General features: G+C 40.9%; 5 protein-coding genes and 1 pseudogene across 9 annotated transcripts; 3 read left to right on the top strand and 3 right to left on the bottom strand.

Moving 5' to 3' along the window:
- The first annotated feature begins 2272 nt into the window (after positions 1-2272).
- LOC115742137 lies at positions 2273-5174 on the top strand (annotated as a pseudogene).
- Positions 5175-22369: 17195 nt separating this feature from the next.
- LOC115742066 (probable receptor-like protein kinase At2g23200) lies at positions 22370-38003 on the bottom strand. Its single transcript, XM_048272881.1, has 2 exons — positions 37222-38003; positions 22370-24598 (listed from the first exon to the last, which is right to left on the bottom strand). Exons 1-2 carry the CDS (start codon positions 37830-37832, stop codon positions 22660-22662), a joined length of 2550 nt encoding a protein of 849 aa, XP_048128838.1. The 5' UTR covers positions 37833-38003; the 3' UTR covers positions 22370-22659.
- LOC115742109 (receptor-like protein kinase THESEUS 1) lies at positions 29108-30539 on the bottom strand. The gene has a single exon (XM_048272892.1). It carries the CDS (start codon positions 30279-30281, stop codon positions 29508-29510), a length of 774 nt encoding a protein of 257 aa, XP_048128849.1. The 5' UTR covers positions 30282-30539; the 3' UTR covers positions 29108-29507.
- Positions 38004-46859: 8856 nt separating the features above from the next.
- Positions 46860-49624, top strand: LOC115742067 (probable receptor-like protein kinase At2g23200). Of its 3 annotated transcripts, none has more exons than XM_030676155.2 (2): positions 46860-49341; positions 49432-49624. In XM_030676155.2, exons 1-2 carry the CDS (start codon positions 47074-47076, stop codon positions 49483-49485), a joined length of 2322 nt encoding a protein of 773 aa, XP_030532015.1. In that variant the 5' UTR covers positions 46860-47073; the 3' UTR covers positions 49486-49624. The 3 variants fall into 3 exon arrangements, with proteins under 3 accessions (XP_030532015.1, XP_030532014.1, XP_048128840.1); XM_030676154.2 differs by having other exon boundaries at positions 46860-49345; positions 49436-49624; XM_048272883.1 differs by having other exon boundaries at positions 46860-49624.
- Positions 49625-57431: 7807 nt separating this feature from the next.
- Positions 57432-58776, top strand: LOC115742166. 3 transcript variants are annotated; one of them, XM_030676291.2, is made up of 4 exons: positions 57432-57804; positions 57939-58040; positions 58165-58329; positions 58418-58776. In XM_030676291.2, exons 1-4 carry the CDS (start codon positions 57556-57558, stop codon positions 58457-58459), a joined length of 558 nt encoding a protein of 185 aa, XP_030532151.1. In that variant the 5' UTR covers positions 57432-57555; the 3' UTR covers positions 58460-58776. The 3 variants fall into 3 exon arrangements, with proteins under 3 accessions (XP_030532151.1, XP_048128852.1, XP_048128853.1); XM_048272895.1 differs by having other exon boundaries at positions 57927-58040; XM_048272896.1 differs by having other exon boundaries at positions 57927-58040; positions 58400-58776.
- A 6311-nt stretch (positions 58777-65087) lies between these two features.
- On the bottom strand, positions 65088-66970 carry LOC115742150 (cytochrome P450 81E8-like). Its single transcript, XM_030676274.2, has 2 exons — positions 66080-66970; positions 65088-65814 (listed from the first exon to the last, which is right to left on the bottom strand). Exons 1-2 carry the CDS (start codon positions 66968-66970, stop codon positions 65194-65196), a joined length of 1512 nt encoding a protein of 503 aa, XP_030532134.1. The 3' UTR covers positions 65088-65193.
- Between the last annotated feature and the right edge of the window lie 4644 nt (positions 66971-71614).

Here is a 71614-nt window from a genome sequence, read left to right as displayed (position 1 = left end):
AGAATAGCAGAATATATCAAGGATGGATAAGGCAAGCTTCAAGCTTTGGTTTCAATGAAAGGGAATCCTGCCAAAAGTCGAATGTTTGCTCTTGAACTACTTTGACCGGAGAATGGTTGTCAAAAGACAGATGGCATCCTAAAAATGCGAACTGGAAGACCTTAGAACACGTAAGACGTGAGCACACGGACGGAAATGAAGGAGATGAGTCGGTATAAGAAACCTAAAAGCCATCGACAGTTACTGGAAAAACAGTTTGCAAGTTACAAAGATGGAGAATATGGGCACGACTGGTCTGAGAAGGGAGTTAAAATTGGTATTGTTAACAGTGCTATACCCAAAGCCAGAACGGTTAGAGGAACTGATCAAGAGAGTTCGTGCGAAACAAAAGACATGGCTGTTACCAATGCGCCAGAAGCCGTAACCATTGAGGGTCAGTTACTTCTCCCGCCATTATAGATACAATTGAGCATCCACAGAGAAAGACCCTCCCAAACAAATCAATAAATTTATCTTATCTTTACTTATAATAAAAAATTTTATTTTCCTTAGCTGTAACTTTCAGATTATCTTCGTTGAGTCAAACTTTGCGTTTATCTTTATTCCAGATAATGCACCACCTATTCAAACTATGGTACGTTATCAAAGCATATTCAAGGCTCTATTGTTGAGTCAAACTCCGGCACAGTTTCGAGTGTGTTGTTTCGTTATCCTTTGATAGAAATTGTGCTCACTAAGCCATGCCATCGGGTCAAACTTTGATTTGGTCTACATTGTGTATTTTCTTTTAATTTCATTGATATCGATTCCCTTTGAATTGTACTAACTCATTTTTTTCACTGAGTCAAACTCTAGGTAAGACGATATTTGTATAATTCCATCGGGATCTTTGCAAATCTCACATGTTAGTTTTCCGACTATCCGGATCTCTCCTGTTCAAAATCTCAACAGGACCCTTTATCACATTTAAAAGTCGAAGAACAAATTTCGGTGAAAAGTATTTTGTCGTGAAGAAATTCTAGCAAAACAAAGACAACGATGCAAATCTAATAAAGTAAATAAATCAAAAAGATAAATCAACTCGGTATAACCGCAAAGATTCGCTTACTTCATAAAGACGAGTATTTCATAATACCAAAGCACAAACGATTGCCGATTATCGAATCTCACATCAATATTAGTGATGAGCACATGCTAAGATTTCATCTCCGATAGCAATGTTTTGCCTAAAGGCTGTGCATGTCTAGGTTCGACATCCCCAGCACCATCACCATATAAGAGAACAATAACACCAATATATTGAATGAATATAGAAAACGCCTTGTAAATCTCAGTTTTATTTCCGGATGGGAATAAAAGAGCACCCAAATCTAAATCTTACTCTAGATCGGGAAAGAAGACCTGCAAATGAGATGTCATTTGATCAAAAAATCACTTTCAAATAAGCCGAACCTTGAAGGCAGCAGCAAAAGGGCTTCGTAGACTTGCGGACCGCTTAACTACAAGGAGCTAGTACCGGAGCCGGAGCTCAATGCTTATAGTTGCATGTATACATGATAATTTCTCATGTATATAAAAATTTACATTTAATATATGACGTGTCAAAATTCTCTATTTTTTTAGAAATGACGTATTAGTATATCGTGTCGCGTGTCGGTGCTACTTAGATCTGCAGTCCCATTAAACGAAGGATTGGACGTGGCATCATGTTCATGATTTTTGACTAGTTTTTATATATAACTCAATAGGTAACTAACTAATTAGCTAAATAAATAAATAAAAGGATGGTCGAGTGCTCTGGAAGGATTACGAGCATCTGGCGAATTGTAGGTGATCATCAAGTTCCTTTTTCTTATCTTTTACTTTTCGTCGTCAAGTTTGCTACGCAACAGGCTGATCCGGCGAACGGTCAAAGACACTCGATGCAAAACAGAGAAAGACGCTTTGATATATATATTTTTTCATATATAAATACGTGAGATTTGTCAAATCATTATAAATTTTTTTAAAAATTAAAATTATTAGATGAATGTTTAATTTAATCTTTAATTATTTTATCAATCTCCGCATGCTTAATCTAATTTTTTTTGTCTAGTATTGAGCGTGAAAATAATTAATTAAAAAAGAAAATGAGATTCGAATTCAAAATATTCTGCTCTCATATTGAAATTTTATAGAATCATTATTAACTATTTTAATGTTAAACGAAAGCATTCGATGATTATATTCATATACACAAACAATTCAGAAGACAACGCAAAAGAAAAAAAAAATGGCAGACTCCACTCTCTATGTGATCATCATCGCTTTGCTCTCTCTGATTATTCTCTACTCCTTCCTAAGAAGAAAACCCAAGAACCTCCCACCAGGCCCTCCTTCTCTCCCCATCGTCGGCCACCTCCATCTCTTGAAATTCCCCGTACACAGGACCCTCTACAACCTCTCGGACAAGTATGGCCCGATCGTGTCCCTCTGGTTCGGGGTCCGCCACTTCGTGGTCGTGTCGTCGCTGCAGCTGGCTGAGGAGTGCTTCACGAAGAACGACATCGTGCTCGCCAACCGACCCAGGCTGCTTGCTGGCAAGCACCTCGCCTACGACAATAGCACGCTTATCCTCCTGCCTTACGGGGCCAAATGGCGCAACCTACGCAAGATCGCCACTATCGAAGTCCTCTCCACGCATCGCCTCAACACCCTCTCCCGCATCCGGAGGGACGAGGCAGAACGGCTGATTCTCCGGCTGGTTAGGAATGGGCTTGGGAACTTCCACCGGGTCGAGCTGAAGACCCTCTTCACGGAACTGATGTTCAATGTCATCATGAGGATGATCTCGGGGAAGCGGTATTTCGGGGAAGGCGTGAACGTCGACGAGGCCGAGGCCAGGGAATTCCGGGAGCTGATCAAGCAGATTGTTGGGAGTGGGGGAACGAGTTACTTGGGCGATTTCTTGCCCATGTTGAAGTGGATCGATCCCGGGGGGATAAAGAAGATGGTGGCGGAACTAGGGAAGAGGGTCGATACGTTCATTCAGGGTTTAGTCGACGAGCACAAGAGAAGGAAGGGCGATCCGGAGTTTGCAGACAGTATGATTAGTCATCTTTTGCGTTTGCAAGAGTCTGAGCCTGACAACTACTCGGATTTGATGATCAAAGGACTCGTCATCGTAAGTCTTTTGCTTTATTTGAACTCTACTATTCTTGCTACGCTGAATTTTCTAGTATAATTTGGAGCATTAGACAAGCGGAAGAATTATGAAAAAAGCTCTAAATCTATTAATTGTGTCAATTTAGCTCTATTTTTTTTTTTTTTTTTGCTATTAGAGTCCTAACTCTTTTACATTTTTGTCAATTCGATCTAAAATTGTTGACATGGACGCCAACTATCTTATGTGGTGCGAACGGCGTTGATGTTGATAATTTTTAATAAGAGAATTGTTAGCTTGACAATACTGTTAGGTAACGGTGCAATGCATATCACGTGTTGGGAAAGAGGTGGTCTTCCTTAATAAACAAAATTTAAAAGGGAGAGGTAAAGGTGGAGAAGCCACCGTTCAAGATGAAAAGCTGTTTTAATAATATTATCTTTTTCATTCTTTTTTCATTCTTTTCTTTCTCTTTTTTTTTTCTTCTCTTCCTTCTTTCTCACGACTGGACCTAGGTGGCCACTGGCAAGGGCAAGCCTCACTCAATGGCCCTCGCCCGGCGAGCCGGTGGCTAGCTGGAGGAAGAAGGAAGGGAAGAGAAAAAAAGTAAGAGGGAAAAAGGAAAAATAAATAAATATATAATTCAAAAAAATATTAAAATACTATGAAAAATTGTCCTTACGAGTTTTGGCCGTGCAACATAGGACGGCCGGCATTTATTTTACTGATTTCCGGCTAAAATTGAAAGAATTTACTGGATTGACACTAATGCAAAAGGTTTAGAACTTAAATAGCAAAAGATAAGTTTAAAACTGAATTTATACTATTGTAATAGATTTATGATTTTTTTGATAATTTTTTCACTCTATTGGTGTATAGTACAGAAGTTCGGAAACATCTCAAAACCACGATGTGTACATTGCTATAGCCTCCCCGTGAATGGACGGAAGATTGAATCCAAACACTCACGATTGTTGGAGTGTAGATATTAAAAAGTTGATGTGAGGGAGTTGGGCTTTTTATTCTGCTCGTTCAATATCAGCTTCCAATATAGGTTAGTTCTAAGAACCATATGTTATCAAACGACTTGCACACTTCCCTCACTTAGGGAAATTCAAGTGCATTGGGCTGGTTTGGGTCAAGCCCAGCCCATAATGGACAGTCCATATCCAAGAACTCAACATATAGTCTAGTTTAAATACTGGTAATGTCATTTGAAGTCCTAATTCTCTCGGCTCCCAAATATTTAGTGTAGATAATAACTTTATATGCATATGCAGGTCATGTTAGTAGCAGGAACAGACACATCATAAGTTACGTTAGAATGGGCGATGGCCAATTTACTGAACAACCCGGACAAGTTGGAGAAGGCCCAGGCCGAGATCGATTCTGTCATCGGCCACGATCGTCTGGCGGAAGAATCCGATGTTTCAAAGCTACCTTACCTTCAATGCATCATCTCCGAGACATTACGCCTAAACACGACGGTCCCGCTTCTTGTCCCGCACGAGTCATCAGCTGATTGCACCATAGGGGAATACCTTGTGCCCCGGGGCAGTGTAGTGTTGGTGAATGCGTGGGCGATTCACAGAGATCCGGAGCTGTGGGAGGACCCCACGACCTTCAAGCCCGAGAGGTTCGAGGGCAGTGACGGCGAAAAGTACCAAAAGATGATACTGCCGTTCGGGCTGGGACGGAGGGCATGCCCTGGCGCATCCCTAGCTCAGCGGGTCATGGGGTTAACGTTGGGCTTGTTGATTCAGTGCTTTGATTGGAAAAGAGTAAGTGAAGAGGAAATTGATATGAGCGAGGGCAAAGGAACCACCATGCCTAAAGAAGTGCCATTGGAATTAATGTGTAAAGCCCGATCTCCAATGGAGAAGCTCATTTGTAAAGATTAATTTGGTCGACTAGTTTGTCACGAAATGGTTGAGATGGTGTCACGTTCTACCGCTTGCATCTAGTAGTGTATTTGACTTTTCTTTTGTTTAATAACTTTATGGAGGGCCTCCTAGTGTTAGGAACATGTACAAAGCCCTAGTAGTATTACTTTTTCGAATAATAAGGTACTCGATTCTGAAAGTAGAATTAGAGTATGTCATGTGCTTCAATTTTCCTCTTGCTAATGGCAGGTCACATACCTTTTGAATCTGCCTTCTCTTCGCAATTTCGTTCCTTTCTCATTTTTTTCCCCACGCTTTTGGTGTGATTCAAGTTACTCTACTTGCATGCTTTGCTACGGATATCATGTGAGAAGGTGCGTCTTCCAATCTTTCCATGGAGATGAGATGTGAATAGAGAGAACATCAGTTGATTCAAGTTCCCTCGCCAGGGAGTCCCCGATTCTTGTTCATCAAGAAGGACCCGTCACAATGTTGGTGTGCCAGAGTTTGCTGAATGAGTTGAATGGTCTGGAAGAAAAGGTCCATGGGATGATTGAAGGCTACACCCAAGAGCCTCGTCGTGAAGAAGAACGTGAGTGAGGCGATGCCCCCATTAACGTGGGAGGACAGCCAGTGCATCTATTGAACCGGATCGATGATGACGAGACACAAGGCCGTCAGGGAAGAAAATCCCGTCTGTAAGGAGGGGAGCGGCGGAGTTACGTCGCTTGGGTGACTTGTTCCATGGCGTAGGTCCCTTGCGCACGCAGCAAGACGAGAGAGCTCGGTTGCATTTCAAAAGATTCACCAGTCAAAGTTCCTAATTACAAGTTCAAAAGTCATAATTCTTATGACCTTCTAACTGAGGTGTAGTTAGTCCACATGAGTACTCGGCCAGGACTTGTGACCCGTAGAGGGTAACCCCGCTGCGGAGCGTTCCATAATCCTCTTTGATAAGTCAATAGTTTACGTGGTTCAATTGTACTTAAGAGACTGGACTCACCTGGAGGAGTATGACTGCTGTGTGCAAGCCCAATAGGTCTCTAACCTTAGGGAACATTAGCTTGGGCTCCAAGCTTATGGCTTAGTTTTTTATTTTTTTGAAAATACTTTCCCGACAAGTAGTGTCAAAAGACGATACAATTTCAATCATACATCCACAAACCATCACCACGTGTTCTACATAAAGTACTCATTGATTGGGAAATCGTGTGGTTAGAAATAACTAATAGTACTATCAGACCGTTAGGCTAACAAGTTTCCTTATTTTTGTAGGTCGAAAATTCCTTTATTTGAATTAACTAAGGAAAAACAGAAGACCTCATCATCTAGGCCTCCTTACATTATCGGTCCATAACCATAAGGGTATAAGGGGATAAGATAACTGACGATTTGAAAGTTTTGTTTAGAAGAACCCCGATTCGAGTCCATATCATTCTAAATCATTCTGCTATTAAATAAGGGCTTGATGGGTTTAATAGTTTTGGATTCTAATGTCTAAATCAAGTCACAGCTGGTTTAGACCTTAAAAACGCTCGCTTAGAGCCGAAATAAAATTCTATCTTTAGAAGAAGCCAAATACGTAAAATGTTTACTGAATTGCTTTATTTGAAGTTCTAAGTATAAGTAATGCTAACCATACTTGCTGATTTCCTAATATAAACACTTCTTACTCGATTTTATTTTTAGAACGGCTCTGTTTGAGCTAGTTTGTCCCTAAGATGTTTGGAACATATGAAAACCAATATTAACACGTTTAAATACATTAAAAAAACGCGGCAAAGGTAACAATACATAACATGTCACAACAATTCACGAGTCATAGATCTTACAAAAACTAATCCAATTGGCTCCGATTTGCTCCATTTGAGCCACTTTTGAGTGCTAAAGTGTTAAAATCTACTAAAACCACTCTAGTTCTTTCTGGAAATAATCTAAAACACCTAGGAATTACGCCTTAACGGCTCATTTTTTCCGTTCCTGATGTTTCACATGTAAGAATAATTTGATTTGAAGCATTTCAAAGTATATCACCCCAATCCGTGCGTTTACATGCTAAACAATGCCACTGACCTCATAGTAAATGATATCAGCGAAACATACCGGGGAACACATTTATATCAAAGATCCAAAATAAGTTAAGTGGCGAAACAAATTTTCGTCCAATCTTGAATAATGACAAGGCCTTGATCTAGAATCAAATTTCTAAGATAAAATCATAAATAACTTAAATCTCTAATCAAGTTGTAGATCCTAGATCTCGCTTACGATTCAAGATCTCGGAATTTTTCAACTCTAAGGGTAGGGTAACTCACTGGGTTACGTAGATCTGAAGCTGAAAGATGCACTTAAAACGCTGATTGAACTTACAAGTTAGATCTAATGAAAAACCAAAGCGTAAACTATACCAATTTAACTAGGTTTGATCGATTTTCACATGAGCTCCCTAGAATTCTAATTGAAATCATTAGATCTCAATGATAAAAAAGAAACAAACAAGCCCATTGCAAGAGTTGAACAGATTCGGTTAAGATGATTTGAAAGCACCGCACTCAGTTTTTGAGCTAGTGTCTTTTGAGGTTTGAACAACACTTGTTTTACTTCGAATTACACAAGAGAGAGTTTCCCGAGACAAAAGGTTTCGTGAGAGAGAGGAGAAAATTATCCAAAAAGTCATAAACATTTTGACTTTTGTCAATTCAGTCATAACATTTTAATTTTACTAATTAAGTCCTAAATCTTTTCACTTTTTTTCCGTGAAAATTATGTTTAGGACTCAACCGACAAAATTAAAAGGTTTAGGAATAAGTTGATAAAGTGCAATATGTTTAGAACTTTTAGGATAATTTTCCTTGAGAGAGAGTCAACCGATTGTTAGGATTTGTCCGTTTCTATTTAACTTGATTTAATTTGCTTCCAATCAATTTGATCCATTGATTGGCCAAGAAATTAATGGTTATGAAGGAACGACATGGACATTTTGACGTTTAATGTTGTTGCTTGATTTGACTCTGATTGAATTCTTTTCTTGTTTAGGCGTACAACATGATATCAAACGAAATTGCTTCAGCGGGGAACATTATGGAACTGAAAAATCAAACCCATTGAAGAGCAATAGTTGTCCTTGAAAAGATTTTCGACTTTCAAAGATAATCAAACTTGTTGCTGTTCCCCCTTCCCCCACAAGGCCCCTCTCTGTCTCTGTCTCTGTCTCTCCCTCTCTCTCCACCCTCCTCAAACCCTAGCTGCCAGTAATATTTTCTGCGGGAGAGTCTGTAACGCCCCCTTAATTAGTTCTAAATTAGCTAGAAATAGCCGAATCGGATTGGAAAGCTGACTCATGCGGAGCGAAGCAGAAGATGATTTGGATTAAGCCAGCGAATTAATTAATGGGCCTGAAAAGAGAACTATGATCGAGAGGGAGTAGGTTGAGTCCGGCCCATTATCAAAATATCGGCCTAAATGAATCTAACCATGTAGAACCCATTGAATAAATATGGCCCAATCTAACTTAAGACTGAGCGGATGGCTTGGCCCAACAAGAATTGACCCAGTTCAATAGAACAGCTGGCCTGCGATGAGAAAGGAACCGGGGCTGACCTTTTTATTTTGCTAGCAGCCCGTATGCCCTCAAAAGTAAGGCTCAAATACCTCTCCCCCAGCAGTGAACGTGAGCCCATTTTACAACTTGAAAATGACCCATTTGAGCAACAAAAGGCATAAAGAAGTGAACCCATTTTCTCTTTTACATTTTCCTCGGCAGTGTCACCAGCCAACGCACTCTCTCCCTCTGGTTCGACTTCCTTCTTCTGGTCGGACGTCCGGTTGTTCCGTGCCAACGCAAGCAAACTTTTTCTGCAAGCTCAAGAGCAGAAGTTGCAACAAGAACTAAGGCGAGTTGTATCTCTGACCCATTCGCAAATTCCTTCAATGTGAGTCGAAATCGGTGAGCTGGGTGGTGAATAGGTTGCTGGTCGGTCTCGGCTTTAGTGTAATGGGTAGTTGTATATCGAAGCTGGCCTTCTGCATGTCGAGTAGAGGCAATGGGTGTTGCAATTTGGTTATTCGATCGCAAAAATATAAGGGGGTGGAAGAGAAGTTCGGTTCGAGTTCTTTCTAGCAAGTAAGTTGCTAATTCTCAACGCTAGGCTAGCTTGGGATCACGGGTTGGGCAGGAAGTCAGAATTGCCTTGGATGTCGTTGATTTGGGGATGTTGGCGCTGAGCCTAAATAACAGCGTTGCATGTTCTCTCTGTTTGCCAAATCTGAGCTCTACCGTCTTGAATTGTTGTTAAGTAACGCTTGATCGTTGTGATGCATGTTGAAGGAAGGTGGATTAGAGGTGGTGGTCGGCTGTGGGTTTTGTGAAGAAATTTACACTATCTTTGCCGTGTGAATTGATTTAAGATAGGAGAATTCATGGTTATGGTTTGGAATGGCCACGAGGACAAAATGGCTATGGGTGACTGTGGTTGGGTGGTGTAAATTCAGAGTGGTACCAGGAAGGAGAATCTGGCTGAGGAATTTAGGAAGGCGTGGGCACAATTGAACGTGGGTGCCCAGGTTCTATGACTTTGAGTGGAGTTTGGTAATGGAAATTGACAGGATTTGAGGTTGTTTAGTTGTAGTGTTAGGGTGCTGAAGGTATAACAGGTGTCTAGTTTATTCGAATTAACATTTTTTTTTTACTTGTGATACTAGGAGGTCGGTTCCATATTCGCTTGATATATTGTATTGCCTGTACAGTGGTAGAGTTTATTATTGTCGAACATGGCATGACATGACATGACATAAGGCACGCACTAATATTGAACATGGGCATGGTCTTGCATATCTTGAATTTGGACCAATTAAGGTTCGTGGAAGTGGGTTTTGCGCTCGGAGGAATACACTCCACGGAGTTTATGGGAAGACCCCGCTGTGTAACTGGATGGTTCTACTGTGTGACTGGACCGGTCTCCGAGGCGGTACGAGACAATATTGCAATTGCATGGCCGAAATGGTCGGGTCACGATAGTGACAATTGACATGCCTCACGTGCATATGGTCATGATCATATTTCACATCATAGCATACTTTTATGTTACCGCTTATAGTATGTTTCCATGTAAATACTAAAGTCCGGCCGCTTAGAATCTTGATGCTTACCTGATTTATCGTTAGCTCATTCATCTCTTGGATAATTTAGTCGGTGATTTAGAGATTTAACTTGCTGAGATTGATCTCACTCTATTATCGTTGACATTTTTTTTAGGTAATCGACTATGGCCAACCTCCCCGCTCCGCCTTCTACCTCCTATGGTGCGCCCATTCGCCTTACATGGGCATTGCCCCCTTCACTATTCCTAAGGCATTGGGCCTCGAGTTCTTCCTACTCACCTTCACTCTTTGGGTACATGGAGGAATCGATGTGGGGATTGTCCCACACCGCTTCATGGCCATCTACGATCGGCTATAGAGTGGCCTTTTGGTCATTTACCTTATGACTACATAGGTTGTAGCGGCAATGGAGGAGCGAGCGGCGGCTTGGCCCAAGAGGATCCCACACCGCTTCATGTATATGTATATGTGTATATATATATATATATATACACACACACACACACACATGTTTGTGTATATGTTGACCGACACTTTTGAACCATAGATCTACTAACTTCATAGCAGGGGAGCTTTTGGGTTTTCTGATGTTGTATGTGCATGCCTAGTTGGGTATGCCGGGTAGAGGTGTGAGGCACCTTTTCGAAGCCCTCCCGAGGTTGGTCCCCTAGGATTGTACTAAACCTGACACGATCCTAGTCGGTTATGAGCTAGTAATGTAATGATCCACATATGACTATGCTTTATGGACTTTCTAGTAGCTTGGCCGTGTTCTTGCATCGTTTCTTTGTCCTAAAAAATTCGATAATTAAATAATCAGTAAATAATCGGCAATGTAGCGTTAGCGAAGGTGGCAAGCCTGAGGCATCACATAGTCTCTCTCTCCCTCCCCACTCCTTTTTCTTAAATTGTTTTGATCTTCTTTTCCTTTTTCTTGCTTTCCTCCCCCTTTGGGAGTTTTTCTCTTTTATTTAGCCTAGATCCGAAAGCTTTTCTCTCTCATTTTTAAGAGATTTCTATCCCGATCTAATTTTGATTTGGGGTTTTCTTTAGATATGTTTTTGGGGTTTCGCTCTCCTCGAGTTTTGTTGGTAAACAAGTCTAGTTTCTTGAAGGTTTTTTTCTCACAAGTGTCAAATTTATGCTCGTTCGACCTTTTTACTCTGCTTGGTAATGGTGTTGGAGATGGCAAATCTAGGTGAGCACCATCGAAAGGCAAAGCCGTAGTAATAGATGTGGTTCTCAAAGTGTGTGCACATTACTAAAGACGGATTTGGTGATTGGCCACCGATTATGGTGTGAAGAAGTCATATTTGTGCTCTTTGAGCGTATAATTCATAGTCTTGTTCTAATTATTTCTCTTGTTATTTAGAGCTTATTTGGTTTCGAAGTGGTTTGGAATATATTTTGATTTGTAGTTGAACTGCGATGGTTCTCTCTTATATCCCGAGGAAGTGAATGAAATGAAATGTTTTTTTTGACAAAAAAAAAAATTGTCACTATTTTGTAGATCTAGGAATGGTTCTAGCCATTGATACAAAATCAGCAACGGGCGAACCGTTCCTAATATATGATTTTCGGGATGGCTTCTATGGCCATCCATAGTGAGTGTGACGATGAGCTTCACAAAATCCTCGGTGCTTCTTCTTTTTCTTCTTTCGGGAGGGCTTTACCTGTCGTCTAGTATCGTTTCTAGTGGTGACATTAAAGAATCCAAGAGGAGTATTCAGGTTTCTCTCTGTAAGTTTTCTAGGTGAGTTCTATATGAGAGATTTTGCAAACACATTCTGTGGGATTGCTTTGGCGGAATCTAGGTTTCGGATGTTCGAGAAATTGTGAGATTGGTGCTTGTAGTTCTCTCGGTCACAGTGGAACTTTCGCAACAGCTCCGTTCGTGGATGTATGTACCAATTTAGACTGACGTAGCGTAAATCTTGGTATTACTTCTTAGTTTTTGTTAATTTGCTATGAAGTTGTCACAATACTCTGTAAAACTTTCCGTAATAAGTTGTTTGCACTAAGAATCAAACTTGTGGCCAAGTTTCTTGGGCGCGATGTCATATTGATGTTAAACATATAGAAGGGTCAAAGGTCAGAACATTAGGTCTAGTGGACTTTGCACGTTTGACCTGGGACATTCATGCACGTGATTTCCTTGAAATCTCGTATTCGCAAGTTTGCACACGCCGCACATGATCTGTCTAACGCGGGACTCACGTAGAATTGTACAACCTCAGGCCGACTTGTGAGATCACGAGAACAGATTTTGCCTCTTGATCGACGCATGCTCCAAAATCTCACATGTCAAAATGTCTACAAGATGTCACTCTGTTAATCCCAATCTCTTTACATTTTCAGATTCGATGAGTTTGTGTTTATTTATAGGGACAATCGTCCAAAAAATTATGAACACATGCACTTTTGTCAATTCAGTCATAAACCTTTCAATTTTTCTAATTGAGTCTTAAATCTTTTGACACTTTGTCAATTGAGTTAATCCGGCCAATTTTAACCAAAAAACGCTAACTTGGACAGCTTACGTTGCAGTGGATAAGTATTTATAAATTTTTTAAAAAAATGAATTTTTTTATCTTTCTATTTCTTTTCTTTTCTTTTTTCTTTCTTTATTTTTCTGTTTTTCCTATCGACCTCGGCGACCCTCACCGGTCCAAAGCAAGGGTCAGCTGACCCTGGTTGGCCACTGGATGAGGTTGCCGACCCTCGCTTAGATCCGGTGAGGGCCACGACCCTTGCCCGAGGTCGGAGAGGGTTTTGCAGCCCTCGCTAAATCCGGGTGAGGGTTAGCCGGACACCCTCGTCGGGTTTGGCAGAAAAAAAAAAAAAAAAAAGAAAGAAAGAAAAAAAAAACCTTATAAATGTGAAATCATTCACGTTAGCACCGACCATGCCAAGTATGACATCTGTCCTCCATATTAGTGGTTTTTGGTTAAAATTGATTGGATGGACTCAATTGGCAAAATTTAAATGTTTACAACTGAATTGGTCAAAATGCAATAGGTTTAAGAATTTTTGGACAATGAGAAGTGATATAAGTTAACATGACATGATTTACCGCTGAGTGAAATATTTTCTTCACATCCAGAGAAGCATTCTCATTGATTTGGATCTCAAAGCCCTAGTGCACCATTTTTGGTACATTTTGATTGACCGAAAAGATTTTCCCAAGACATAGGGTCTTTGATCACTCAAAACTTAAACAGCATCATCAAACTCGCTATAATTTCCTCTTATCCAAATTGGAGAAAACTACCTTTATTAACAATCCCTTCTCTCTCCCTCTCTGAGTTGCGGCCTTTCTTCGCTTTTTCAACTTCTGGAGGGAAAATTCTGAGCTAGATCTCTCCCTTTCCTCCCTCTTTAGTTACTTTTCCTTCTGTTTTCTCTTGTTTTTTGCTCTACTCTCCTGGTCTAGATCTAAATCTAAGAGCTCTGCTCTCCTGATCTTAGATCTTGGAGTTTTTCACTTCGGATCTAGTTCTTAATGTAGGTGTTTAATAAATAAATACTCCGCCTCTAGTTTCAATGGTGTTCACAGCAATTCCGGTTCAAATCTGTGCTTGTTCAACATGTTTTTCTTGTGTCTTACACTTGCTAAAGGGTTCATTCCCAGGAGTGTCAAGATCTGATTTTGTTCAATATGTTTTTATTGTCTATGTACAATGATGGTATGGGACACTGAATATAGGTGCACACCACCTAAACGTAATACAGTGGATATCCCAGCATGTGCTTATCACTAATGATGATATGTGATTCAGTGCTTGATCACCGATCCTTTTGCTTGGATGCAGTCACAGACCTATTCTTGAAAGATGAGCCTGTACTTATCTCCGTCAACCATGCTCTAACGATATGCCTTGATTTTTGGAATTTGGTTTATTTTGTAGCCCTATGGGCTTCCTTTGTTGCAGTGATTTCTGGGTATTCCTATGGATCGTTCATGTATCATTTTGGTAATGAATGCAGATTTCCTTTGACCAAAAAAAAAAAAAAAAAAGAGAGAAAAATTCCTTTTAGTTATGTTGCATGTCAGTAGGTTACAATTTATGAACATCACCCACAGGTATACTTAACCAAATGTAAACTACATGTTGTCCATGTTTGCAACCCACCCATCAATGTAAGCCAGATATAAATTTAAAAAAAAAAAAAACTTTAGCATATGTACTAATTATGTTCAAAACTTTTTTTGTCTCATAAAAAATTCATAATTTTTACTTTTTTCCTAATTCTATTGCTAAAAATCCCAAACTTTAACATTTGTTTCAATTATATCTAATTTTTTTTATCTCATAAAAAAGCCCCAATTTTACTTTTGCCCAATTCTACTACCGTTAGCCTTCCATCCATAATCATTGTTAGTTAATTCTAAGTGGTATTTTCACGTCGTTAATGAATTACACTTCAACAAAACTGACATGAAAAGATCCCCTAACTTCTCCTTTGTTGTCTGCTTCCCTTACATATTGCGGAGAGATACAAAGCCACTCACGACGGTGCATTTCGGGTTCTCCCCGGCACTCAACAGCCTAAAGAAAGACTAGACGTGGAGATCTTATTATTTGCACGAACAATTTCAAATCTCGTCGTTCTCGAAACTTGTTATTTCCAAATTCGAAGATTCATTGGTAAGTTCGGCAAGAAAATTCGAGCCATATAGAATTAACTAACAGTAATTATAGATAGAAGGCTGCTGGTGATAGAATTGGAACAAAAGTAAAAGTTGAGGATTTTTATGAAACAAAAAAGTTTTGGTTATAATTGGGATATATGCTAAAGTTTGGGGTCTTTTGGAGATTAGGCGAGTAAAATTGGGACAAAAGTAAAAGTTGAGGGTTTTTTATGGGACAATTGTTTTATAGATATAATTGGGAAAGATGCTAGAGTTTGGGGGGTTTTTTTTTTGTGTGGATATTAGGCACATCAATGTAATCAAAGTTGTTATTCGAAATATTGTTATCTTGTTACTAAATGTTGTATTTGATGTTATTTTGATCAATAAGGAGGATTGTTGTGGGTCTGTTATTTTTCCTTAATGTTGTCGCTAAATTTTTATTATTTTCAATCATTTATAACGCCCACTTGAGTACCATAACTTTTTTTCAATCATTTGAATGTTATATAATTTTTCAATCGATGACTTGAATACTATAACTTTTCTAAAAGGATTACCACAAGTGCCATGGCACGTTGAATTTTGGTACTTGGGTGATCATTTTTAAAAAGTTGAGATACTCAGGGATCGATTGAAAATTATGGCACTCAAATGAATATTTTTTAGAAGTCATAACACTCATTGAATAACTTATTTGAACCATGTTATAAATAGCGGAGGAACTATATTGAGCGAATTAAAAATTTAGAGATTATTGCACAATTCACAATGATTTAGACACTTACGGTGACTTTATTCCCTTTACTTTTTCCGGTTGACCATTCGACTATTAGTAACGTTACATGAATGGATGTCGCCTCAATTTGGTTCCAAAACGATAAGAAATGAAATTGACATAGGAGTTCAATTTAATGAATTGAGAACTTTCCTTGCTTCCGCAGAAAAAGAATATGCCCACATACTGAAAATAAAAGCTGAGAAAGCCGAGTCCAACCAAATTAACAAAAGTTTTGTGAACCCTTTTCATTGTGTCAAACTCTGCTCAACTTTAAATCACGTTCACCGACTTGAATCCCCTTTGTTCCTTGAAAAATTGTTAAAAAAATTAGGGAATGGAGTTTAATATCAGACGTTGAATTCGCATCTCCAACTCCAACCTCCCGTGAGATACCCTCCACCCTGAGGTTGACACCTACAAAATATCTTCATTCCCACTTGTTCGGGTTGATTCTTTTTCCTTAATTTCCCAAACCAGGAATGGAAATCAAGTTGAGGAATGGAGTAAGACTACTCAACGAAGAGAAAGTTGCCAGAGAACTTGCGGAGCAAAACACGCCGGTACGAAAGGAGACACCAAAAAAAAAAAAAAAAAAAAAAAAGGAAACGAGACATAAGAATTGTTAAGATTCAGCGCACAATCAATCGAAGCAAAACATAAAGCGAGAAAGAGAAATCGAGGTATGAGATTTTATCCTGGTTCATCCTTAAACTAGGGCTACGTCCATCAGAGGATTTCACTATAATTAGTACCTCACACCTCTCATTACATCACTCAATTACAAACGAAAAAGAGTACATATATAGCAATAGCTATTCATAAGGCCAAACTCAAACTACAAATGAAAAAAATATGGGTTTAATCTATAAAAATCCTCTAGTGTCCCACGCGCTTTTCTGTCGTTGAGAAGGATGACCCACACCCCCAACAAGATAAGCTCAAGTGAGAAAATGGTTGCCACTTTTTATTGAGAGAGGGTGAAGGAATTTCTAATGAATTTACGGCTCACATAACAATGATATGTTGGGCCGAAACCTGAAAGTATCATTGACATATGTTTAAGCAAACTGAAATAGCCGTTTTGTCTAGTTTAAAACAATTACCCAATTGTTTTACCAGCGTCATTATGATAGCTCAAGGGATGAACATGTTCAACTCTCATACTTAAGAACCAATTTCGAATTTGCACACTTGCCAATTTTTCAAAGGAAAATTCTAATGGACTTTGCTAGCACAACAATCTTTGGGTAATTTTCAGAATAAAAATATATTGTAGGTCACAAATTCTTGAAGGAGTGGATCGCATAAAAAAATTTAATTAATTTTTTTTGGCCCAAAATAGGCTGTTAATTTTATAGTCGTCCAAAAACCGTTAGATAATCAATTCCTCATTCCTAATAGCTTAAATTTGTGTGTTCTGATGGTTATTGGCCACGTCAGTCCAAGATTAATTTAGTAAAAGAAGTCGATCAAATCCTCAAATTGTCCAAGCATTCAATTATTAGTAGAAAACATTAAATAAGAGCATCATAAAAAAGGAAAAGGGCGGGAGAATCACCAATTAATTTAGGGAAATATTTCTTGATAGTACTGTCGGGAATGTTACAATCTCAACCGTAGATCCACACACCATCACCATATGCTTTGCATAAAGCACTTATTGATTGGAAGATTGTGTGGTCAGAAATAACCGACAAGATTGTCAGGCCAGCAGCTTCTATTAATTTAATTTTAGGGTCCAAAATTTTGAGAATCTCCCACCAAAATTCCCAAGTGTGAAATCAAGCACCTCCTTTCCTCCACTCTCGGCACCAACCAAATCCCCCCAAAAGAGAAATTCTCAAAATCCTCCCACCTCCCCCAGTCAAAGCAGAAGGAATCCCGCACTTCCAAAAAGTTCTTCACACCGCCCTCTCTTCTCAACCATCCACATTCCACATTCCCCGCCAACCCTTTACACATCGCCCTCCTACATATAATGCCGGTTTACTTCTTCCCTTGGAGATCAGAGATGCCAAAAGCAGAGCCTTTTTAGCGCCCTTGAAGAGCCACCGCTCGTGCCCGAGTCCTCAATGAAGATGGGTTCCACAGCTGGGACCAGAAGAAGATCCAGAATGACGGGCTGTTTGATCGTGGCGATGCTCCTGGTGATGCTGTTCATTATGGAGCCGGGTGGGGTCCGCGGCAGGGTGCTTCTGTCGGAAACGAGCGAGCGGGATGTCGCCAGCTTCGACGTGCCAGGAGAAGTTGAGTCGGTGAGGGTGGTTGCTTCCGGTGCTGATCCGCGCGAGAGCAGCCGGGCTTTACCAAGGGATCGATGGTTCACGTTGTCCTCCGGACCGAGCAGGAAAGGCGCTGGCCATTGACGACTCAGCTTCATGCCTTCCGTATTTATCACGTTTAGTTCTGTCGTTTCCAAGGAGTGTTTCCAGTGGAATGTTGTGCATGGTGTTCGTGAGTATTTTATGCGTGCTCAAGTGTATAGAACCGTTCGATAAAAAAAAAAAAAAAAGATGTATAGAACCGATAAATTCTTTTATTTTATATCAGTCGATTGTAGCTGGTTCATGCATAAACATGTCCGTGCCCCCCTTAAATTTAAGTCGGGAATACTTGTAAAGTATGATCTAGTCGGCCTGCGATACACCGTGATCCAAATTGAAGGCCCAAGGATTCGTATTGGGGTAATGACACACCTAGTAATTTTACCCATTTTGCAGTCACGTACCTTTCGATCCAAAAAAAAAAAAAAAAAAAGTCAAGTACCTAAACCATATTTTTCCCAATCAAATACCTCATACCTTTTGACCCAAAAAAAAAAAAAAAAACCTCGTGCCTAAGAGTTAAGCTCATGTTAAGGGCTCCATCAAATACGTGGAGGAATCTTAAAAATATCTCACATTTCTACGGAATTTATATCCTCTTTATATGCATGTAGTCTCTCCATCAACATGGTATCAAAGCCGGATTCTCAATACTGCATATATATATATATATATATATATATATATATTTGTGATCTCCTTTGACTTATTAGCTTAGCCTTTCCTTGATGCCCCTCCTATTAGCTTAACTTCGTTAGTTGAATTTTCAAGTTATATATGCTCATACCAAGGGCTCCGTTAAATTTGTGGATGGACAGTTGAAATATTCAACATCGTTTATCTACGGGGTTTATATACTCTTTATGTGCATGCAATCTCCGTCCACCAACATGGCATTGGAGCCAGATTGTCCATACTCTTTATATACTTATGGTCTCTTTCGATATATTAGTTTAAGCTTTTTTTTTTTTTTCATGATCCACCTATTATTATTATTATCATTATTATTATTATTATTATTTTGGATTTTCAAACATGGACAATGTTAATCATTACGTAGTCAACTAATGACTAAAACTTTCATGGTGGCATTCGACAAGTCCATCTAGGATGAAGGCACATTAGCATAAACAATTTTTAGGAGATGCCTATCAAAATTTAGGCAGTGAGATGTCATTTGAAGGAAAAATTATCCAAATAATCTTAAATATTGCGGTCGGTTGAGTCATATATCTTTTAATTATATCAATTTAATCCTAAACCTTTTGATAATTTGTCAATTTAGTCCTAAACCTTTCAATTGTGCCATTTTAGTCGTAAGTCTTCCAATATTGCTAGTTTAGTCTAAACCTTTTGAAAGTTTGCTACTTGAGTCCTAAATCTATTAGTTGGATAATTTGCTCAAAAAACTATTGGCAAATTATCAAAAGATTTAGAACTAGATTGACACAATTGAAAAGATTAGGGATTGACAAATCATCAAAAGGTTTAAAATTAAATTGGCCACCGTACAATAAATTCAGGGCATTTGGAATAATATTTTCGTCATTTGAAAGGTTAGAGAGGGAGAGGAAATAGTGAGTGCGAGCCATGACGGCAACGAGGATACGGTGGGTGGCTGGCCGCGGTGCCAGCACCAAGTGCTCTGGGCCGCGGCGATGAGTCCAAGCTTGACCGACGGTGGCAATGTCATTATTTTGTTGTCCACTGGTCCTGCAACTAAAAAGAATGGGAAATGATATGCTTTGCTTCATTATAAAGTTGACTTGTCCATCCGAGGCAGCAATAGCACTAATTTTGCAAAGAAAGTAAACCACGTTACCCTAATCAACCAAAGGTCTCACATTGATCATAATTGACAAAGTTAAGATATTTAATTGAGAAAAAAACATTTATGTATTTAATTGCAGACATGCAAAAAATTCATGTCCTTGTGATGTCATTATCTCACCTATTGTAATATTAAATGTAATCTTTTCGCGTGCTTTGAGAATAGGAATGAAAAGATACAAAATGTGTGGAAACATATAAGAAAAGTTCGTGCGAGTATACAATTACTAGTTGTCATGTCTAAGTCTCGATAACTATTGGCAAATGAATTGGCAATGATGTTGCGTACCCTAAATCTCGATAAGAAATAATTTACTCATGTCATGTCAATATCGAATGACCTCTTTAAGCATCTGTGAAATCCACAAATCAAGTGATGGGAAGAGGAGGAAATTTTTTTCTTCTAACCCTGGAGTGGGGTTAAACGCTGCCCAGACAACAAAGCTCCTTATTTCCCTAGGAAACCAAAAAGCTGAAGCACAAAAAGAAAAACTTTCGACCCGGACAAATAAAATAACAATGCTAATGCCACCAACCTAACCTCAGCTGAGGAAAAAAGGATGAAGTAGAACATTGTCCACCTCGAAAGCAGAGACAGCACAAGTTATACTGTAAACGGGTTGCAATTTGAGTCCAAAGCCATTCAGCAGCAAATCCTTCATCCTGAATTATCAAGAACAGCGCAGGAGTGGTTCTTAGGATTACATACTAAGCTCATGCGGGAAAAGTACACTAGAAGTGCCATAACTTATGTACGGCGTTCACTTGAATGCCATAACTTTCAAAATGTTCACTTAAGTGCCATAACTTTCAAAAATCGTTCACTTGAGTGCTACGTCAGAGCAAAATCGTTCACTTGAGTGCTACAAGAACTTTTCGGCGTGTGCCACATCAGCTTTCCGGCGTCTACAGTAACTTTTCTGGCGTGCCACGTTAGCTTTTTCGGCTGCCACGTCAACATGGCACTCAAGTGAACGATTTTTGAAAGTTATGGTACTTAAATGAACATTTTGAAAGTTATGACACTTAAGTAAACGCCGTACAAAAGTTATGGCACTTCTAGTGTACTTTTCCCAAGCTCATGCTCTCAATGGTCAATGAACCGTTGCTGAAACCTCGAGCCTCATCAAATTTATTGACATCGTTTAAAGAAAATTATTAAACAATTGTCCAAAAATTCCTAAGACTATTGCACTTTTGCCCATTCAATCTTAAATCTTTCAATTTTGTCGATTGAATCCTAAACTTTTTCACATTTTGTCAATTAAGTTCATCCGGTCAATTTTGACCAAAAAATCACCAACATGGACGTCGGTGATCCTATGTGGCACGTCGGTCCCGACATGGATGATATGTCTTATCACTTTAATATTTTTATTAATTTCTATTTTCCCTTTTTTTCTTTGCTTTTTTTTTTTTGTGACCCTCGCCGGTGGCGAAGGACCACCTCGCCCACGATCGGAGGGGCCGTAACGCCCTTGCGTAGGGCCATCGTACACTATTAGCGGGCAAGGGCCGGCTTGCCTGCCGCCGACGAGGCCACGATGGCCTCGCCTAAGGCCTTCGTGGACCCACCGACTGCGAACTAGGGGGGCCTCGTCTATTATGGGTGAGGCCTTCTCGGCCTATGAGGATCGTCGTTGACCCTTGCCAAGACCGAACGAAAGCAAAGAAAATAAAAATAATAAAGTCAAAAAAATATTAAAATATTAAAAAAAATTATCCATGTCCGCACCGTTCATGCTACGTAAGATATCCCGCGTGCACGTCAGCCATTTCCTTCCAAAATTGATCGAATGGACTCAATTGAGAAAGTATGAATATGTTTAGGATTCAATTGGCAAAATTGAAAGGTTTAAGACTGAATTTGTAAAAGTGCAATGGTTTTAGGATTTTTTTTAAAACAAATTTCCCAGAGAATAATAATAATAGGGGATGTGCAAGAACATAACCATAAATAGAGGTGTGCAACCGGACCGGATTTACTCGGAACCCGGATTGGACCACCCAAAAAATAGAGCCAGGAATCGGTTCCTATTTAAATCGGTCCGGGAACCGGTTCCGCTTTTTGGAAATCGATTGAAACTGGTGTAGTTCCAGGTTCCAGTTGGAGACCCACCTGAATCGATTTTTAGCTACTCTTTTAAAAAAGGAAACCCTAGGTTCTCTTGCCAACGTTGCCTCCTCTTCCCTATTTCGTGTTTCCCATCTCGTCGTGCTCTCTCTCTCTCTCTCTCTCTCATTGTCACCATCATCGGCGCTACAAAGATGTAACACGGCTCGTCGTCGCCTTTTGTCTCATTGTTGCCGGACTAACCACCATAGCCTCTCGTTGTCGGCTCTCTTTTGCATCTCACCGACACCGACGCTACTATCCGGAGCGAGGTGAGTTCATCATCGATACTCATTATTTTGATGGAAAAAATAAAATTAGAAAAAGAAACAAAAGGAAAACAGGTTCTCGAGTAGACTTTGGAATCGGATCGAAAAATAAGGTTGGTTCCATAACAGGTTTCAAGACGAACATGATTGGTTCTAGGTTTCAAAAACTGGGAACTAGTTATATCGGGGTCAGTTTCAAGGTCTAACTCTAGACCCTACCCACCTGGGCCATGCTCACCCCTAACTATAAAAGCCATCTAGCGTCAGCACCAAAAACAATTACAGAGCAGGACATCCATGGTGCAATCTGTGAAACAGGGACTTTATTCAAGGTCTGCAACTAAGGGGCGTGCAATCTCTCTCACGTTCCCGTTTATCACGGTCCATTGTCCGCCCTCTCTTGTACAATAGCCTTATATGAGAGTACACATTACAACAACAACAACTATAATGGACCAAATACTGCAACAAGATGCAATACAAGACAGGTGCGTACATTTACACTTCTTTCTCAGATCAGTACAGTAGGATGCATATTTGAAAACAACTCGGAAACACTATAGAAATTTACTGCAATATGAAACTCATCTGGCTTCATCAATGTTCATCTGGGAGAAAACTCCACTCATGGACATCACTGATCCATCCGCCCCTTCTGTGGCCGCCCCATCTTCCTCGACCACATCTTTGCCGAATGATGGGAGCTTCCTCACGTTCGAAAGATTCAGAATTGACGAACCGTCGGTTGCGCTATCGTCGTACATCCCTCTTTTCACCGCAGTTTGCTGAAGCTGCAAGGCGTAGTCCAAGTCCCAGAGCACGTCTCCCATGCTGGGCCTCTCTTCGTCCTCTTCTCGCAAGCATTTCTCAGCAACCTCCCCGTATTTCCTCAGCGAGTTGGGATTGATCTGACCAGCAAGAACAGGGTCCACAATTTGCTCGATGGTTCCGTTCTGGATGCATGTAATGCCCCATTCGGCCAAGTTCGCCCGTTCTCTGGGAAGGGATGAGTCGATGGCAGGCCTGGTGCATAGCACCTCGAGAAGAACCACTCCAAACGAGTACACGTCTGATTTTTCCGTCAGCTGTTGGGTCCTAAAGTACTCTGGATCGAGGTATCCGAAGGTGCCCTTGACCCCCGTACTCACATGGGTTTGGCTTTGATCCAGAGGCCCCGACTTCGACAGACCGAAGTCGGCAACCTTTGCAACGTAATTCTCGTCAAGCAAAATGTTGGTGGGCTTGACGTCCCGGTGAATAATTCCTCCAACCACGCCTTTGTGGAGGTAGTTCAAGCCCCTGGCTGCTCCAATGCAGATCTCGAGCCTCTGCTTCCATGGTAAGGATGGGAAATCGGAACCGTACAGGTGATCTCTTAAGCTCCCCTTCTCCATAAACTCGTAAACTAGTATCATCTCGGACCGTTCAGCGCAATAACCAATTAAGGAAACGAGGTGGCGATGGCGGATTTTGGACAAGACGGTGATCTCAGTTTGGAACTCAGAGAAGCCTTGTCCTGACCCCGGTGCACTCCGTTTCACGGCAACTTTAGTGCCGTCCCTGAGAGTTCCTCTATAGACGTTGCCAAATCCACCCTTGCCAATCAAAAGTTTTTGATCGAAGTTGTTGGTAGCGAAATGGATTTCAGAAAGGGGTATTATCAGTCCTAGATGTAAATTAGGGACAGCAGAGCCCTGGGTAGTTTGCTCGGTCAATTTACTGTGAGAACTGCCTCCTCCATATGCAGGCAACGGAGACCAAGCCGAAAGTTCAGTCGTCTTCGGCTTTCTATACTTGCGTACGAAGATCGCTGCACAAACACATATGCAGAGAAGCGCGATGCTTCCGGAAACTAGCCCAATTATGAGGCCGAGGTGCTTATTCCGGTTATCGCCCTCCGAAGGCACAAAATCCGAGTCCCACGACCCTTTCATCTCCATTATCTCCAGGCCATTGAGATAGGCTTGCTGAGATACTGTGCCTGAGGCATTAAGGATGCCTATGCTGATGTTCACTAGCCCTGAGCTGCCCGGTTGAACCACAAAATCATAACGAAAAGGAACTGCAGGGTGACGAAACCCATTGGTACCGTACGGGTCAATGAGCTGAGTTAAATTCCCATAAACATAGAGATTGAAAAGCACCGTGTTGAGAGACGGGCTAACAAAGTCGCAGAAATGAGCCCGGACCAAGTGCTGGGTGTTTGTGCTCACCTTGAAGCTCCAGCTGGTGTTGCGGTATAATCCCCCATTGGTAAAACTCACGTTCATCACTTTGGCACTCAAGTAGACGCGATCTGCTGCTAAGTATTGGTCTTCAACATCCTGGTAATTAAGAACATTCGCATAGCTAGACCTGTTTTGTGCAGCATTTGGGACTTGAATGTACTTATCATCAGGATTCCAACTTCTCCACAAACCATCGTTGCCCGGAGTTACTTCATCGCCTCCGACATTTATTCGATAAACTGTGCGCGAGACCTGGGAGGAAATTCCACTATAGTTGCTGCTAACGATGCCTGAAGTCCCCACACTTGGAGCAGAATCAGGTATGGCTCCATCGGGCACAAGGAACGCTTCAAGGGCATTTATAAATGCAAACGATGTCCCCTGAGGACTAAAATAGAGTGCAAACTTGGTACTGTTTATGCTAAGCAAGAACTCCTCCACAACAGGAGAGTTAGTGCTAGTGGGAACTTGGAAATTGCTGAGAAGGGTGAGCCCCTTTACCGAGACATTGAACAGAGCCTCAGAGAGATTGGTTGCGGAAGCGAAAGGGAAAAAGTGGAGTCGCACGATGTGAGTACCTTTGTCGATTCCGTCAAGAACGTACTGCGACGAAGGGCTTCTGAAGATTCTCGCCGTCTCGTAGATAGCCGAGACGCTCGACGATTGGTCGCTGGATTGGGCGGAGGTGCTCCGTTTCGGGAAGGAGATGGAGGAGCCAGAGCTCGCGTCACCGACAAACGCCCTGTTGGAATAGTTTACGCTGTTGCTCGATCCGCAATTGATGAAGTGCTTGGTCTGGGTGGTGTAGGCTGAGGAAACAGCAAGAAGAAGAAGTGGGTACTGAAGAACGATGAGGAAGAGAGTGGAGCTAGGGGCGCGGACTCCATGGATGGGAAGCTTGGCCATGGAAACAGAGGAAGAGGATGGAACTCCGTTTCAAGATGTGAATTGTGATGAAGCGGTTTCAGTTGTATTGACTTGAGATTGACTATCACGCGTTGGAAATTGGCGACGAAGAAGATTCTCGGCTGGAGTCTGGAGATGAGGGGCTCGTTTGGGGTGGGGATGAATTTGCTTCCTGCAAAGACGATTTTGGACTCCCAAACGGGGCACTGTTTTGGCCATGATGCTGAGGACACTTTGGCCCTTTTGATCCCACTAACTTTCGGCAAATGGCCCGAGCACAAAAGTGGGAAGACGTTGAAATTTGAGAGACCGGACAAGAGATGAATGTCCTTTTTCTCTTGGGAGAGAATAGCGCTAGCCGACGGAGGAGACGGTCCCACAGAAGTCAAGGTTGATTCTGAAAAGTTATAGCGCGTTGAATAGTCATTTACCGGGCTTACTGTGTCTTCTCCAATTGGGGTCTTTCTCTTGACTTGACGAGCAATTCGCACGTATTGTTCACGGCCACCTTCCACGCCCCGGCCGCAACTTGAAAGCTCCAGCCCTGACGTGGGAACAACGGGCTTTGTCCATCAATTTAAGTTGAAGCTATCGATCGTGTAAGAAAGTAACCGATTTTTTGGTTTTCGATTGACCGCCTATATGTCGATTGACAATCTTGTTGTCGATCCAAAGATTGTTTATGGATTACCTGGTAACCAAAAGTCTGTTTTTGACTATTCCCTTTGTTATTTGTTGGATTTTCTAACATGGACAATGTTAATCATTACGTAGTCAACTAATGACTAAAACTTTCATGTTGGCATTCGACAAGTCCCTCTAGGATGAAGGCACATTAGCATAAACATTTTTTAGGACATGCCTATCAAAATTTAGGCAGTGAGATGTCATTTGAAGGAAAATTATCCAAATAATCCTAAATCTTGCGGTCAATTGAGTCATAAACCTTTCATTTGTATCAATTTCGTCATAAGCCTTTTGATAATTTGTCAATTTAGTTCTAAACCTTTCAATTGTGCCATTTTAGTCGTGAGTCTTCCAATATTGCTAGTTTAGTCTAAACCTTTTGAAAGTTTGCTACTTCAGTCCTAAACCTATTAGTTGGATAATTTACCCAAAAAACTATATTGGCAAATCATCAAAAGATTTAGAACTAGATTGACACAATTAAAAAGATTAGGGATTGATAAATCATCAAAATGTTTAAAATTAAATTAGCACAATTAAAAGGTTTAAAATTGAATTGGCCGCCGTACAATAAATTTAGGACATTTTGGATTATATTTTCGTCATTTGAAAGGTTAGAGAGGGAGAGGAAATAGTGATTGCGAGCCGTGACGGCAACGAGGGTACGGTGGGTGGCGGTGCCAGCACCAAGTGCTCTGGGCCGCGGCGATGAGTCCAAGCTTGACCTACGGTGGCAATGTCATTATTTTGTGGTCCACTGGTCCTGCAACTAAAAAGAATGGGAAATGATATGCTTTGCTTCATTATAAAGTTGACTTGTCAATCCTAGGCAGCAATAGCACCAATTTTGCAAAGAAAGTAAACCACGTTACCCTAATCAACCAAAGGTCCCACATTGATCATAATTGACAAAGTTAAGATGTTTAATTGAGAAAAAAAAACTCATGTATTTAATTGCAGACAAGCAAAAAATCATGTCCTTGTGATGTCATTATCTCACCTATTGTAATATTAAATGTAATCTTTTCGCGTGCTTTGAGAATAGGAATGACAAGATACAAAACGTGCATAAACATATAAGAAAAAGTTCATGCGAGTATACAATTACTAATTGTCATGTCTAAGTCTCGATAACAATTGGCAACGATGTTGCGTACCCTAAATCTCGATAAGAAATAATTTACTCATTTCATGTCAATATCGAATGATCTCTTTAAGCATCTGTGAAATCCACAAATCAAGTGATGGGAAGAGGAGGAAATTTTTTTCTTCTAACCCTGGAGTGGGGTTAAACGCTGCCCAGACAACAAAGCTCCATATTTCCCTAGAAAACCAAAAAGCTGAAGCACAAAAAGAAAAACTTTCGACCCGGACAAATAAAATAACAATGCTAATGCCACCAACCTAACCTCAGCTGAGGAAAAAAGGATCAAGTAGAGCATTGTCCACCTCTAAAGCAGAGACAGCACAAGTTAAAGCAGAGACAGCACAAGTTATACTGTAAACGGGTTGCAATTTGAGTCGAAAGCCATTCAGCAGCAAATCCTTCGTCCTGAATGATCAAGAACAGCGCAGGAGTGGTTCTTAGGATTACATACTAAGCTCATGCTCTCAATGGTCAATGAACCGCCTTCGAAACCTTGAGCCTCATCTAATTTATTGACATCCTTTAAAGAAAATTATTAAACAATTGTCCAAAAATTCCTAAAACTATTGCACTTTTATCCATCCAATCTTAAACCTTTCAATTTTGTCAACTGAGTCCTAAATTTTTTCACATTTTGTCAATTGAGTCCATCCGGTCAATTTTGACAGGGAAATCACCGACATGGACGTCAATGATCCTATGTGGCACGTCGGTCCCGACATGGATGATATGTCTTATCACTTTAATATTTTTATTAATTTCTATTTTCCTTTCTTTTTCTTTGCTTTTTTTTTTTGGTGACCCTCGCCGGCGGCGAAGGGCCACCTTACCCACGATCAGCGGGGCTGTGATGCCCTTGCGTAGGGCCATCATACACCAATAGCGGGCAAGGGCTAGCTTGCCTACCGTCGACGAGGCCACGATGGCCTCGCCTAAGGCCTTCATGGACCCACTAACTGCGAACTAGGGGGGCCTCGTCTAGTATGGGTGAGGCCTTCTCGGCCTATGAGGATCGTTAGTGACCCTCGCTAGCACCGAACGAAAGCAAAGAAAATAAAAATAATGAATTCAAAAAAATATTAATAAAAATTATCCATGTCCGCACCGTTCGTGCTACGTAAGATAGCCCGCGTGCACGTCGCCCATTTCCTTCCAAAATTGATCGGATGGACTCAATTGGCAAAATATGAATATGTTTAGGATTCAATTGGCAAAATTGAAAGATTTAAGACTGAATTTGTAAAAATGCAATGGTTTTAGGATTTTTTTTAAAACAATTTTCCCAGAGAATAATAATAATAGGGGATGTGCAAGAACATAACTATAAATAGGGGTGTGCAACCGGACCAAGTCTACCCGGAACTCGGATCGGACCACCCAAAAAATAGAGCCGGGAACCAGTTCCTATTTAAATCGGTCCGGGAATCGGTTCCACTTTTTGGAAATAGGTTGAAATTGGTGCAATTCCAGGTTCTAGGTGGAGACCCACCCGAATCGATTTTAGAACCGATTTTTAGCTACTCTTTTAAAAAAGGAAACCCTAGGTTCTCTTGCCAACGTTGCCTCCTCTTCCCTACTTTGTGTTTCCCATCTCGTCGTGCTCTCTCTCTCTCTCTCTCTCTCTCTCTCTCCATATATATATATATATATATATATTTATCGCCACCATCGGTTTGCCTCTCATTGTCGCCATCATTGACGCTGCAAAGATGTAACACAACTCGTCGTCGCCTTTTGTCTCATTGTTGCCGGACTAGCCACCATAGCCTCTCGTTGTCAGCTCTCTTTTGCATCTCACCGACACCGATGCTACTATCCGGAATGAGGTGAGTTCATCATCGATACTCATTATTTTGATGGAAAAAATAAAATCAGAAAAAGAAACAAAAGGAAAACAGGTTCTTGGGTAGACCCTAGAACCGGATCGAAAAATAGGGTTGGTTCCACAACAGGTTTCAAGACAAACATGGTTGGTTCTAGGTTTCAAAAACTAGAAACTGGTTATATCGGGGTCAGTTTCAAGGTCTAACTCTGGACCCTACCCACCTGGCTCATGCTCACCCCTAACTATAAAAGCCATCTAGCATAAGCACCAAAAACAATTACAGAGCAGGACATCCATGGTGCAATCTGTGAAACAGGGGCTTTATTCAAGGTCTGCAACTAAGGGGCGTGCAATCTCTCCCACGTTCCCGTTTATCACGGTCCATTGTCCGCCCTCTCTTGTACAATAGCCTTATATGAGAGTACACATTACAACAACAACAACTATAATGGACCAAATACTGCAACAAGATGCAATACAAGACAGGTGCGTACATTTACACTTCTTTCTCAGATCAGTACAGTAGGATGCATATTTGAAAACAACTCGGAAACACTATAGAAATTTACTGCAATATGAAACTCATCTGGCTTCATCAATGTTCATCTGGGAGAAAACTCCACTCATGGACATCACCGATCAATCCGCCCCTTCTGTGGCCGCCCCATCTTCCTCGACCACATCTTTGCCGATCGATGGGAGCTTCCTCACGTTCGAATGATTCAGAATTGACGAACCGTCGGTTGTGCTATCGTCGTACATCCCTCTTTTCACCGCAGTTTGCTGAAGCTGCAAGGCGTAGTCCAAGTCCCAGAGCACGTCCCCCATGCTGGGCCTCTCTTGGTCCTCTTCTCGCAAGCATTTCTCAGCAACCTCCCTGTATTTCCTCAGCGAGTTGGGATTGATCTGACCAGCAAGAACAGGGTCCACGATTTGCTCGATGGTTCCGTTCTGGATGCATGTAATGCCCCATTCAGCCAAGTTTGCCCGTTCTCTGGGAAGGGATGGGTCGATGGCAGGCCTGGTGCATAGCACCTCGAGAAGAACCACTCCAAACGAGTACATGTCTGATTTTTCCGTCAGCTGTTGAGTCCTAAAGTACTCTGGATCGAGGTATCCGAAGGTGCCCTTGACCCCCGTACTCACATGGGTTTGGCTTGGATCCAAAGGCCCCGACTTCGACAGACCGAAGTCGGCAACCTTCGCAACGTAATTCTCGTCAAGCAAAATGTCGGTGGGCTTGACGTCCCGGTGAATAATTCCTCCAACCACGCCTTTGTGGAGGTAGTTCAAGCCCCTGGCTGCTCCAATGCAGATATCGAGCCTCTGCTTCCATGGTAAGGATGGGAAATCGGAACCGTGCAGGTGATCTCTTAAGCTCCCCTTCTCCATAAACTCGTAAACTAGTATCATCTCGGACCGTTCAGAGCAATACCCAATTAAGGAAACGAGGTGGCGATGGCGGATTTTGGACAAGACGGTGATCTCGGTTTGGAACTCAGAGAAGCCTTGTCCTGACCCCGGCGCACTCCGTTTCACGGCAACTTTAGTGCCGTCCCTGAGAGTTCCTCTATGGACGTTGCCAAATCCACCCTTGCCAATCAAAAGTTTTTGATCGAAGTTGTTGGTAGCGAAATGGATTTCAGAAAGGGGTATTATCAGTCCTAGATGTAAATTGTTGAAGTTTGTTTGTTAAAACAAAAGCTGCCTTTTCAATCCCACATAGGATAGAAAGAAGGGTGCAAGTCTCTTCATTAGTTAGAAGGCCACAATAGTCTTTCGGAATAAAGAAATGGGCAAGTGGGCTAGACCCCACTATACCCGCGTGTGATTGCGCGATTTTGACGCGATTATTAGATGCACGGTGTGATGTTACGGACTTGAATAAGTGTGATGTTTCGGACATGAATAGGTACGTTCGTACATGGACAATTCTGTTCAATTTCTGTGGATAACTTTTATTCTTTCGTTTTCCTTCAAAAGAGAGACAGCCAATCTTCTTTGTTTCGTAGGGAGTTTTTGGATAACTTTTATTCTTTCGTTTTCCTTCAAAAGAGAGACAGCCAATCTTCTTTGTTTCGTAGGGAGTTTTTGGAGATTTATTGGAATTGCTATCCAAGAATCTCATCGCGACTTTGTTGTATCCTGAAGGGAATTTGCCGAAAACCTATAGCAACTTTGTGGGGCAAATTGATCCTAAAAGAGAGTGATTACACGCCTTAAAGTCCGACTACATTGTTACTACATTCCATTACTTTTTCCAACATAAATTAGGGACAGCAGAGCCTTGGGTAGTTTGCTCGGTCAATTTATCGTGAGAACTGCCTCCTCCAAATGCAGGCAACGGAGACCAAGCCGAAAGTTCGGTCGTCTTCGGCTTTGTATACTTGCTGCGAAGATCGCTGCACAAACACATACGCAGAGAAGCGCGATGCTTCCGGAAACTAGCCCAATTATGAGGCCGAGGTGCTTATTCCGGTTATCGGCCACCTCGGCCTCTGAAGGCACAAAATCCGAGTCCCACGACCCTATCATCTCCATTATCTCCAGGCCATTGAGATAGGCTTGCTGAGTTACTGTGCCTGAGGCATCAAGGAGGCCTATGCTGATGTTCACTAGCCCCGAGCTGCCCGGTTGAACCACAAAATCATAACGCAAAGGAACTGCAGGTCGACGAAACCCATTGATACCGTACGGGTCAATGTGCTGAGTGAAATTCCCATAAACATAGAGATTGAAAAGCACCGTGCGGAGAGACAAGCTAACGTAGTCGCAGAAATGAGCCCGGACCAAGTGCCGGGTGTTTGCGCTCACCTTGAAGCTCCAACTGGTGTTGCGGTATAATCCCCCATTGGGAAAATTCACGTTCATCACTTTGGCACTCAAGTAGACGCGATCTGCTGCTAAGTATTGGTCTTGAACATCCTAGTAATTAAGAACAGTCCCATAGCTAGACCTGTTTTGTGCAGCATTTGGGACTTGAATGTACTTATCATCGGGATTCCAACTTCTCCACAAACCATCGTTGCCCGGAGTTACTTCATCGCCTCCGACATTTATTCGATAAACCGTGCGCGAGACCCGGGAGGAAATTCCACTATAGTTGCTGCTAACGTTATTGAAGATATCACCGCCTACTCTAGAATTCAATTGCGTGACTCTTCGATAGATTTTTCGGTTTCCGATGGACATCTATCGACGCGCGTGTTTAGTGTCATTATTGTTTTGTAGTTCTTTAAGAGTCATCATTTGTTGTGTGTCTTGAGAGTCTTTTAGTATTCCAATGTGTAATTATTGCTATGTATCTGGACGGGTCTTTTCATGTACCTAGGGTATGTCAGGAGTCATGTCTTTACGCCTATATAAAGGCAAGTCTTGTAATCATCTAAAAAAAAAGGTGAAAGTAAGGTGAATATAGAAAATTGTAGAGTCCATCTCCTCCCTTGAACACTTCTCTTGTGTGAAGAAAACCTTTCACCTTCGATAAGTCTTCGATCATCTTGAGGATCGAGACGTGCTTTGCAACTCTGAGATTCAACATTTGGTATCGTAGCACGGTTATCGGGGACCGTGAATCAAGTCTTCCGGAGAGTGGTTCATGAAGACGGTGGTCGGCGACCATTGTTTGTGTGCAAGCGGTCGAGGATCGAAGTACGTCGAAGTTCTGCCGGAATACGATCGGGGATCGTGATCAATTGATTGGGTTCAAGCCGGGCACTTTTCTCCAATCGGATGGCGTACGTATCAAGTTCGACGAATGGTATTGAGAAGCTCAACAATTCCAATTATAATAATTGGAGTACCCGCATGCGCTTTTATTTGCGGGGTCAAGATTTGTGGGATATTATTAGCGGCGGCAACACCACGGCACCTACAAACGATGGTGATCCGAGGAGATGGAACATCAAAGCGGGTAAGGCTCTTTACGCTCTTGCTGTGACTATTGAAGATGACTTGTTGCAGCATATAAAGAGTGCGCATACTCCCAAGGAGGCATGGGATAACTTGGCAGTATTGTTCGTGAGGTCGAGTGATGCCAAGTTGCAAAGGTTGGAGAATGAGCTACTGTCGATGTCACAACAAAATATGACGGTAAGTCAGTATTTCTCCAAAGTTAAGTCTATTTGTGACGAAATTTCGAAGCTAGATCCAAATAATGCTATCTCCGAAACGAGAATGAGAAGGATTATTATTCACGGGTTAAAGCCGGAGTATAATGGTATTGTTACGGCTACTCGTGGATGGGCAACACAACCAACGTTGATCGAACTGGAGAATGTTTTGGCCAACCAAGAAACTTTAGATAATCAAATGTCTAAGGTTTCGATGAAGGGAGATGAGAGTGCCCTCTTCGGTGATAAAAGAGGGTTCAAGGGCCAGAGGAGAATCGGTGCTGACAATAGAGATGACAAGCCGGGAAAAAGTCATGTCGAAAGGCAAAAGCAGCCAGCTCGTGGAGAATGGAAAAAGCGTCTAGGAGAGGCGAGCCTTCGATCAGGGGGAGCCTAGCGTAACCGCTATGGCAATGACAAAAGGCGTAGTGGACGATGTTACATCTGTGGCAAAGAAGGTCATTTCGCCAGAGATTGTCGAGCAAAGAGAGTTGAAGGAAATGTCACAGCATCATCGAAGAGGAGTGATTTCGATGACAATGTGGAATGGGATTTTCATGCGTCCGTTGCAACGGAGGTGCAAGACGAACTCGCTGCCTCATCCATTGCTGAGTCGAACCATTCGATGGCTTTAATCACCGTAAGTGATAAGTCGATTAATTATGATGTTGACTGGATTGTTGATTCGGGGTGTTCGAATCACATGACCGGAGATCAAGGCAAGCCGTCGAATACGCTGGATTATACCGGTGGACGTGTAGTCATTACTGCAGACGGCTCGAGGTTGCCAATTTCTCATATTGGTGAAACGGTGATAACTCCTTGACTCAATTCACAGCAAGTTGAATTGAAAAATGTATATCATGTGCCGGGGATGAAGAAAAATTTATTGTCTGTGTCCCGGTTTACGTACTCGGGTAATTATGTTATTTTCGGTCCCGAGATGTTAAGGTGTACTGAAGTTTAAAGCCCACAAGTCGACCAATCATGGAGGGACGTCGACCGGAGTCCGTTTACGTGATGTCCGCTCAAACGGCATACGTAAACAAAACCCGGAGGAATGATACACCCGATTTGTGGCATGCGCGGCTTGGGCATGTAAGTTATCACAAGTTGAAAGTGATAATGCAGAAGAATATGCTGAAGGGCCTCCCCAGGTTGGAAGTTCAAGAAGATGTGGTCCGTGCCGGATGCTAGTTTGGAAAGGCACATCAGCTTCCTTACGAGGAATCATCATTCAAAGCTCGTACGCCTCTCGAGCTCATTCACTCGGATGTGTTTGGTCCAATGAAGCAATCGTCTATTGGTGGATCAAAGTTTATGATCACATTTATCGACGACTTCTCCAGGTATGTTTGGGTTGATTTCATGAAAGATAAATCCGAGGCATTTATCAAATTTAAGGAGTTTAAGGAGAAGGTAGAAAGTGAAGTGGGTAAGAAGATTCTTTGCCTTTGTACCGATAATGGGGGAGAATATACTTCTAATGAATTCACAAAGTATTTGCGAGAATGCAACATACGTCGACAGTTTACGTGTCCGTATACGCCACAGCAAAATGGAGTTGCCGAAAGGAAGAATCGGCATCTAGCAAAGACATGCAGGAGCATGCTACATGCGAAGAATGTTCCACCAAGATTTTGGGCTGAGTGTATGAAGACAACGGCTCATGTGATTAACAGATTACCACAAGCAAGGCTCGGCTTCGTTTCACCATACAAGAGGTTATGGAAGTGCAAGCCTGTGGTAAGTCATTTCAGAGTTTTTGGATGTGTATGTTATGCATTTGTGCCAGAACACCTTCGCAGCAAATTCGACAAGAAGGCGGTTTGATGTATTTTCGTGAGCTATGATGATCAACGAAAAGGGTGGAAGTGTTGTGATCCTACAACGGGGAGGTGTTATATTTCGAGGAATGTGGTGTTCGACGAATTATCGTCATGGTGGTCATTTCAAGGCGTCGAATTGCCAGATTCACAGCATATCGAAGAAGAGTTTCAAGAAAGGCTGAGAGACTTCGATGAGGATCAGCTTATCGAAAAAGATGTCGAAAAGGATGTCGAAGCACAATCACAAGGTTCGACAAGTTCATCCGGTGAGCATCGAATAGTAACAGAGGAATTTCGACCAAGTCGAGTAGAGGAACCCGAAGGAGAAGAGCCTCGACTTCGAAGATCACGGAGGCAGAGGAGGCCAAACCCCAAGTATGCCAATGCAGCGTTGATCGAAGATGTTGGCGCAGTGGAGCCGTCGACATATGAGGAAGCATCGAAGGATGCAGAGTGGAGAAAGGCCATGGAGGAAGAGATCCTCGCACTAAAAAAGAATGAGACATGGAACTTGGTGCCGAAACCCGAAGAGGTACGTCCTATATCTTGCAAATGGGTTTATAAATTGAAAACTCGACCAGATGGGTCGATAGAGAGATGTAAAGCACGTTTAGTCGCTCGAGGTTTTTCGCAAAAGTATGGCGTCGATTATGAAGAAACCTTTAGCCCAATGGCCAAAGTTACTACTGTTCGAGTTCTGTTGGCACTCACAGCAAGCAAGTCGTGGAATCTATGGCAGATGGATGTGAAGAATGCATTTCTTCATGGAGAGCTTGATCGAGAAATATACATGGAGCAACCGGATGGTTTCAAGAGCAAAAATCATCCGTAATATGTCTGCAAGCTAAAGAAAGCCTTGTATGGCTTGAAGCAAGCCCCGAGAGCATGGTATGGGAAGATCGCAGAATTCTTATTGAGAAGCGGTTATTCTGTAGCCCCAGCAGATTCGAGCTTGTTCGTGAAGGAAGAAGATGAAAAGATAGCGACTATGTTGGTTTATGTGGATGATCTCATCATTACTGGAGATGATGAAGATGAGATATGTCGAATTAGAGCCAATCTCTCGATCCGTTTTCAGATGAAGGAGTTTGGAGAGTCAAGCACTTTCCCGGGACTCGAGATTGATCGGACAAAGGAAGGATTATTCCTATGTCAACGTAAGTATGCACGAGATCTCTTAGAGAAGTTCGGGATGCTCGATTGCAAGCCTATATCTACTCCGTTGGATGGGAATGCAAAGTCGTGTGCAGATGAAGGTCGAGAGTTAGAAGATTCGACCATGTACAGTGCAACCCGGTAGGTAGTCTAATTTACCTTACCATAACTCGACCCGATATCGCTTTGCAAGTGGGAGTAGTAAGTCGATTTATGGAAAAGCCACGGAAGCCTCACTTGGATGCAGCCAAGCGTATCCCGAGGTATGTAAAGAAGACATTTGATTTTGGCCTTTTGTACAAGAAGGTCTCATCGAGTGAGTTGGTCGGTTATTGCGATGCCGACTTTGCTGGAGATCAATACACAAGGCGCTCGACTACTGGATACTCGTTTAATCTTGGATCAGCAGTAGTATCCTGGTGCAATAAAAGACAGCCGATCGTGTCTCTGTTGACGACGGAAGCTGAATACAGAGCAGCAGCAATGGCAGCTCGGGAGAGTTCGTGGCTAGTGCGCTTATTGAAGGATCTCCATCAATCGATAGATTATTCGACAACGTTGTTTTGTGATAATCTATCAGCTATAAGTTTGGCAGAAAATCCAGTCTTTCATGCTAGAACAAAGCATGTGGAAGTACACTATCATTTTCTGCAAGAGAAGGTCTTGCAGGGCGAGATCAAAATGGAGTACACCAAGACAAGTGATCAAGTTGCTGATATCTTCACCAAAGGTCTTGGAGCAGCAAAGTTCGATGAGTTTAGAACTCAGCTTGGTATGGTCGCGAGATCTGTCCTAAGAGAGAGTAGTCGGTGAGGGAGAGTATTGAAGATATCACCGCCTACTCTAGAATTCAATTGCGTGACTCTTCGATAGATTTTTCGGTTTCCGATGGACATCTATCGACGCGCGTGTTTAGTGTCATTATTGTTTTGTAGTTCTTTAAGAGTCATCATTTGTTGTGTGTCTCGAGAGTCTTTTAGTATTCCAATGTGTAATTATTGCTATGTATCCGGACGGGTCTTTTCATGTACCTAGGGTATGTCGGGAGTCATGTCTTTACGCCTATATAAAGGCAAGTCTTGCAATCATCTAAAAAAAAAGGTGAAAGTAAGGTGAATATAGAAAATTGTAGAGTCCATCTCCTCCCTTGAACACTTCTCTTGTGTGAAGAGAACCTTTCACCTTCGATAAGTCTTCGATCATCTTGAGGATCGAGACGTGCTTTGCAACTCTGAGATTCAACAAACGTTGCCTGATGTGCCCACACTTGGAGCAGAATCAGGTATGGCTCCATCGGGCACAAGGAACGCTTCAAGGGCATTTATAAATGCAAATGATGTCCCCTGAGGACTAAAATAGAGTGCAAACTTGGTACTGTTTATGCTCAGCAAGAACTCCTCCACTACAGGAGAGTTAGTGCTACTGGGCACTTGGAAATTGCTGAGAAGGGTGAGCCCCTTTACCGAGACATTGAACAGAGCCTCAGGGAGATTGCTTGCGGAAGCGAAAGGGAAAAAGTGGAGTCGCACGATGTGAGTACCTTTGTCGATTCCGTCAAGAACGTGCTGCGACGAAGGGCTTCTGAAGATTCTCGCCGTCTCGTAGATAGCCGAGACGCTCGACGATTGGTTGCTGGATTGGGCGGAGGTGCTCCGTTTCGGGAAGGAGATGGAGGAGCCAGAGCTCGCGTCACCGACAAACGCCCTGTTGGAATAGTTTACGCTGTTGCTCGATCCACAATTGATGAAGTGCTTGGTCTGGGTGGTGTAGGCTGAGGAAACAGCAAGAAGAAGAAGTGGGTACTGAAGAACGATGAGGAAGAGAGTGGAGCCAGGGGCGCGGACTCCATGGATGGGAAGCTTGGCCATGGAAACAGAGGAAGAGGATGGAACTGCGTTTCAAGATGTGAATTGTGATCAAGCGGTTTCAGTTGTATTGACTTGAGATTGACTATCACGCGTTGGAAATTGGCGACGAAGAAGATTCTCGGCTGGAGTCTGGAGATGAGGGGCTCGTTTGGGGTGGGGATGAATTTGCTTCCTGCAAAGACGATTTTGGACTCCCAAACGGGGCACTGTTTTGGCCATGATGCTTTGTCTTCTCGAATTGGGGTCTTTCTCTTGACTTGACGAGCAATTCGCACGTATTGTTCACGGCCACCTTCCGCGCCCCGGCCGCAACTTGAAAGCTCCAGCCCTGACGTGGGAACAACGGGCTTTGTCCATCAATTTAAGTTGAAGCTATCGATCGTGTAAGAAAGTAACCGATTTTTTGGTTTTCGATTGACTACCTATATGTCGATTGACAATCTTGTTGTCGGTCCAAAGATTGTTTATGGATTACCTAGCAACCAAAAGTCTGTTTTTGACGATTCCCTTTGTTATTTGTTTATCTTTTCAAGAGTCTATTAAGCTGCCCAAGCTGGTGAATAAATTTGGAATCTTGTTGACACCTAAATTTTGATGTTTGGAAAATCATCCATTTCAAGCATAAAAATGAAAACTAGTCATAGTTCTCACTAAAAATAATTCTCATGCATTTCATATTTATTTTTCGTCTGTCATGCATATCTTTGCATTCCGGACGGAGGCGGAGCAACCGAGCTTCAATTTGAGGGGCAGCTGGACCGAACTTAGTCTAAAATTTTTTACTAGGACATTAGGAGCGTGTGCCAAACTTTTGTGAGCTAAGAGAACTTATTTTCAAGCTCAATTCTACTCATTCAAGCTTAATTATTAAGGCTTTCAATTTAATGTTTACTATTTAAGAAAAGCCTTAATTGAGTCCGAAAATGTGAGTCAAGCCCGTAATTTGATTAGAGAATTCGGCCATGATATGGACATAAGTGTGCCAAATTTTTCACTATGATTCTGGACTGAATTTGATTGCAAATCAGCTCATTTTAGCTCTTATAATTACGAAAGTCCCTTAGTTAATTACACATTTGATTAGTTAAGGTCAAATTAGGCCCAAAATCACAAAACGAGCCCACAAGAGCCTAGGAATTTCGGCCAACTCATGGGGACCTCCATTTGGACGAAAATTCTTAATATTTTAATTGATTATGACTCTTCAAAGATCCAAATTTCAAATTCATTAAAAGAGTCTTTTCCTAACAAGAGATTACGCTTTTAAGAAACTGAAACTTTATCCTTATTCGGCTGAAAATAACAGAGAGTTCTAGTGAATTGGAACTCTCGAAATCTAACAGCTCATGTTAGATCCCACTTTGACTAGGATTACAAATTCGATGGTTCCTAAAGCCTCCTACTGCTACTAGGGCTCTAAGGACCAAGCTCTATATAAGCAAGGCCTTGGCTCTAGCATAAGGGTCGGCATTTTTTGGTAATATATTCAGGAGAGAGAGAGAGAGAGAGAGAGAGAGAGAGAGAGAGAGAGAGAGAGAGAGAGAGAGAGAGAGAGAGAGAGAGAGAGAGTGTGACGATTGGAAGATCCCTGCCTGCCGACTACAACTAGTAGTTTCATGCCAACCCACCGTGCGACGCCGTCCCTACTCCGTCGGACTCGTACTAGCCACCACGATGATCCTCACTCGTCGATCTATCACTAGTAGTTGACAATACAACGATCCGACACTCAGAGCCTCCCGTCCAAGCCCGAGAAGCCACTGCTGTCCCCGCCGCGCCGCTCTACCGACTATCCTGAAAAACGCGACTGTTCAACCCCGGTTCAAGGCCAATTAATCTTCGTTTTGGTATTATTTTGAATCCTAATCCCTTTACTACTTGTGCTAGATCATTTAAGACTAGTTTCAAGCAAATCGAACTCGAAAATGTTCGATTTTGGGCGTGACTACATCAAGCGTGTGTGCTGGAAGTTGCTTGCAAAAAGGTACGAATTCTCAAACTTTTGATTGCATAATGATGCTTATTTACTTGGAAACATGCATTGATGTCTTTGTACTATCTTGAGTATACTTGATTTACAATTAAATTGGAAGATTCAACCCTTTTTCTATTCATCTTTTGTTAGAACCGAAAACTAATGTGCTTGGTGCAAGAGAAGGAAAATCTGATTTTTCTAAGATAAATTAATCCATGCATTGGCTGAATTTGATGACGTCCTTTTTTGAGAATTGATAAAATTTAAATGGAATCATGTCTTTTCTCAAAATAACAATTCATTCAACGATTTTCGAGATCAAATTGGACTAAAAATCAATCAGATTTTTTTTTTTTTTTGTGAATTAATCTAGAATTTTCGGCATATAAGCCCTACCATGGCCGAAATCTACATAGGGAGGCTAGTTTCATTGTGATGATTATCTCTTGCTTTGGATGCGAGGAAATTACCTTATCTCATGACTGTTTTAATGCTATCTTCATGACGTGGATAAGGATTTGTCCTCAATCGAACAACTTTGTCTGTCATGGATAAATTTTTTTTTATCTCAATGTCTATCTTTAACATGTAATTTGTTGAGAATGCATATCAATTAGTTAATTGGATTTATCTTGTGATTTTCTGATAATATTGGATTGTTAGAGATAAGATTTGAGTTCATTGGATTATATCCAAATTTTTTAGAATTATCTGAATTGATTTTTCCAAACCTTAAAGATAATTTTCTCGAATTAAAATTGGATCAGATTTTTTTGGATGAGGAAAGGTGGATTCCCAACTATTATTTTTTGGCCACCCCTTGCATATTTTCAAAAATTTCAAGGACAATTGGCTAATTTTTATTTTATTTTTGTCGTGCTTGTTTGTTTTGATTGTTATAAAATTTGCACAATTTTAAATAAAAATGCTCATAATATATGCTCCCCTATGTGCCTACACCCTTCAAAACATTAAATTGCACGCCTTAGCCATGATCTCATGGAATGTGATGGCAATTTAGTGTAGAACTTCATGTTCTATCCTTTTGGCAAAAGGGACGATGTCGTTCTATATCTCTATCTGCACACCGGCTCGAATCTTCGAGGATGTAATGGATAAAATTTTTCTCTAACCCAAATCTTTGAGAATGAGTGAATTTATCCGAAAAATCGAAATTCAAAGGTATATTATGGGCATTTTTGTTTAATTTTGTTTAAATTTTTTTTTGTTTTATTTTGCTTTTGAGTGCTTTTCTTATTTTCCCGAAAAATACGAAAACAAAGAAAATCATTTTCCGAATATCATATGGTCAAACATGTTAGAACCTTGTTTTTATATCAAAAATACTATCTAACATAAGTTAAGACATTGAGAGATCATTTTCTTAGTAAAATTGGATGTTACCACATTTTATGACATGTTTTCACCAGAACCATCACTAAATCCGAAAATCACAGAAATTCTCATTTTTTGAATATCATGTGGTCCGTTCCATCTTTTGAATCAATCAAGTCACATCGATAAACCAAAAGGGATTTTTCATGAAATTGGTATCGAAAAGACGTTACTTTTTCCAATTAGCCTAACCAAGTCCCCAGAATCATTTTCTCTGTTTTGTAGTGATAAAAAAGTTCTTCCGCTATTTTCTATAGGTTTCTAATTAACCTACCGAAAATAATTAGTGGCGGCTCTAATTAAATAATTTTTCATTAATCGAATCTAAATTGCGATTCGGTAGAACTTGGGAGGGTTCGAATTAGGTTAGTTAATTTAATTAACCTGATAATCCGTTGGCCTAATTTTTAGGTCGCGACAAGTCTAAGTTGTTATATCAAGAAATATCACCCGGACGGGATGAATAGGTGATTCTGAATAGTTTTGAAACTTAATACAGAATTTGAACAAGTTCAAAACAAGAACTGAAATAGTTTAGATATAAGTTCAGAATATCACGTATAGAGATCTAAACACAATAAAGAAGGTTTACAAGAATAGGGAATTGCACGCAATGTTTATAATGGTTCGGTTTAGCAAGCCTACGTCCACTCTCTCACGCCGACGGCCGATTGGCGGGATTCCACTATATGAATCAATGAAAGGTTACAAGAGATATAACTTTCAATCACTCTTACAGAATCTCTCAAAGATAAAACTTATAGCTCTCAAGAAGAAGTATATGAATCTGAACAACTCTCGGAATTGTAAGTTTTGATATATCTCGGCTGGTCACCATGGATCTTCCCTTTACACTCATGTGCCTCCAAACTAGCCGTTGGACGGATCATCAAAGGATTGCTCTTCAATCCTTGATTGGATGCCATCAATCGTAATTGAACGAGACCGTATCTAGGAAGATATAGTAGCCGTTGGAATAGAGTCCGAACTTTTCAAATTCAGTCACCCATCCAATCAAATCCTTAGTTTCTATAAGTAGAGTTAATTTAAATCTTCAACAAACCTTATTCTTGGAAGGTAATATCCAATCGAAAATATTCTCCAAATTTGATTGGAAAATAATTTTGTCAATCAAATATTACAGACTTCCATAAATAACTCGGTCAAATCAAAAACCCGTCAAACGTAGGTCTTTAGAATCAGTACTAGAGATATTGCAAAATCTGAACATAATTCAGAAGCGGTCTTCAGAACAGGAGACTACGAATCTAAACAGACTAGATCAATTGATTTTAAGCTTCAGTAAGGTCTTTGCTGACGTGTCACATAAGTCTTCTTAGGCTTAAGCCTTCAAAGGCAATCTCTTTGTCAATCCGAATAAAAGATTTTAACTTCCTCATAAGCAAATATATGATGACTACCACTTGAGTCCGAACATCGGGTTTAGAACGATATAAGCTTTAGTTCACTTGCTTATTCTTGTAATATAAAGTTTATTTGCATTAAAAATATTTTTTACAAATAAGGATAGTTTTGTCAGAATAAAAATATTTATAAGAAAGTTTTTCTCAATATAAGTATAAGTGCTTTGCATTTGGTCAAGTTCCATTAGTCTATTTTTATGAGTTTTAAATATGTTGCAGGTTTCAAGAGTCAAAATTCGAGTCTTTAGATGTTCTAATGAAATAACCCCTCTATATAAAGAGGCAAAATCTCAAATATAATACAATGACTTGAATATTAAGAATATATGAGATTTGTCTCTATTTGAGCAAATATCTACCATGGTCTATGTATCCTTGAAAGTTTGATTCTTCCTTGGTGGTAAGCCAATAAGCATTGTATCCTTGGCTAATAATATTCTATAGGCCTTGGTAGTGAACTTCTCCTATTTCAATATCTTGAATCCTTAGCTAGTGATATTATGTATGCCTTGGCGGTGAACTTCGTCAATCCTAATCGTGATTCTTGGCTGGTGGGGCGTCCTGTATGCATTGGCTCTCATCGTATTCTATCATGCATTCACATTTACCTATCGACATGCATCCCATACACTCTGACAACATTGACAATCACTCAAATTGATATTAACTCAATCTGCACAAGCATCAAATTGGTATCAAGTGCAATGTTGAACTCATTTTCAATGATTCCTTCTATTACCCATTTCTTATTCCATCTCATACTTTCATTAAAAAAATTGAGAAGATTAATTCGAAACTTCAAGAGCCTCAGTAGGATCCATACCATGAAGAGGTCAAATCCTAAGAGCAAGACGAGATCATAGAACAAATTGAAGAATGAGAAATGCCGCTCGTCCAAATGCCATCAAGGAATTATAATATTGCAGATGATGAATTTCTACATAAATGTGTTGAGGCAAATGCTGAGTTATAAATGAAGAGGGAACGACCATAGCAGCCGGAGACATTGTCAGCCACTTTCACTTCATAAGCCCCGAAATATGCTCTCTCAAAGTGTTAATCAATTATCAAAATATATTTGACATATTTTTAGCTTTTCAGCATGCCTTGAAGACATTTGTTACTCTAAAGATGATGTATTATCTAGTTCATTGGAGTGCTAGTCCTAAAAATTTTTCGGAAACAAGTTCATTCGGTAAGATAATTGTAGCCAATTGGATACTTTCAATCCTAAAGATGAAGTAACGACAAGATTTGAGAAACAAATCTTCAAGAACCTGTGGAGATTGATGCCGGACCATTGGGCTTTGTCCATCAGTTCAAGTTAAAGATGTTGATTGCGCAAGAGAGTTACTGATTCAATAGACAAGTTGTTGATTTCATGGTTACCGATTGACTACCTATATGTCGATTTACAAGTTCATTGTCGATTCCACTATTACTAATCAACCGAAAGTTGTTTTGGACAATTTCCTTTGCTGTTTGTTTATCTTTCATGTGGTCTATTGAGTTGCCCAAGCTGGTGAATTAAATTAGAGTCTAAATACAATTACTTTGCATTTAGTCAAGTGTCTTTAGTCCCATTTTTATGAGTCTTAAACATGTTGCGGGTTTCAAGAGTCAAAGTTCAAGTCTCTAGATATTTTAATGCATTTTCTAGTTCCTAGCTCTTTATTGTGTTTTCTAATTCTCATGTCGTTGGATAATTCCCATGTCTTGATTTTTGTTTATTTCCTATGTAATGATCCCGCTATATAAAAATGTAAAACCTCAAATGTAAGACAATGACTTGAATATTGAGATTATATGAGATCTGTCTTTGTTTGATCAAATATTGGTTTCTGTATCCTTGAAAGTTGGATTCTTCCTTGGTGATGAGCCAAGAAGTATTGCACTCTTAGCTGGTGTTCTTCTCATATCTTGAAGTCCTGAATCCTCGACTGGTGATATTCCATAAACCTTGATGGTGAACTTCGTCAATTTTGATTGTGATCCTCGGTTGGTGGCGTGTCTTGTATGCGTTTGTTCTGATTGTATTCTATTATGCATTGACATTCATCCATCGACATCTATCCCATACACTTTAACAACATTGACAATCATTCACAATAGCGTTCGCCCGCCCCCGAACACACATCAAACCCACAAGCTCGAGATACATGAGCTTTATATCTTGTAGCCATGGCTGTTCAAGCTCTCCTATCCGAGGGACCAAACTTGATAGGCCAAGATGACTGCAAGCCCATGTCTCAAGCTTGAGTGGCCATGACCGCGAGTTTCAAAGTTAGATTTGGCCATGGTGGCCACAAGATTCGAGCTCAAATGGTCATGATCGCGGGCTTCAAGTTTGAGTAACCATGGCACTCATAATGAAGTGAAAACACTTGTCACTCTAATCAAATCACTCCCATCGTCAACAAATCTTCGTTGTCAATGACTTTGTCAAGGGTACTGCAATGTGTTCTTCGCGGGCTCTCCCTCTCTCAATTAATTGTTCTTTTCAGTTTTCATCTTAACTGATGTGGATTGCACATGTGATGTCATAAAGAAGTACATTAAAACTTTTCTTGTACATCTCAATTACATTTCCTTCTTACAACATTTTAGTTTGGTATATTTTCTTATAGAAAACTACTAGCCCGACAGTCCGACAGTAGTATCGGTTATTTCTGATCATACGACCTTCCAATCAATGAATGTTTTATGAAAACACGCGGTGATGGTATGTGGATCTGTGGTTGAGATTATACCGTCATTGACAGTATTGTTAGGAAAGGATTTCCCATTTTCATATGTAAAAAGACAAAATTAATTATCTGAGGATTTAAAAGTAAAGCAACAATATCATGAAGAGAACAAACGGAAGTCGTGTGACCCTGAATGCTGAGAGAGGAGCTCTTACAATATCAACTAAGCAAAATAGCCTAAAACTAAAAGTAGTGTAAAGCACTAACATTACTCCATTTGTATAAATATATACTTCACATAAAATCAATGCAAACTCTCATATTTGAACTACTTATAAAAAAAATTCCGACAAAAAAAAAAAACTACTTATCAAAAATTTGATTTACATCTCATCACATCCATATGATTACTACCATTAGGCTGTTAGAACTGAACCATGAGCTGAACCGAAAACCGAATTCAACCGAACCTAAATTTTGTGAATTTTCAGTTCGGATAATAGAAAAAACCATAAATTTTTTTCAGTTCGATTTTTTATGGTTGAATTTCAGTTTTTTAATGGTTCAGTTACAGTTTTTGAGAAAGACTAATGCCCCCACACACTCTCTCCTCATCCTCAACCACAACCTCAACCTCAGCCTTCCTCGTGCAGTCATCCTCCGCTCTCTCTCTCTCTCTCTCTAGCCTAGAAACAGAAGAGACGCCGTCGAAGCACCAAGACTCACGTTGATGGACAAGCGGAAGACCAGATGAAGCGCCTCATCCCTACCCTCTCTCATCTCCACCCTCCAGGATGAGTTCGCCTCCAAGTCCGAGGCCAAACTCCCCTCCGAACTGAGCTCGCATCACCGTCCTATTCTCTCGATGAGGAGCTTGGCCTACCTAGCAGAGGGGTCGCGGCCCCCTTGCAGACGAAGGGGAGGGCATCACGAGCCCTCGCGTCGCCAGATCTGACTAGGCGAGGGCTTGTGAAGCCCCATCTACACTCGACGCCTGCCACAACCCCTCGCCGGCCTTCGGCCACCAAAAAATGAAAAATAACAGAAAAATAAAAACTAAAAAACGAAAAAATTGAAAATTCAAACCGAATTGAATTGAATTTTTTGTTCAGTTCATATCCAGTTCGGAGCGACATTTTGTTCGGTTCAAGGCTTTCTTTAACTGGTTCGGCTCAGTTCAATTTTTAAAAAAACCGAACCGAACTGAACCATTAACACCCCTAACTATCATATCCAATGGATACAATTTTGTTCACTTAAAAGGGACTTTCACGTTATAAGCATCTATGTGATTCGGACCTTTAGCTTATATGTGTAAGATACGGGTGATAGTGTTTTGGCAATGAGTGGACATAGGAGCTTTTGGCCGAAACAATTAATTCTGCGCGTGTTGGTCCCGAAGAAGCTGCAAGTATTTTGAAGCCAATAAAAATTATGGTTGAACATACTCTCAAATTTGTTAAAATCTTCCATTTTTTTCTGCGCTCCTGACATTCGCTGAAAGTAGAGTCGGGTCAAAAGGGCCAAAGTGTCGTCAGCATCATGGCCAAAACAGTGCCCGTTTGGGAGTCCAAAATCGTCTTTGCGGGAAGCAAATCCATCCCCTCCCCAAATGAGCCACTCATCTACGGACTCCAGCCGACAATCTTCTTCGTCCCCAACTTCCAACGCCTGATAGTCAATCTCAAGTCAACACAACTGAAACTGCTTGATCACAATTCACATCTCGAAACGGAGTTCCATCCTCTTCCTCTGTTTCCATGGCCAAGCTTCCCATCCATGGAGTCCACGCCCCTGGCCTCACTCTCTTCCTCATCTTTCTTCAGTACCCACCTCTTCTTCTCGCTCTTTCCTCATCCTGCACCATCCAGACCAAGCACTTCATCAATTGCGGATCGAGCAACAGCGTAAACTACTTCACCAGAGACTTTGTCGGGGACACGAGTTCTGACTCCGTCTCCTTCTCAGAACAGAATACCTCCACACAGTCCAGCGACCAACTATCGAGCGTCTCGGCCATCTACGACACGGCGAGAATCTTCAGAAGCCCTTCATCGCAATACGTTCTTGATAGAACCGGCAAAGGCACTCACATCGTGCGGCTCCACTTCTTCCCTTTCGGTTCCTCGAGCAATCTCTCTGAGGCTCTGTTCAATGTCTCGGTAAAGGGGCTCACCCTTCTCAGCAATTTCCAAGTGCCCAGTAGTACAGACTCTCCTGTAGTGGAGGAATTCTTCCTCAGCATAAGTAGAGCTAGGCTCGTGCTCCGTTTTAGTCCTCAAGGATCATCTTTTGCTTTTATCAATGCCCTTGAAGTGTTCCTTGTGCCTGATGGACTCGCTCCGTATTATGCTCCAAATCTGCGCACGACTTACAGGATAAACGTCGGAGGCGGTGAAGTAACTCTGGCTAATGATAGTTTGTGGAGAAGTTGGGATCCTGATGATGATTACATTCATGTCCCAAATGCTGCCCAGAATAGCTCTAGCTATGAGAGTGCTCTTCATTACCAGGATGATCTAGACAAATGCTTAGCATCTGAACTCGTCTACCAGACTGCTAAAGTGATGAGTGTGAATTTTACCAATGGGCAATTATACCGCAACACCACCTGGAGTTTCAAGGTGAGCACGAACGCCCGGCACTTGGTCCGGGCTCATTTCTGCGACTTCGTTAGCCCGTCTCTCAACACGGTGTACTTCAATCTCTATAGTTATGATAACTTCTCTGAGTTGATCGACCCATATGGCAAGAAGGTGTTTCGACAGCGGTTAGTTCCTTTCCATTATGATTTGCTGGTTAAACCAGGCAGCTCAGGGCTAGTGAAAGTCAGCATAGGCCTCCTAAATACCTCAATGTATCAGCAGGCCTATCTCAATGGCCTGGAGATAATGGTGATAATAGGGTCGAAGGACTCAGAGGACGATAACCAGAACAAGCATGTCAGCCTCATGATTGGGCTAGTTTCCGGAAGCATCGCGCTTCTCTGCATTTTCGGATCTGCAGCGATCTTCGGATGCAAGTATAGAAAGCCAAAGAGAGCTGATATGTCGGTTTGGACACCATCGCCTGCATTCCGAGGAGGCAGTAAACCGACTGAGCAAACTAGCCATGGCTCCGTCGCATCTAATTTTCATTTAGGACTGACAATACCCCTTGCTGAAATCCATTTTGCTACCAATAACTTCGATGGCAAACTTTTGATAGGCAGTGGTGGATTCGGTAATGTCTATAGAGGAACTCTCAGGGACGGCACTAAAGTTGCCGTGAAACGGAGCAAGCCAGAATCGGAACAAGGCTTCTCCGAGTTCCAAACAGAGATCACTGTCTTGTCCAAAATCCGCCATCGGCACCTCGTATCCTTAATTGGGTATTGCGCTGAACGGTCCGAGATGCTACTTGTTTACGAGTTTATGGAGAAGGGGAGCTTAAGAGATCACTTGTACAACTCCGATTTCCCATTCTTACCGTGGAACCAAAGGCTGGAGATCTGCATTGGAGCGGCCCGGGGCTTGAACTACCTCCACAAAGGCGTGGCTGGAGGAATTATTCACCGTGACATCAAGTCCACCAACATTTTGCTAGACGAGAATTACGTTGCAAAGGTAGCTGACTTTGGTCTGTCCAAGCTGGGGCCTCTCGATCAAAGCCAAACCCATGTGAGTACAGCGGTCAAGGGCACCTTCGGATACCTCGATCCAGAGTACTTCAAGACCCAACAGCTGACGGAAAAATCAGATGTGTACTCGTTCGGAGTGGTTCTTCTTGAGGTGCTATGTGCGAGGCCATCCATAGACCCTTCGCTTCCTAGAGAACAGGCGAACTTGGCCGAATGGGGCATCACATTCATCAAGAGCGGAAACATCGAGCAAATAGTGGACCCTGTTCTTGCTGGTCAGATCAATCCGAACTCGTTGAGGAAGTACGGGGAAGTTGCTGAGAAATGCTTGCAAGAAGAGGACAAGGAGAGGCCTAGCATGCGGGATGTGCTCCTGGACTTGGAATACGCCTTGCAGCTTCAGCAAACTACAGTGAACAGCAAGATGTATGGTGACAGCGCGACTGGCCGTTCGCTCCCATCATCTAGTGCAGCCGTGGTCGAGGGAGAGGGTGTGGCCACAGCAGGGATGGACATCTGTGAGATGTCCATCAGTGAAATTTTTCCCAGATGAAGATTGATGAAGCCAGAAGAATTTCAGATTGCAGGATATATAGTGAAGTGTTTCCGATATCCATTGTCTATCTGAAAAGAAGTGTACATCCCCATTGTCTTGAATTGCGCCTTGTCCAAGCATTTGGCTCAGGATAGATGTGGTGATGTTTATGCATACAATTGTTTATTGTTCAAACTACAAGAGAGGACAACATTGGATCGTGATAGATGGGAAGTGAGAGAGACTGCGCGTCCCTTAGTTGGAGACCTTAGCTCTACACTTGTTTCACAGGTTGCACCATGGATGTCCTGCTCTGTAAGTGCTTTTGACCATGATGCTAAATGGCTTTCATAGTTATTTTCTGCAAAACGATTCTGATAAATTTGGTTAGACTCGAGGTTTCAACTCGCGATTGTCTCAGTCGCTGAGAGCATGAGCTTACTTTACAATCCTAAAATTTCTCCTCTGCTGTTCTTCATGGTTCATGAGAAATGCTTTTCTGCTGGATGGCTTTCGACTCAAATTGCAACCGTTTACCGTGCAATTTGTGCTGTCTATGCTTTGTTGACAGCAAAAGTCCTAATTTATCCTCAATTTGCATTGTGATTTCATTAGGTCGACGTTATTTTATCTTGTTGTGCTTCATCTGTTTTGTTTTCTTTGGAAACAATGAGCTTTGCTGTCTTGACTGCGTTTTACTCCAATCCAGATCAGAACAAAATTTTTCTCCTCCCTTCACTTGATTTGTGGATATTGTAGATGCGTATATCGACCATGTTATTCGACCAAAAAAAAAAAAAATCAACGATGTTATGTTCATGCGAAGTAAGTAAATTATTTGCTGCCGTAATTTACCAAGTTTATTATCACATATCTCTTGCTGACGGATTTGTCAGAGGCTTGCTTCACAGAAGGTTGCTCTATGTTGGAATTAACTTAAAATTGGTGACAGAATCCTAGTTGTCCCTACCGGACTATGATGTTTTAGAGAGAGTTTTAACTTGACGGGTTCATAATAAGATTCGTTAGGGATGACTTGGCCCATTCCTAGCCTGTTTAGTAAACACCAACTGGTTACATGGATTCAACTGTGAGGTGGGGGGCAAAGGGGCCGCCACGTGGGGCTATTTGAGGATGTTGGAATTTAACATCGATAAATTCGACTACCCTCTATCAACGTTAGATTGCGGAATCACCCAAAAATATCGTTGAATCACTAACGCATTCTCAGTTGAATCTTTAATCCATGATGGTCCAAATATGATTACAGAGGAAGATATTTACGTTCCACAACGTAAATGCTATCGATTTTCAAAGTAACCATGTTTTGCCTATTGCTTTTGAGAGAGAGAGAGAGGGGGGGGAAGTTAACATACGTAACTTCTTTGTACGTTTTCTTTCGTTTATTATCTCTTGTGCCCTTTCAAAGCTATCTATCCCTATTAGAGATAAGGAGGTTGTGGTTTGAAAGGCCTCTCTTCATGGGACTTTTTCAAACACACCCAATCATGTACATTAATCTAACATCTCCCACTCGGACATGATGGGCTTGATAATCCTCTATCAAGAACATAGAGCAATTAACATCGTCTACTTTAGAAATAATTTATACTTGCAAAGATGTTGTGCGATCGGTGAGTACACATGCACTTGGGAGCTCGGTTATGCACTTATTAGGATTACATAATAGCTATAATCCAAAATAAAATAAAATAAAATAATGTCTCACAATACCCTAGGCATATTTTGTTATAATAGTCCAAGTATCCATATCTCTTAAAGGTTGTACTTGACTATTCTATACTAATTATGTATTTACAATTATATCCACACCCATAATAGGCGATATAATTGGTCAACCGGTAAATACATGTAGTATACATAAAATAACAATAGTCTTTGTACTCATATGTCTCTCTATTTTAGAACAACTGCATTCCTAGATACGTCCATAAAGCCATATTAATTTCATGATTGTCGGTAACATGCTAAAGTAGCAACATTGATCCGTTATTTTGAGAACATAGTCAAAAGTAACATGGGGTATAAAATGGGGTAATCAATTCATAAATCACCTTAAGGACTCACATGATGAGTAAACAAGGATAATCATACTCATCTCTCTTATGGATCTAATATAGCACATGTAGTCCGAATTACATGGTATAACAAATTTCTCTTTCTTTAAGAGCGTATATTATTTATCAAACATATCCACTATACGGATTTTAGCCTCAACATAGCCACATGATTTTCATGTTCATATGTTTAGCCCGAGTAATATATCAACTTGCTCTCAACAATGCCCAATTAAGTATTCGCAATTGGCTTCCTTCGAGCATACATGATTGTGAGACTATCATGATCGGTCTTATCACATATAAATCATAGACCTCATCTTAAATTCAATCAAGGCGACACAAAATATCATATGTACCGAATTTGCTCTTTCAGCATCTTGCGTACATATGATCTCATCTCAACTCTTTTACTACAGCGCTTGAGACGATTGTTTGTGTGGGTGCGCTAATTATTGCTTGGTGACATATCTTTCAACTATGTATGTGTGTTTTTGCTAGTCTCATTAGATCTCTAACAAAGTTATCCTTAATTTCAATGCGCTTCGTCATGCCATGATACTTAGAATCTTTTACATAGGAAATATTTGCTTGACTATTACAATAAAATGTTGCTACTCTAGGAACATCGGTGACAATTGCTAAATTTTTCAAGAAACATTTCAGCCATAGTGCTTCTTGCATTGCAACAGAGCATGCAACAATTTAGCATCCATTGTACATAGAGCTGTGCATGTTTGTTTTGTGCTTCTCCAAGAAATTACACCTTTATTAAGCAAGAACACATTTCAAATATCGATTTAGGCTCATCTAGGTCCCCTCTCCAATTAGCATCGGAGTAACCAATTAAGTATAAATCACTCCCTTGCTAATGGAGCCAATAATCCATATTGCCTCTCAAGGAACTCAAAATTTTGTACACTGCTTTCTAGTGTGCTTCCAAGATTTGACTGATAGCGACTGCACTAAAGTAAGGGACATGTTTCATTTCTTTCTTCTCTTCTGGAGTCTTAGGACACATCTCAGAAGTCAAGCATTCACCTTGTATGATAAGGGTATCAATGGAATTATAATGCTGCATATTGTAACATTGAAGAATCTTTTTAATATAAAATTCTTCAGATAGAGCAAGCAGGTTTCTTGAACGACTTCTTTCTATCTTTACTCCCAACATGTGGGCAACTTCTTCTTATCCTTTATTTCAAAATTGGATTACAACAATTCTTTTCTGGTGATAAACATATCCTTATTATTCTCAAATAACAGAATATCATCCGCATAAAGTTATGAAATCACAAATTTATCCTCGAACTATTTGACATATATAAAGTGGTCTTCTTCAATCATCGTAAACCCAAAAAAAGTTATGGCTCGATGAAAACGAAGGTACCACTGTCTTAGATGATTGCATAAGGCCATAGATTGAGCAATGAAGTTTGCAAACTTTTCGTTCCCGACATTTAGCTATGACATCTATCGGTTGCTTTTTATTCATCATCTAGTTCTTCATTGAGAAATGCCATCTTTACATCCATTTGATGTAATTCTAAGTCCAAATTTGCAACTATAGATATGAGTAATTGTCCCGCTATCTAGCCACCAGGAACTGGATGAGGCTTTAGATAGATTGGATTCACAAATAAATGCCAAAGAATCATTCCCTGCAAGCTCACGCTTAAACAACCATGTTTTATATTTGTCAAAGTCTTTCTTTATGTGATTGTTCTTCTTACAAAAGAAGTAACCGTCGCAGTCCTTCTTAAAGGATACTTTCTTTGCACCCAAACTATTAGAATGACTAGTGGCTACATGAGTTCCTTCATGAGTATGATTTTTAGAACTTTTAATTTGCAATTCTACCATCTTTTAGATGTAACATCTAACATTACCAAAACCATCATACCTGATGTTGAACAGTCCTTGCAGATGGTCCCACTCTCAGCTTTAGAAGAGACACATTTCCGAGTTTATAAGGCTTCCATTATTTATTTAACAGCATAGTTAGCTATCAAAACACTTTTCAAGCGTTTCTTAATGAATCGCTTCATAGCTAATAAGCAAACCCGATTGCTCTTTTCCTAAGTAACGCTTAGTGCTTTCAAGGGTTCCACACTGATGATAGTTGGATTTGCAGGCTTAAACTTAATAAGAGCAATATGAATATTTACCAGCTCCATTGCAAATAGAAAATCCCCATTCAATTTCTTAAAGTTTCAATTAGTATGAACCACAATTCTAATAGAATTGCCGTTTATAGAGAATGTGACTTATTTAATAAACAATATATATAATTAGCATCATGTGAGTACTTATCCCGAGAGTTACATACATCATCATGTAATCACATTTGGGCTGAATACATGATATGCGATTGTAAACTCTCCGCATGATAGTAGCAATGTATATATATATACACACACACACACATTCGTTAATTCATCACCTTTGGGTGTATGAAACACTTAGATTAGTCAATCCTCAACTATATGTTGTACATGTAAACCTCCATGAAACAATACATGATCGTCTCTTTTGAGAGTATGACCACGCAGTAGAATATGAGACATCCCACCATAATATTTTATCGATATTTCACAAATCTAATCAAGTGTGCCACTTTGACTGTCATAACCCGGTTGAAAATTTGAAACTCTCTCATACCAAGGATATAAACTTTATGTCTCACATTTATCATATAAATGTAATTTTAGACTTTTGAAGACAGGGGCAATTAGTCGTTAAAATCACATGTGATACTAATTGCATTGTTGCATTCATCGACACATGTTGAACTTTATACATCCTATTAATGAATTACACTCTACATATTCCGTATGTGGTCATAGACATGTGAGCTTGCATCTATATTTCTAAAACCCTAGAGAAATACATGAAAAAATACGAAAATATCCTAAAAATACATGTACTCAGAGTTCCGTACGTATTTTCAATTCTTAAAAGTATCATACATCTAAAAAAAAATATCACTCCATATAGCATGAATATATGAGCACTCTAGTCCTTGGAACTCCTAAAACGGAGCATACATTCTACACGTAAGACTCATGCGTGGCACATGCCAAAGTTGCTGTTGGTCCGAAAATTGGCCCAACCGCCTCCCCTAACCTAGCGGTTGGACTGGGTCCAGCGATTCTACCAAACCGGTCAACAGTCTCTAGTTGAAAGGCTTGAGTAAAATGGTCAACGAGTCGGGTTAATGGGTCAATCGAGTATGGTTGAGTCACGGTTGTTAAGCTCATGCTGACGTCAACCCTTCACGTGCCTTGCACATTCTTTCGAACTTTTGCCCGTGAGCGGACTTGCAAGCGCGTGACCGCACATGGTGGTGACCTTTATATGGTTTCCCTCATCTTGACAAGCACAATCTCAATATGTGATCAAAATTAATTTTTACCAAATAAAAAATTCCAAAAATTAGCCAAAATCGTGATCTCGAGATCTAAATTATGGAGGCTCTAATACCACATGCAAGCCGCGATTAAACCTTACACGGCACCCTATGATGTATTAATAAAAAATCATGAAATATCATAACGGATTAAAGGTGTTTATACACCCGAACTTGGAATCCATTGTTCTTGATGCGAAACACTAATGAACCAATTCTTAAGAGCTTCTCCTCTATTACCCTATGAATAATTGGTTTCAGTGAGACTACTACTCACGTATCGCGTTTTGTGACAGCTTCTTATGTGAGGTTAATTGTGCATAAGGATTAGATGAGGGACTTGAACTCTGTATATAAAGTTCTTAGCCGGACCCTCTTATTACAGACCGAGCTAAACTTGGCCCATACTAACCAGCCCCATATTAGACTAATTAAGAAACTTTATATCATTTTTTTATTATACCAATCCGTAATTAAAATAATAATTAATTGAACCCACATTAAAAAAAAACTATTACAATATTTTCAACAATCTTCACCTTGGCTCAGTATTTGAGCCGGTCGCAATTGCTTCATTGGATTTTGAACTTCGCTACTACTCTCCTAAAACCCCTCATCTGCTCAATCGCCATAAACAATCTTCCAAGACCAAGTTACTCTTCAACTTTGTCATAATTATCTACCTCATCAAAATGCCAACTCCACTTGCTGTATAAGGATTATAAGACAAAACCTCCATTATCAGAGATAAAGCAAAACTACCATTGCATTTATATTGTTGGGAAAGCGTCTTATGGTATTTTGAAGTTGACAAAGCCATTTGTCTGTACATTTTCAATACGTATAGATGTTGTCTTATCTTAGCATGAACTAAATACAAGGAAGGCTTTATCAGTACTAATAGATACTGAAGTATAAAGTGAAAGAATCATGAAGGCTGGATCAACTTTATTGGAGTTAGCAAGGTAATGAATGGCAAATTCATGGGGATTTGGAGGTACTGTGATAAGGTGAACAATTCATAAAATACTACTCAAGACACACTTAATGTTTGATGAATTGCTTGACTGAAATTTTTTTATTCGGAGCCTAGGGAGCATGGTGTAGTAATCAGGAATTTCAAAAAGGCACAACCCCAGCGCTGAGCCTGTCTCTTACTTGCATTATATCATGTCACAAGCGCTTCAGGAGGATGAAAGTCTCGGCCTCGTGATTGTGAGAAGGGTTCGCAAACACGGGCGATTGCGTAGTCGTGGCTGAGCATTTTACTGAATATTTTGTCCAAACATATTATTAAAACTACCAAACTGAGTTTTTTTTATTTTTCAATAGACCGGCTTTGCTTAACCCAAACCGACTTTTTCTATTCTTCAACAGACCTCAGATTCAGAGAAACATTTTACTGACTATGTAAATTATATGACTATACCCAATCCAACCCAACCCAAACCTACTCACATAACTCATTCAAGAAAACAGAGAATAACCCTAGCATATCTCCTAAATTAAAAAAAAAAAAATGTGCAAAATAAACAAAATCAAGTTGTTCCAAATTCAACCCAGCGGAAATGCCACCCTTGTAGAACCCCACGGCGGCCGCTCCCCTCCCGCCGTCGAGGGCGGATATGTGGCTGGAGTCAAGCTAGAGCATCGACGAATGGCGGCAGTCAAAGATGAGCCACTCCCGTCACCTAGAACCAAGCCGGCCGCCACGGCGGTGAAGTGGGGAGGCTGAAGACTCTACGACCGCCATTGATGAAGCTCAATCCCACCGATCTCAAGATCCGATGTCACCATGTCGAGGTCGAGCATCCAAGGAGTTGTTCCTTCTTTCTTGGGTGGATGTTAATGGCGGTATTTGGGTATAAAGAGTGAGAAGGAAGAGCAGGAGCCGAATGAGGCGGAAGGAGGAGAAACAAGAAAGAGGGAGATTTTGGTCTTTTGTGGTTATGCAGGGTTTACAAAAGCAATGGTCTGTAAAATGAAAATGGGTGTGAAATGGGTGTATCCCCATTCCATTTAGACCCATTTATACTTAGGCATTTGATTGTCCGACCTATTTAAACTCATATATCAAGTTTTAAGCAACTCATAGTTGATCCATTCTGTTGAACATGAGTTAAAATATGGGTCCAAGACCCATTTTGACGGCTTTAGTCCCAAGCATCTAATATTTTCTCCTCCTGAGGAGCCTGACTTTTCTAGATCAATCCTATCAATAGGCCTGGCTAGTCCCACACCGAAAATTCTGAAATTTTCAGCTTGCAGAATTATTCCGGTGCTCTAGCTTTCTGACGTTGCTTTGCCTTGCTCACGATCAGTTTTAGGGTACAAAATTGGACCCGCCATCATGAAAAATTGTTTGGGATTTCTCGGCGCACGTGAGCCCAATACAATGTATCTTTGACTTTGATTGATTCCCATGTGGATCGCACATTGTTTACAGGATGAAGTTGTGAACTGTCAGGTCTGTCCGAAGAAGCGGTTTCAAGTGACCCCTGGTTTTTAAAAAGCACGCTCCTACACACCCTTTAGAACCTTGATCCAAAATCCTTACAAAGCAAAACAGCAAGCAACCGGTAAAACTTCGAGGAAAAAACCATGGTGGGTCAGCGGATGATGGTGACGAAGCCGAGCCGCAGCGACGAGGTGCCGGACGAGGAGGAGCAGCTGAAGATCGCCAATCAGGTCCGAGCCCAGTTCGATTCCCTGGCCCCGAGGCGCCCTCTCAAGCCCAACCGCAGCGAACCGGACCGGTCATCATCATCCCCCGTCGACTCCTCCGGCAGCTTCGAGCACGCCATTCCCGAGCTCGACAAGCTCAGGTCTCTCCAGTCCCAGTCCCCACAGGTAACGATGAATCCACGAGCTTGCTATCGGCTCGTTCTTTTCCCCTTTCCTTCTGTGTTTGCGTCTGCTGATCTCTGATCGAGACTCGAGATCGGTCAGGACTTGACTGGCCTCGTGTGTGCATATATTATCAGGGCCTGTTCGCTGCGGGATCGGGTTCGACGGACGTGCAGGGCGAGTTCGTGGAGACCCAGTATTACAAAGAGCTGGAATCGGTCGACAAACAGCATCACGCGGTGATTAAAACGACCACTCGACCAATCAATCCTGCGTTCTACGTTTCTTCCAAGCTTCCTCTTTTCATTTCCATATGTTAGCGACCGAGATTGACCTTAGAGGTTCCCTTTTCGATTGAATCAGACGGGAAGCGGGTTCATAAGCGCGATCGGAGAAGGCCGCCACAACGGCAGCGGGTACGACGTTCGGTACGAAAGAGACGGTTTCAAGAGCGGCCCGGATGGCAAGCCGGCCGTTCGAAGCAATCCGGCGACGAACGATTGGGTCCCGAGCGATGCGTCTCGTCAGGTAACTCATGACTGCGATTCTTTCGGCTGTTCTCGCTTGATCTTTCTCCTAATTAGTCCGTAATTTTCAGTGAGTTTTCATGTTCTAGGACTATGTTTCGACGAAGCCCAACAGGAGCGAGAGTTCTTAGATCTCTTCAGTAGCATCGTGCAGGCGTTGAAAGTTGGAAAACATTTTCTTTTTTTCTCCTTTTGTCCTTAATTTCGGAATAAAAGACGCATCAATTTAAGAAAAGCTTGGAAAAATCATGTCTCGTCGATGATAAGGATGACGACTTTTGCGCGTAAAAAAGTGGAACTATTCGACCAACAATGTTTGTTTATGGTTTGAGCTTATCCGTTTGCCGCCATTAGCACATACGCTAATAGCTAGAAACATGGTGCGGTTGTTGGAATAGTCCTGGTTGGTATGTCTATCTCTAATCTATACATATAATCAAATGATTGATGGAATTATTTATTGTTACTCTCGCTACACGACGCTTAATTTTCCTTCTGCGATTGCCACGTGGCTTAATTATAGCACATGGCCATGGTTCACGATTAATGCTAATTTAGTGATTTGTAATTCCTCAATTGCCTGTCACTTATTGAAAATGGATTTGTAATCTATAAAGAGGTGAAGATTATATTTAAATGCCTTGCTAAATGTATTTTACCGATAAAGTGAATTAACATGAGGATCGAATTTTTTTGAAGTAAATTCTATTGTCCTTTTCAAGTCTTTATTTCCGTCGACTTAATGCTTATAATTTGAAGCATAACTTTTCATAGTTAGGTGAATAAGTACATTACTTATCCGTCCAATTGAAAATTATTTGAAAGATTAACTTTTTTATTACTTGAATGACTTTTCCTTAATATTCCTTTTCAAACGCTCAAGTACGAGGATGGGAAATCTTGAATTAGCTAATTTGGTTCAAGTACGTGGATCAAAGGTTCATCTCCTCCACTTTGTAAATAGGATGCTCCTTTCGACCAAAAAAAAAAAGTGATGCTCCTGTATGTATGTTGACACCCTCGACAGATGCAGACATATCGAAAGCCCATGTAATTGCTGCATCTTGAAGACTGAAACCTTTTTCCGAAATGGCATAAAATAGCAATATTCACATGTAACATGACATGTCAAAATAAATTCAAAGCACAATAATGAAATGATATGATTTAACAATAATAACATGCAACATGACATAACAGATCAAATTCAAGACATGATAATTAGATAGTGGCACAATATGACAATATTCACATGCAATATGAAAAGACAAATCAGATCCCGAATAGTGGCAAAGTAACATGTTATGTCAATATTCACATGTAATATGCCATGACAAATCAGATCTCGAACAGTGGCAAAGTAACATGTCAGGCCAACATGAAATGAAGTTTAAAATGTGATGGGATATGAACTGACATGACAATAATAACATGTATCATAACATGGCAAATTAGGTTCAAAACATGATGATGTGAGTTTGATTAGATTTCCTGCTTTAATCGGATGTGGTGTTGGCTATATAGATGCGCACCCAATTCTATTCCAAATCATAACTCATTTCTAAATCACGAAGTGAATGTTCGCATGTACGTGGCTTTAATTCATGGGTTCAAATAGACAACCCAACCTACTACCCAACCCAAGCCATTCGGTATATGATGTATAGGTGTAATCTCATGCAATGATTAAATATATCGATCATTTTATACGCCCTCCAAACTGTACAATTTATAGCATCATGTTTTACACCAAAAAGTGTCTAGTTTTTTCTTATTATTGACATGTAATAATGTGAAGAATCGACAAAGTAGAGTCGACAATCTCGGATGCAACTGTAATAGAAGTAACAATCCATGTAGTGGAATAAACAACTATCAATGTAATGGAGTCAAGGAAATCGCCAAGGTAGTACAATCGAAAAAATCGTCGATAACTATTTGTAACCTCTGTAGGTAACTTCGCTTTGTAAAATCTGTTTGTAACTTCCATTGGTAACCTCTGGTAACATTTGTTTGTAACTTCCCTTTATAACATCCGTTGATTACCATTGATTGTAGGCTTTAAATAGCGACATCATACTCTTCAGAGACCCAGCACAAATCATACAAATTTGTCTTTATCTTTGCTTTCCCACACTACACTTTATTTTCCTTAGCTATAGCTTTCAGATTCGTATCGTCGCTTAAGTTCCGACATGTCTCTGTATCCCGAGTATTGCATTGCCGATCAAATTTTGGTGTAGTATCACTACGTTGTCAAGATTTGTCTTCAGTTAAATTTCGGCAAGTTGGTCAACATTTGGTTTGCTTATAATGATTGTACTTTCTAAACCTTGTCGTTAGTTAAGTTCGGATAAGGTTTGTGTTTATATTATTCTCTCTGAAGGAAAGTTGTTGATTTCTCTACCAACCTAGATATTTCCTATTCAGAATTGGTGCAAAACCATGTCCTTCAATTTAAAACCCGAAGAACTATTTTTTAGGTGAAAGATATTTCGTTGCAAGAGAAATTTCGACGAATCGTTTTTTTGGCACGCCTAGTGGGATCAATGTAGCCGATTTGAGGAAATACGATGATATTTACGAGGAGTCAACAATGATAGTGGTAACAACTCATCACCACAAACAAGTGATGATATAGTGACACTTCTGAGTCATCGACTGCACATCTGCTGGTAGAACAAAAGCAAGATGGAGATGTCGACTTCTTGAGGCAACTCATAGATGAGCAGAGAAGGTAACGTTAGAGCCAAGTGTTGTGATGTAGACTACTATGAGGAAGATTCTCGACGAACACCAAAAGGAAACGACTGATGAAATGCTTTTTCGACATGGTAAAACCAATGATCGTCAACACCTTCCGTGAGGTCATGCGTGGGCTAGGAATGTCAAGCCATTCAATTCATATGCAGGCGAATCCTACCAATCTTGTACCTTGTGGACCTTTGCAAAGGGCTAAAACCATTGGTACAACAAAGACATGTAGGGCGATACCTATCAATGGAAATAATTAGCAAAGGGCCAAAATCGTGGGTACGACCCAAACTTGTGGGGTGATACATGTTGATAAAATAATTTGCAAAGGGCTGAAACCATTGGTATAACCCAAACTTGTGGAGTGATACCAACTGATGGATACAATTTGCAAATGACTGAAACTATTGGTAAGACCAAGACCTGTGGGACTATACCAATCGATGGAAGAAATTTGCAAAGGGCTGGAAGTTCCTCTAACTCTTAATCAATTGAATGGTAGAAATAATTTAGGCCAAGTGATCCTACCACTAGTGAGCATTTCATAAAGGCTGAAACTTCTATACATCTTGAACCTAGGGTGTAGGAAAGTGAAGTCTATCGACCTATCTACCTTGAACCTAGGGGACATGAAATATGTCAATTGGCGTATCCTAATCAAGTGGCTAAACTAATATTACGACAATTACGTACCAACAGAGGAATAGTCATGCCAGTATATAAAAAGCCACATCTTGATTGGGTTGACACTACATGTTACCCAAGAAAATTCGAAATTCTTATCTTTGCTATTTTCACCGGCGAAGATGATCAGTTGACCATTGAACACGTTAATCGATTGATTGCCTAATGTGGAGAGACAGGAACAAATGAATTTTTGAGACTTAGGTTGTTCCCTTTGTCTCTTTCAAAAGCTACCTTTGCTTGGTATATAAATTTAGCTCCTAATTCAATCCATACTTGTGCTGAAATGGAAAGACAATTCCATTCTCAATTTATAGAAAGACACATAAAGTATCAAGTGCTTATTTGGCCAAAGTCTATCAATACGATAATGAATCGATCAATCGCTTTGTTGCTCGATTCGAGAGGGCAAGAAATAGATGCCTTACTTCACTCTTAAAGAAAGAATTCACAAATTTGGCATTTAGTGGATTGAAATTCGCTCTAAGAGAAAAATATGAATGCCAAATTTTTGCTGATTTATTCCAATTGGTAACGATAGTGTCTAAGTATGAACAATTGCTTAAGGACGGAGATAGAGAACCTCATGAAGACTTTATACAAAACGTACCTTATGATGAATTTGGCCAAGATAAAATTCACCAAGAAAAAATCAAATTTATCGATGATAAGGGGGAACATGATGACTCTTGATTATCTAATTTTAAAAAAATGAATGACCGATGAATCATTCAATCCTTTTAAAAGGGGCATTTGTTTGCACAAAAAATGTCCTAGTTTTTGTTATTATCAACATGTGATAAATTGAAGAATAGACAACTTGAAGGAATAGATAAAAATTAGAGTCGACAATCTCAAATGCAACCATAAGAGGAGTAACCATCCACGTCGAGGAGTCGAGGAAACCATCAACATAATGGAGTTGAGGTAACTGTCAAGGTAATGGAGTCGAAGAAATCGTCGATAACCTCTGTTGGTAACATCCCTTTGTAACCTTCACTTGGAACTTCCATTGATAACCTCTATTGTAACGTCTCTTTCTAACCTCTATTTGTAACTTTCCTTTGTAATCTTCATTGAGAATCGTTGATTATAGGCTTTAATTAGTAACATCATACTCTTCGAAGACCCCCACATAAATCAAATAAATTTCTCTTTATCTTTACTTTTTCTATATTGCACTTTATTTTCCTTAGCTATAACTTTCAGATTCGTATTATCAATTAAATTTTGGCATGTCTTTCTATCATAGGTGTTGCGTTGTCGATTAAATTCTAGCATAGCATCATCGCCTTGTCAAGCTTTGTTTTCGATTAAATTCCGATAGGGTTTGACAATATTTGGTTCGCTTATAACAGTTGTACTTTAGCCTTATTGTCGATTAAATTCCGGCACGATTTATGTTTGTATGATTCTCTCTAAAAGGCAAGTTGTTGATCTCTATACTCGCCTAGATAACTCCTATCCGGAATTGGCGTAGAACCCAATCTCCTTCAATTTAAAAGCCGAATAACTACTTTTAGGTGAAAGATATTTCGTTATGGGATAAACTTTGACAAAACACATGAACAACAACAACGTGCATTATAATGTGATGTAGCACAACCAACATTGTAACGATCTAATTGGATTGTTAGGCGGATTTAACTTGGGAACTGGCCCTAACCAGCTTTAACCGATTTGGTGCCCTATTCTACACCTTGGATCCGTTGGTTCTACCCTAAAACTGGCCTTGCAAAAGCTGATCTTCGAGTAGAGCCAGAAACCTAACTAATTTTATCCGTGCCCTGACTCTTTTATGATTTTATCAATCTTGCCGCCTCTCTCTTGTTTCTTTCTCCACAGATTTGATCTTTGTCATCGTGGTTGCTGTTGAGGTGACTCTCTGATGATAACCATTAGCGACCAACCGAAACGGAGATCCAAGAAGTGAGAGGACTGTGCGAGAAGAGAAAGCCATAAGATTTGGCAGTGTGATTCCGAGAGGACTTAGTATTTAACGTGTTTCGTTGCGCTTCCGATGGCTAGGAACGAACCGACCTGTAAGAATGCCCAATCCTTTCGATTGTCATTTGAACCAAAATGAGGACAGACCCAGAATTGCCTGCAATTTTCATTTCGGTTCGGGCAGAGTCTATTCGGGTTTGGAATTTTTGGCACCTCTATATACTAGGGTCCAATCAACCTTGGTTAATAAGACCGATCGGTGAAAATTCCATTGTTTTCAAAATAAAAAATACTTGGTCACCCATTGTGGATCACGCCAAACCATAGGGCAGCAAGAAGGTTTCAGAGGAGCCCACCACCGACACCGAATGCCGGCAGCACACACGCGGGACGTCTACACCTAGGTCACCCCAAGCCAACACCGCTCAAAACAAGTTGACCAAGTGACGAGTCTCCGGCGCACCCATCATCATCGATGGAGTTTTCTTCCTCGACAATGTCGGGTCTTGTCTTTGGTCTGGATCACCAGACGCACTCGCTTTCAACAAGTACGTGGGAGGTTCTCCCTTCGTTAACCGGGCTTGGGCTCGCTTCCCTTCTTCTTCACGGCGAGGCTCTTGGGGTCCATCCTCCATGCCGACCTTTCCTTCCGGACCATTCGACCTATTCAGCAAACACGATGACATTGCCATCGTGACCGTTCATTCTTGAGGACTACACATTTTCCTCTCAAATGAGCCGTTGTTTGTTTAAAAGACACGATTTTTTAACGTTCGATTCTGGCGAATGGTACCTACTCTCCAGGGCTGAAGAGATTTCGCCGAGGCGAGGCCTCGGATCGAGTACCTGACATGCACACCACAAGCAAAGAAGCCCTCTTAGGTTTGTTTCCCAGAGGATCTTTCCATCCTGATGTCTAAAATGCTTTCTCCTTGTGACAAGCCAGATTGACTTCCGAAGAAAAGGATACGATTTTCCCCTCATAAGATGGACACTTTAATATGTCCATATTCTATATTAACCCGATTGGTCTGTAAATTAGTGTAGCAACTTATTATCTCTCCTTTCACGTCTTATCTTCACTGAGTGAATGAAAGAAGCATAACTTCCGATTATATTAATAGAAAACCATGCAAGAAGAGTAACTTGTACCAACTCAAACACGTGGGAAAAAGAAAGACATTTCGAAAACAAGGCAGATTCGAAAGGAATGTGACCTGCCATTAGGGAGAGGAAAATTGAAGTACGGGAGATACTCTAATTCTACTTTCAGAATAATACCTTATTATTCAAGAATACAACATTACTAGGGTTTAAACAAGAACAATTTATACATCTTCCTAACCCTAGGGAACCCACCGCTATAGGGTTTTATTACAATGAAGCAAATATACTAAGTGGAAACCGTAGACTGATATGGGACTCCTACAACATAACATAGTAGCATCTCAATCACTTCGTGACAAACTAGTCGGCCGAATTAATCTTTAGGGACGAGTTTCTCCATGGGAGGGCGTACTTTGCACATCAATTCCAGTGGCACTACTTTTGGCATCGTGACTCCTTTGCCTTCGGTCATGTCAATCTCCCCTTCACTCACTCTTTTCCAATCAAAGCACTGAAGCAGCAAGCCCAACGTTAACCCCATAACCCGCTGAGCTAGGGGTGCGCCGGGGCATGCTCTTCGTCCCAGCCCGAATGGCAAAACTAGCTTCTGGTGCTTTTCGCCATTTCCACCCTCAAATCGCTCCGGCTTGAAGGTCCTGGGGTCCTCCCATAGCTCGGGATCTCTGTGAATGGCCCACGCATTCACCAACACTATAGTGCCACGTGGCACGAGGTAGTCTCCTAGGGTGCAATCAGCTGATGACTCGTGCGGGAGGAGAAGTGGGACCGTTGTGCTTAGGCGTAAGGTCTCGAAGATGATGCATTGAAGGTAAGATAGCTTTGAAACATCGGATTCCTCCATCTGACGATCGTGGCCGACAACGGAATCGATCTCGGCCTGGGCTTTCTCCAACTTGTCTGGGTTGTTCAGTAAATTGGCCATGGCCCATTCTAACGTAAGAGATGACGTGTCTGTTCCTGCCACTAGCATAACCTGCATAGATAAAGTTGTTGTCTAGACTTATCTTGGGAATCCAGATTATGAAACTTCACACTACAATACAAACATTTACACTAGACTATTTGTAGGGTTTTGGACATGAAATCGACTACAGATCCAATTGAAAGTTTTTTCCAGGATTTCTTTTTACTTCAACTAGTTGTAATGCTTGTGGTGTGGGTCCATTGTAATGCTCCAAATTATAGTCGTAGATTTTAGCGTAGCAAGAGTAGAAGAGAGCCGACAAAGCAAGACTTACAATGACGAGCGCTTTTATCATCAAGTCCGGGTAGTTCTCCGGCTGAGACTCTTGCAAATGCAACAGATGACTAATCATACTGTCCGCGAACTCCGGATCGCCCTTCCTTCTCTTGTGCTCGTCAACTAAACCCTGAATGAATGCATTGGCCCTCTTCCCGAGTTCCGCTATCATCTTCTTGAACCCCTTGTGATCGATCCAATTCAATATGGGCAAGAAATCGCTCCCATAACTCGTGCCGCCATTTGCAACAATCTGCTTGATTATCTCCCTGAACTCCCTCGCCTCGGCCTCGTCCACGCTTACGCCTTCCCCATAGTACCGCTTTCCCGAGATCATCCTCATGATGACGTTGAAAGTCAGTTCCGTGAAGAGGGTCTTCAGCTCGACCCGGTGGAAGTCCCCGAACCCATTCCTCGCCAGCCGGAGCATCAGCCGTTCAGCCTCATCCCTCCGGATGCGCGAGAGGATGTTGAGGCGATGCGTGGAGAGGACTTCGATGGTGGCAATCCTTCGGATGTTGCGCCATTCGGCCCCATAGGGCAAGGCGATGAGCGTGCTGTAGTTGTAGGCGAGGTGCTTGGCGATGAACAGCCTGGGGCGGTTGGCGAGCACCACGTCGTTCTTCGTGAAGCACTCCTCGGCCAGCGGCAGCGACGAAACGACCATGACGCGGCGGACCCCGAACCGGAGGGACATGATCGGGCCATACCCGTTGGAGAGGTTGTAGAGGGTCCTGTGTAAGGGGAATTTCAAGAGATGGAGGTGGCCGATGACGGGGAGAGAAGGAGGGCCTGGTGGGAGGTTCTTGGGTTTTCTTCTTAGGAAGGAGTGGAGAATAATTACAAAGAGCAAAGAGACGATGGCCACATAGAGAGTGGCGTCCGCCATTTTCTGTTTTCTTCTGCTTTGTGTTCTGAATTATTTGTGGAGGTTGGTCATTTGCGACAATATATATAAGTATAGATATAAGGGAAATTCTTATTCAAATTTCTTGATTTTTGGTCAAAATTTTTTATTGGAATTCTTAAAGTATGATTTGGCTGCGTCAGACTTCAGTGTCCGTTTTTGCATTGTGAAATTTGACCTTTCCCCAGAACAACGGGTAGCGTAGCAAACTCGACGAGGATTTGTTACCTTAGAAAAGTAAACGAAAAGAAAAAGGACTTGATGGTGATCTTAGGATATGCCACATGCTCGTAATCGTCCGGGGCACCTCTTTGCAACCTCGTACCACGTCCTATAATTTTGGTTTACTTTTATGTATTTCGAACCTATTCGAAATCAGAGAACTATAAAAATCAGGCAGTGGACTAATTGAAATAAAAATACATGCACGGATACTAGAGCGCACATGGCAACACTTCTAGAGTAGAATTTATGCTTCAGAAATCCATTTAGTAGCACAACTTCCGGAGCAAAAATCTGTTTGATTACACAACTTTATTTTTCTATTTTTAGAGCATCTCTTTTTTACTTTAAAAGCAGTTTTAGAGCTACTTGAAGAAGTAAAAAAAAAAAAAATACTTTTCTCCAAAAGTAGAAAAATCTACTTCTGTTTAAAAGCAAAAATAGAAAAATCAATTTCCGGCCGGAAGTTGTTTTCTAGAGCAGAAGTGTTGCCATGCGCATGCTAAAAATTCTTCTTGGGGAAGAAAATAATAAAAATAGCACTAGACAACACTGTATCTTGATAATGTTTCCTCTGCTACCATATTCGACGAAGTCGGGTTGTCTTCCTCAAAGGCAATAACGATAATTTCATGTCTTCATAGTTGGGTAAAGGCATCAAAAGTTTGTCGAGTGTCGATTCTATGGCGACAAAAGTTCGTCGCCTAGGATAAAAAGTGTTGCTAAAGGCGATAAAAAATTCGGGGCCTTTGGTAAATTTTTTGTCGCGTTAGGTTTATTATTTAGGCCATGCATGGAGACCAATATCTCATTTCCATCGCCTTAGACATTCTTCATTGGGTTTTAATGGAACTTGATTAAAATGATTCTTTTCACATTTTGATATATGATAATCAGATTGCAAGTAAAACATTCCGACATAAATTCCTAATTTTACTACATCAGTGTGAACATACCATTTTGTGAACAACGGGAATGTTAATCAATCATGCATTCTACTTAGAGAACCAAATGACAAGCGAAAATTGTTCCGCGCCATGGCTCGAAAAGCTTCGTGCTCCGTCACTATCCAAATTCATCAAAGATCAACCCGCCATCTAAAGCCATTCGTTGTTGATTCGGATTTTTCATCGTAACATGTAAGAGTCATGTCAAATTTCCTCCCATAAGGACTAGTTGGTGCTTGACATCTTCTATGACACAAATGCTTTGTACGTTTCAATAATTTCTCGAAAGCGATCACATTGCGGATGTCGTCATTGAGTACGTTCTGTGGCGCTTGATACGCTTTGTGTGTTTTCTTTCCTTTTCTCCCCGGATTGGGCCGCCTCTTTCCGCTCGTCCTTATTGGAAACAGCCCTACGCTGGGAAAAATTTCTGTCAAAATATTCACACCAAAAAGAAGAAGAAGAAGCTATTAGCCAAAAGAGATGTTAGAATATATTTCAAATATTCAATATGGGCTTTATTAATTGTTATTGTAAATATAAATTTGGTCTAATAAAGATAGATAAATCCTAATTCAAATTTGATATGAGACTGGATAAGTATGAGCCGAGATAAGCTTTATCTATAATGAGAGGATAAGGTTTCAATCTCTATAAATAGAGCTCAAGTCCCTCCTCTAAACCCTAATGTCCACACAACCTCACATCAAGAGTCATCAGTAACGATTCGTGAGGGGCCATCTCATTGAAGCCGGTGTTAAAGGGGGTTCATAGAGGAGAAGCTCTTGAGCAACGGATCGTCGCAAATTCCGCATTAAGAACGATGGATCCGAAACAAGGTGCGTCAATGCTTTAACTTTATGAATCTATGAATCGTGTATCTAAACGTAATTATCTTGGATCGTTGCATAAGGGTATAAATCGCAGCTTACATGTGGTATCGGAGCCTACGCGTATTAGATCTCGAATCACAATTTTGATTACCTTTTGGAATTTTTTATTCGGATTCAAGAACGCCTTCAACGGTTTACTCGGCAATTTTTATTCTACTTCTTCTTGAAGCACTGTGCGGACGTCAGTGAGAAAACTAAAAAAAAAAAGAAAAAAAAAGAAAGGGAAACTGAGGCTCACGTTTTTTGACATCTCCATATTGTGGTGGGCCAAGGAGTATTCAGTAAAGTTTTTCTTTTTCTTGGTTTTTTCTGAAACATGAATCCGTATAAGTGGGACATGGAAACAAGGACATGGTGCAGGCTATTGTTTTCTTTCTTTCTCTGAACAAGTCTGCACAAGTCAAACTTTGACTTTTGCTATATATGAAGGGGTTCTTTATTGACTCAAGAATCCTCTTCTTTTTGACGTTTTCCGCACGCTAAATACGAAACAAGTGGGCATGGTGCAACTAATTCTATTTTCTCAAGCTTATCTTTTGATATAATCAAAGTCTGCACAAACTAGACTTCTTTTCATAGCAAAAGTGTGGTATTGCGTCGGAAAATTTTCTTTCGGCCACGAAACACAAACTATATATATTCAAAAAGTATGGAGCACGCCAGTTATCCCCATGCATGCTAGACTCGAGCCCGCACGTGCTCGACACGTGCAGGCCGATGTCACATGACGTCGCTTCAGTCCGGGTAGACACGCTCCGATTTGATGACCCAACCCGACTCGTGATCCCGACCTAAATCGGTTGATCGTTGACTCGTGCCTCTCGATCGAACCGGTCGTTGACCGGTCAGACCGAGTTTGCGTGACCTAGTTCGCCGGTTTGGTCAAGGGATAGCGGTTAGATCGGGCAAATCGCTCGGATTGGTTTTCGGGACCGGCTGATACTCGAACACGTGCTGCGCAAGTGTAAGTGCGTGGGGTAACGCACAAGAGCTTTGAGACGCATGAGCGCTTTGTTCGTGGTATTTTAGGTATTGGCGTGCTCGTATGCTTATGCTCTACCATGTGGTATATTTATTTTACATGTATATAGATTAACATGTACTGTTGAGTGAATTAGCACGGCATGTAATTTTGTAAATAATTGCCCCTAGTTTCTGAAATTATATGCATACGGTAATGTGAAATATAAAGTTTATATCCCAAACTCAGAAAAATCTAATTGGGTTGTGACTGCCAAAGTGGCACACTTGATTGGATTTAATAAATAATGGTTTATAAAGTATTGTGTTGTTGCTGGTATTAGGGATTACGTCCTAAGGATGGTTGATCCGCAATCAAAGCTTAGGGCCCTTAATGTACCCATCCCCGATGCTTGTATTGTGCATCTTGCACTCAACTCTCTTCCACCTGAATTTGGCATCATCCAAACATAGTACAATACCGCCGATCAACCATGGACAATCAATGACTTGATTGCAAGGGTAGTGTCAGAGGAGACTAAGCTGAAGAAAAGTAAAGCATATATTGCTATGTACGCTGCTTCTAGTTCCGGTGTCAAAAAGGGTAGGGGACACAAAAATCGTGCTCACAAAGAAACTCATTCATCTGCTGGTGCATCTAACAACTTGGGTTCAAAGAAGCCGACCTTTAAAAGGGACGGTAAAGCTGGTAAGGATTGTCTCTGTTTCTTCTATAAGAAGGGAGGACACGTAAAGAAAGACTGCGCTAAGTATAAAAATTGGTTGTCTAAGCGTGAGCCCAAAGGTAATGATTCTTTGGCACCGGTTTGTGAATCTAATTTGTCAGAAGCCCCATCTTGGTCGTGGTGGCTAGATAGCGGTGCAACTAATCATGTTGCGTTTACCATACAGGGATTCATAAACCGGAGGAAGCCAAATAAGGAAGAATCAAAGTTCATCGTAGGAAATAACAAGAAAGCCGACGTCGAGTTCGTGGGAGATGTCATTTTAATTCTAGATTCTGGTTTTAATTTGATGTTAAGGAACACATTTTATGTACCTTCCTTTAGACGGAATTTAATTTCCGTATCAAGTTTGGACATGTGTGGTTACTCTTTTGAGATTTCAAACAATGCAATTTCTATTTCTTTTAATTCAAATAAAGTTGGGTATTGCATTATGTCCAATGGATTGTACAGATTATGTTTGTCTCCCAATGAAATATACGTCGCTTATACAAACGAAAGTGTTGTTTCTAAAAGACCTCTACCAAATGAACAGTCTTACGCATTATGGCATAAACGTCTTGGTCACATCTCTAAGGAAAGAGTGGAAAGACTAATAAAGGCGTACATTCTGCCCACTCTCAAAAGTGATCTAGACGCATGCGTAGATCGATGTAGAGGTAAGATGACTAAAATAAAGAAGAAAACTGCAGTCCGTAGTTCTCATTTATTAGAGATCATCCATACGGATATAAGTAGACCCTATACAGCAACATTGTGTAGAAATTTTTATTTCATCACATTTATAGATGATTATTCCCGATATGGTTATCCGTACTTGATTAAGGAAAAGTCCGAATCTCTTGAGAAGTTCAAGAT

This window comes from Rhodamnia argentea, chromosome 11 (assembly GCF_020921035.1).
Source record: "Rhodamnia argentea isolate NSW1041297 chromosome 11, ASM2092103v1, whole genome shotgun sequence".
Classification (NCBI taxonomy): domain Eukaryota; kingdom Viridiplantae; phylum Streptophyta; class Magnoliopsida; order Myrtales; family Myrtaceae; genus Rhodamnia; species Rhodamnia argentea.
This window is presented reverse-complemented; position numbering and strand designations above follow the sequence as displayed.

Coding starts and splice junctions, on each gene's coding strand:
- LOC115742067 (XM_048272883.1), top strand. CDS start 47,074: ATGGCCAAGCTTCCCATCCATGGAGTCCACGCCCCTGGCCTCACTCTC.
- LOC115742150 (XM_030676274.2), bottom strand. CDS start 66,970: ATGGCGGACGCCACTCTCTATGTGGCCATCGTCTCTTTGCTCTTTGTA. Junction 65,815..66,079: donor TGATAAAAGCGCTCGTCATT/GTAAGTCTTGCT, acceptor TTATCTATGCAG/GTTATGCTAGTGGCAGGAAC.
- LOC115742109 (XM_048272892.1), bottom strand. CDS start 30,281: ATGATACTAGTTTACGAGTTTATGGAGAAGGGGAGCTTAAGAGATCAC.
- LOC115742066 (XM_048272881.1), bottom strand. CDS start 37,832: ATGGCCAAGCTTCCCATCCATGGAGTCCGCGCCCCTGGCTCCACTCTC. Junction 24,599..37,221: donor TCTGCTCCAAGTGTGGGCAC/ATCAGGCAACGT, acceptor AAGTGTGGGGAC/TTCAGGCATCGTTAGCAGCA.
- LOC115742166 (XM_048272895.1), top strand. CDS start 57,556: ATGGTGGGTCAGCGGATGATGGTGACGAAGCCGAGCCGCAGCGACGAG. Junction 58,041..58,164: donor TCGACAAACAGCATCACGCG/GTGATTAAAACG, acceptor CGATTGAATCAG/ACGGGAAGCGGGTTCATAAG. Junction 58,330..58,417: donor CGAGCGATGCGTCTCGTCAG/GTAACTCATGAC, acceptor TTCATGTTCTAG/GACTATGTTTCGACGAAGCC.